The sequence below is a fragment of the Vigna angularis genome, chromosome 9 (genome assembly GCF_016808095.1).
Source record: "Vigna angularis cultivar LongXiaoDou No.4 chromosome 9, ASM1680809v1, whole genome shotgun sequence".
NCBI lineage: Eukaryota > Viridiplantae > Streptophyta > Magnoliopsida > Fabales > Fabaceae > Vigna > Vigna angularis.
In genome coordinates this window covers 15,286,481-15,358,569 of record NC_068978.1, presented here as the reverse complement: position 1 = coordinate 15,358,569, position 72,089 = coordinate 15,286,481, and the positions used below count along the sequence as shown (strand labels likewise).

The window sequence follows — 72,089 nt, the reverse complement described above, 5'->3', positions numbered from 1 at the left end:
AAAATAAATAAATCAAACAATAAAAACATATTATAATATAATTTTTTTAAAGCAAGCCATGAGAGGAACTAGGAACTTGTTTGAACATAGATCAATGTTGCAGCAACAATGAGAGAAACAAAGGATAGTCACTTAAAATAATAAAGTGTATAAATTATGATTCTTTGGATAAACCATCCTCTTCTTTAGTAAGATTATCACATTATAGACTACAATTTATCTTGAGAACCGTATTTTGTAATCTTATATGTTATCATTTTAACTAACATATAACGTTTACATTCACAATATTTAAAAAAAATAATCATCAAATGAACATTTGATACGTTTTCATCGTAATAAGTGTAATGTATTTGCATAGTTAAATCATATATTTACATTAATGCCTTAATATAGAAAATAAAAAATCTTCCGCTCTTCAATCTTCTAGAATTTTTAACACATGTTTCTCTTCTTCGGACAAAAAGACATCATTTTTCTTTCTTTATCTATTATCCCATTTCCTACACACATCAATATTAAAAAACAAGCAGGGGATACCTTTCCACATTTATTCGTATTTTTTTTACATGTGTTAGAACTCGTTAAGTCAACTCTTACCACGAGTTCGAATCGAGTTAAGTTTGAAAAAATTAAAATTTTTTATACGAGTCAATTTTTAACCCAATTCACTTAGAACCTAACTCACCTGGTGAGCCGGGTTGACTCACCAACTCATCTAGTTTAATTTAATTATTTATTATTTTATGTTTTATTATTAGTTAACACATTTTTATTATATTATAAATGAGAATAAAGAAAAAGATGTTTTAAGAGAACAAAATATTATAAATTTCTCCATTCAAGTCTCTAATCTTATAAATGATAAATGACACAAAAATTATCAATATTATAAGCTTATTTATTTGTTTTTTGGGTTTGCTTTTGGATTATATTTGAGTTGTATTTTAATTTTTTATTTTGAATTGTCTTTGGGGTTTAATTACAAAAAACTTATAATTTTTTAATGTATAAAAACCTTGTAATTATGTGAGTCGGTGAGACAACCCATTTAACCCACCAATCTGTGGTGGGTCGAACCGAATTCAAATTTTTTTGGCTCACTAATAAATAAGTCGGGTTGAGTTGACTCATTAAGTGATCAACCCATGGTGGGCCGGACCGGGTTGGGCAGGTGACCCGTTTTGACAACACTATGATGTATCAAATAAGGATCGAGTATTTAAATTTTTTTTCCCGAAACCTAGCAAATATTTGTAGTTTTAATAAACATTACACTTTTAGATAGAAATAAATAAATCTTATAATATTTAGTGAAAACATAAGAATATTTAATGAAAAATATAAAAAAAAGTTTATTTATTTAAATATATTATTGTTTCTTATAATTCTATGAACGAGTTAGACTAAAATGATAACATTAACAAAATATATTTAGTGAAAAATATAAAAGGAGATTTATTTGTTTAAATTTATTTTTGCTTCCTATAATTCTATGAATATGTAATTTTAACTTTTATGAAATTTGTATTTACCAATTTTAGTCTATTATTAGTATATGTGAAAACTTTTACAGCGAATAGAGATAAGACTAATTTATAACATATAAATGAGTACAAACTTCACTTTACAAACTAATTTTATAAACATATGTTAAGTTTAAAATTTACTTCTTAACATGTTATCAAAACCACGTGTTAAGCCTACTCTAATGAAGTTTATTATTGTTAGGTCTATTATTTCACTCGCTATCAAGCTGTGATTGGATTATCCATTAATATCTAGTCTTACACATGAGATATGTATGTCTCAGTGCTAAGAGGTGTGTTGAAAGTTTTACATTAATTGAAAATAAAACCAATTCATAATATATATAAGTGGATACAAATTTCATCTTATAGTTTTCTAAGATAGAGTCAAATTTAAAATTACTTTTTAACCATATATTATACAATTATTAACTTTAATGTTGAATTGAGGTATGCATTATAAATAACAATGTTAGTCACCTATTTAGTAAGAATATAATTATAAATTTAACATCAATTATCATTACATGATATACTAGTGAAAACACATATGTATTTACATTTTTTAGATAATAAAAAAAATAAAATTAACGGTCAAATAGAAAAAAATATTAAATTTAAAGAAACAATTACTTAAAAGATAAAATAATTATTTTTATTTAAAAAGAAATAAACTTAAAGAATAAAATTAAAAACACAAATGAAAACACCAAAAGAGAGAAATATATATATATATATATATATAGATAGATATTAATTTTAAATTAAAATTAAAAAATCGATATTTTTATTAAATTTTGTATAGAAATCAAATTAGATATAATTAAAATTATAAAGACAAAAAAAGTATATTTAAAATAAATAATTTTAAAAGATATTGAGATTTAGTGTGTTAATTTTTGAAGTTTCTTTAGTTTTACTTATGTATTTCTTTTTATGTTTTTATATCAATAAAACACTCTTATTTTGTTATCGAACACTATATTAGTACATAATAAATATTGAAATTGATACTTAAAAATGTAGTTAATAAATTCAGACTAAGAATTTTATGTAAACGGGTTCATAAAAAAATATATTTATAAATTTGATATTTGATATATAAATATTACTTTCTTATATTTAATCCAAAAGAACCTATAGAGATAAAAACTTTTAAAAATGATTTATATAAAAACTTTAACGCATAAATAAAAGAATTGTAATTCTTGATTGAATTATTCTTGTTATTCCTTTATTACAAATAGAAAATACAATAATTTTAAAGATATTAAAATATCAAAATTACTAAATTTTGAAAACATCGCATATAGACAACACTATTAATCCAATAAATAATTTAGGTTTGAAACCATAAGTCTACTGTCACGTCTCATTTATTACTGTGCTGAGTCACCACTGTGCTTCCATAAATGCACCCATGTCCCGCGTGCAGTGCCATTAAAACGCACTCACATTCTCTGACCCCTCTCTGCCATGTGTCAAATTGGAAGGTTCTGAACTCAATTCTGGAAGCCAGGTGTCAGCGCAGGGGGGCGAACCGTCCGTTTGATTTGGGAAGAGAATTAATTTTTCTGAAACACTCTTCCCTTCTCTGCGTGCACCTTCATCTTCCTCAGAAAATCCAACCTCCATATTTTTCTCCTTCTTCTCTCTAGAACCCTACCCCTTCTCTCTTCTGGAACTTATCATTCTCTGCTCCGTTCACGTTTCAGCACCGTAGGAACGTCCCCTGCACCGTGAGCTTCATATTGGACCGAACAACTTCCAGTTCTGGTAAGTTTCCACTTGGACGCTCGTTTCTGGATTTCCTGCAAACCAGTTCCATCTACATGCATGGGTTTAAACCGAGCTCTTTGTGTTTCTTTTAGTTTTAGTGAAGAGCTCAAGAGAAAAGTTGATAGAACCATATTTGGACAAGCCAAGACCACTCATTTTAGAACGATCACTACTGATCCGGGTAAGGGAAGCTTATTAGATTTAATTCTTATGATTTTACTGTACTGCATGTGCGTTATGTGTTGTTTGAAGTATGATTTATGATATTGGATGTTTGGCATATGAGTATGATCCTGAATTGATGTATGGAAATGATGAAATGTTTTATGGTTTGATTAAACTGAAATATGAGCTGTATGATGAGATGAATGCATGGAAGTATATACTGAGAAAATGTATTTGATGTAAATGAAACTTTGAATATAAATTCTCATATGATATGGAACGTTCGTTATCGAAACGGTCTTTGACCGTTCGGTATTCTCAGTAAATTCTTTAAAATATCGGAACCCTTTCATTTGGAAAGGATTCTATTTGAGGACGAACGCCCTCTTATATATAGCTTTACGTTTTGAACGTTCGGCCAAACGTAGACATCATGAGTGCTGTGTGAGAATTTGAGAAGCCTGAAAATATACTTTGAACTCTTAGTCAAATTATTAAAACATAAACTTTAAGTATCTCGTCTTGTTAAATCCCAAAATTTCTATGATTTTGAATCATCGAATATCCTCGACCTAAAAGCGTACGTCCTAAGTGGCGCTCGGTCTTAGACAGAACGCTCGTCCTAAAAGTGTAAATTATAAGTAGCGCTCGGTCTTATACTGAACGCTCATTCTTTTCATAGCGTTCGTCCAACCGATTTAGTAACGTTCGTCCAAGACTTCAGTGACGTTCGTCCAGAAACTTCATTAAATGCCTATTTTCGCGCTCGGTCATTGACTGACGGTTCGTCTCCTGAATTAAATAGTGCTCGATTTATTTATCTAAACAACTTGTGATGTATCTATTCATTTGATTCTCTCTAGCGTTATTGAACTTAAATTATCCTAAGTATTTTCCAGATCGTACTAGAGTCAGTTCATCAAACTGATTCAAGTTGTAATGAAGTCCGTCTAATAACCTATGTTGGTTTTATTCTACTCGTGAACGAGCCTGTCTTGGTATTGTATTAACGTTCGTTCTCTATTACAAAGAGGGCGGGACGTTCGTCCTTTTATGGAAGTGGAACAAAGAATGAAAATGTGATTTAGAGGAAAGATTAAAATGTGCGAACGGTATAAGAGATGAAACTATGATTGTGGATTTTGAACGAGCGTTCCAGGGAGGAACGACTCTTGAATGGAAATTGAGATTTGTAAAGTATGAATGTGGTAAGCTTAGCTGGCGGGTCATCCTGATATTCCGTGAGTGCTCGTTCTCAAGTAGAGAGGAGTATGTCATGTGTGGGAATGGCAGGAGGTCTTAGTCCATAACTGTAACTTGGACAGAACGGACTAACCTCAGGTGGCTGCTGACGAGTATTCCAGCTATCCCACCTGGGTGCACGGACGTCGTAGCTACACAAAATTCATACAGTCCGGACAGTCAGTCTAGTATCAGGAATTTGATTGAGTTAATGAATGAGTTGAATGTATGTGTTGTAATTATTTGACGTGCTTGATATGTATGAAATGCTTGATATTACTTGGATTAAATTCAATAAGCTTACCCTTGCACTTTCCATTGTGTTGTCTGTATATGTATGTCCGTCTTGTCTGTGCAATGATCATCCGTGTGGATGTGAGCAGAGGGAGATGCGTCTCTGGAAGAAACGCTTGAAGAAGGCGTAATTGCTGAAGAGAATCTTGTAGAAGTTGAAGTGAAGGCCGAACAGTAGGACGTTCGGTTATTGGTTAGTGTAGTTATGATAAGCGGGCCGGTTGTGAGCGAGCGCCCTTTTGTCTTGTGTAAATTCTTGGACGGTCGGTATTTATTTTGTAAACCGTTCGTCCTCATTATTTTGTGAACGCTCGTTAACTATATATATATATATGTAAGGCCGTTCGGCCATTCGCGAATTTATTTCTCTCTGACTTTAAAACTGTTTTACCATATTAATACATGTGATTATTCTAAGTATATAGTTGATGACTGTATAATTTTGGGATGTTACATCTACACATTTATTTATTTATTTTTATTAATGTACATATTTAGTTGATTATTAAAATAAGACAGCAGAATTTATTGTATTTTGATTTGTTTTTTTTGTTTTGTATTACATCAGCTAATTACGTCCTTAAAGTGTACTAGGGAAAAGGAGATTCACGTCTTCATTATCGTGTGAAGTCATCACTCACCAGAGCAACGAAAGAACAAAAATTAAAGAAGCAGAGACACATATTATCAAAATATGACAGCTAATTGACTTCCACCTTCCATACAACAATCAATCATCCGACGCTTAAACTTCTTTTATGCATAATTATTAATTTCATATGTTTTCTTATGGCTCAGTTTCTTCACATCCAAATATTTACTTATACATTTTATCCTCTCATAAAAATTTTATTCTTTTTATTTTTTAAACAAGTCATAATTATTTAAGTTTACTTGCACCTTATTTAGTTACGATGAAATAATAATAATAATAATAATAATTATTATTATTATATTAACTGAGATTATTAACGGGGACAAACTCGTGACATGTTAAGTTTTTTGTAAGGCAGAGTGCTGTAAACATTTTATATAGCACTTCTCCACTATTTTTTATTCTAACAAATTTATCCAATTATAAAATAATTTTATTAAATATAATTATAAAAATAAATGATTTTTTATAATTTTTTCATTATAAATAATTATTTAAATTTAAGAAAAGTTATTAAAAAGATAAAATTATAAAATAATTATTATAATTTATAAAATAATTAAATTTAGATTAACGGTTATTTAAAGTGTAAAAATGGAAATGTAGTTATTTTAGTTTAAAATAATAATCTTTTAAAGAGTAAAATTGGAAAAAAAAAATGTACACCAAAAAAATATATCTTTATATACAAGTATAATTAAATTCAGATTAACGGCCATTTAAAGAGTAAAAAAGGAAGTATAATTATCTTAGTTTAAAATAATAATTTCTTAAAGAATAAAATTGGAAAAAGTATGTACACAAAAAAAATCCTGTGAATATATAAATATAATTAAATTTGGATGAACGGTCGTTTAGAAGGTAAAAATGAAAATATAATTATTTTTAGTTTAAAATAAGGGTTTCCTAAAGAATAAAATTTTAAGAAAAATAAATATGTAAAAAAAACGAATTCTCTTTCTAAATAGGTATAGATACTAAAATATCATATTGTAACATCCCAGATTATATAGAAGCATATAATATAGTAAGTACACATTTTAATAAAAGAGAACAGTTAGAGTAAACTATAAATAAAGTTGTTAAGTTTATAGTCATCCCAATTTGAGTCATAATTTAAAACTTAAACATGCTAGAGTATTTCAAAATAATAAGGACAACTAAGAGTCCTAACGAAACTAAGCAGCAACATTGTTTTCCTCCAAAGCTTGCTTTAGAGGCACTTCATCCATATCTGCTCACATCCAAATGGATGATCATTGCAAAAGAAAAACATACCCAAGCAAAACACAAACACAAAAGCAAGGGTGAGCTAGATATAAAAAAATCATGTTACAACATTCACACACAATATGCAAATAAAGACAGATATATCAGACTATACAAACATGCCTTGTTGCACTTAAACTTGACTCGTCCGGACTTAAAATGATTGCCGAGCTATGGCGGGTCATGCACTCGTGGTGGCCTCTACTGCTTTGCAAAGCCATTGCCAATGGGTTTCACCCTACCACACTCACGAGGTTAGTCCGTTATCACTCACCTTGGGCCATACTAGAAGCACCCAAGACTAGGACCTCCTGCTACTACTCACGACATGATTCAATCTTCTCTACCTGAGAATGATTGGCCATTGTAGTTTCAGGATAACCCCCAAGACTGAGCTACCATGCAAATCATTCTAAACACTAAGGGCACCACCATGAATCTTCTCCTTGAAGATCATGGAATTACGTCCAATAATATAGGGCACCACCATGTAACCTCCCTTTGAGATCCATGGAATTACGTCCAATAACATAAGGCACCACCATGTAACCTCCTTAGAGATCCATGGAATTACGTCCATCAACCATACTTTTAAAACCACATACCTTCAATCACGAAGCATGACTCATACACTCACATACTTTCAATATAATCACATCATATTCAACACAATCTTCCTTTATCTTAATCATAACCAACCTCTTGTCATTTATAAAATATCATTCAATATCATGCAAGATCATATATAAATCCTACATCAGCTACCACTCAAGAAGATAAGAGGAAAAGTACAAACCAAAACAAAGTTGGTCGCTCAACGCACAAGTCGCAAAGCGAGACCAGAGGGTTCTCGCATAGCGACTCCAACTCGTTCTGCGGATCCACAAACAGAGAGCACCTCTACCCAAGCATTCACAAAGTGACTAAGCTCGTTGTGCGAATTAACACCCAATAGTTCCAGACTTCCCACTCTCGCATAGCGCCACTCTTCGCTGTTCTATTTACTTGGCTAATTTCCCAAGCTAGCAACAATCGCAAAGCGACTACATTCGCTACGCGACTCACCAAACAGAGAGCAACCCTTTGTTCTAATTCGCATCGCGCATAGAGTCGCTATGCGAATGCCCTAGCAGAGAGCACCTCGCCAGGGCGACTCGCTGAGCGAAAGGCTTCGCTCTATGAGTTTGCAAAATCTACAGAATAAAATTCTGCAGATTTGCACAACTCAACCACTCAAAACTCATTCTAACCATTTTGGTGAACTTCTAAAACCCCCAATTCTAAGTATATGTTGAATTAACCATGTCTAACTGATTCTAACCCTTTCTAACATCTTTTTAAAGTGTTTATGCATTGATTTCTACTTGAAAACTGAAAACCTCTCAGCCTAGGGGCCCAAATCTAATTCTACCACCTTGAGTCTGATTTTGACCATTTTAGGGGTCCAATCAGGTCCCAATTTACTTGCCTAAGCCACCTAAACTGACCATAATAATCTATAATACCCAATTCTAAATTTGACTACCTCAGTTCCTCTAATAAGACCCTAAACACCCTAATTCACTTAAGTACTGATCTAATAACCTATTTAACAGACTTCACTTCATTCAACCACTCAATATCAACCTCAAACCTTATCCATACCAATCCATACGTACAATTCCACAGTTTCACTATTAGATAGGCATTGCGCAATCGAGTTCACATACAAAATTTCCAATTCCAGTACAAACAACACCCATACAAAACAATCCATACATGCGTTATTTCACCACTTCAAACAACAATTTATCTCATGCACACCCTAATTTACAGAACAGAAAGCAAGACCCAACTCCCCTTACCTTAGGGTAACTTGACTGAACAGCTCACAGAACCCTTCAACCAAACCTTGAGTTGTGAGAACTAAACAAACCCTACAGGACACCACATTGGTGACAGAAACAACTCTTAGAGCTAAAATGGAGTGGAAAATTGAAGAAAATGAAAGCACAAGTCACATGCAACTACAGAGATTGCATGTGCTAGTTCAAGGATAGAGAAGAGCTTGCATGGAGGGACTTACCAGCTTAGAACCCAAAATTAATCGGATAGTTCCGAAGCTCTCTACGCTGCGGACGTTTTGGCACCACCTAAACAAAAATCTAGTGGCTCAGAGGGAAGAAATGGAAGAAAGAAGGGAGAGATGTCGTAGAGAGAAGGCAGAGAAAAATCTAAACTGAGTTCTTAGAGAGAGAATGGAGTGGGGTTAATGAACCAGGATGTCTGAAAATAGACTTTTAAATGCAAAGTTCTGGTTTCATTAAACTAATTACCCCATTAACTTTCTAATTATTTTTCAGGTTCTTACATTTTAATTAAAAACTTGAAAAGCATGAGTTTTTGAGTATTATTTTTTATACAATTATTTTTCTCTTTTTTATTTAGTATGAGATTTAAATTGATTTTCAATACGTCTAATATCTCATTTAAGTATGACTTTCTTCCACGTTTATACATTTTTCTTCAAGCAAAGGTGGTGACTTATTTGTATTGGTTTTTACAACAGTGAGACATAATTATTTGAAATTTTTTCTAGAATGATTCTTTATTTAAGAAATCTTTAAGCATAGGACTTATCACCATTTATGTGTTCATTCCATATTAAAAAAAAATTATAATGTCATTATATCCATGTCATAAGTAGTAAATTGATGTTAAAAATATGCAATGGTATTTTTGTAAATATTTCGTCTAAATTGAAGTCAAATATACTTGTAATAGACGTCAATTTGGTTTTTAACGTTGCTCGTTTGGGTTGAAACTTTCATTGTCCTCCATTATGTTTCTTATTAAGGTTGGTTTTTTCATTCAGTTACATTTTTGTGGTTTTATATTAACTTTGAGTTTAGTAAACTTTAAATTGTCATAACTTTTGGTATGAACACGGATGAAATGCTCCAAAAATGAAAGCTGTTGAAAATGGGGAGAAGAATGTGTTAGCCATCATTTAAGGTATTTTTTTTAAATGTTTTAGAATTTTCAAAAAACCACATATTTTATTCTATTAGTATTTTTCTTCCATTGTACTTTACACTTTTATTTTAGATACTTATACTACTGCTAAAATTATGAAAATTTTTAGGGTATATTCTTGTATTATATATTGATTTTCCATTATCTTAGCGAAGGAAAATATCAACAAAACAATAACAAAAAAAATAAACGCACATTTTGACGTTTGTTGTTCCTGCAACATACATCAACTGACATATATTATAATGCAACAAACGTTAATTGACGTCTATTTTGAGACAACAGACGTTAATTTGACATCTCCCACTATAACGTTGGACCTTTGACATATGTCAAAAGCCTAAAATAACAAACGTTAAAAGCCTTTTATGTATTCGTGTCATACCATTTGTTGGATTCTTGTGAAAAGAAATGCTAGAGAGATTTAACATTAATGAATAATAATTTGGACAATATGAAGACTTTTGACAAGGAATCCTTCATTATTTCAAATTCTATATATAAACATATTAAACTTAAATAATTTGGACAATCCTTTTTTGGAAATATTTCAGGTATAGGGGTTGAGTGTAAGACCCTTGAAATTCAGAGGGTAAGAGTAAGTATTGAATCATTAAAAGACTAAGAAACTCAAAATTTAGCAAGTGGTACAAAAGTTCAAGTTATAAGTAAAATACAATATTGTCAAATGTTGACATGATTCACTATTTTAATTATAACTTTTTGTACAGTTAAGATATTGAGTTGATTCTTGTTCCATTAAATTATACTTGAAGAGCTTCGATTCGAGTACTCATACGCGTATTTTTGACTTCGGGAAGGAGTTCAATTGAGCTGTCAAAGTTGTGTTAGAATTCTCCACTCGCTAGGGGAACAGAACCATTCGCTGGGCGAGTGAATTTTTTTTCCCGAAAAGTCAAGATTCCTTCTAGAATGTCCCCGGATGATGTTGGGACACTGTTTGGCTCGTTGGGCGAGTAAAACAACTCGCTCGGCGAATGAAACAGCTCGCTGGGCGAATTTTAATGTTGGCTGGACGAGTGACTCAAGTTCTGTATATGTTTTTGGTGAGCGTGAGACTATATAAGGCGCCCCTCAAGTCCTACGAAGGGTTAGAAAACCCATAACACTTGGAGAAGAGGTCTACAGCTGAGCTTTGTGTCAAGGAAGAGTTTGGGTCCGTGGAACGACTGTTGGCAAACAAGTTAAGGATAAAGCTGTAAGGGGAGCTAACTCTGTGTTTTTTTGTTTTGTTTTTGTGCATGCTAGATTCTTGAACACATGTATGAAGTCAAATCTGTGATGATTTTTGAATCGGTGAATGATGGAAATGGGCATATGTTTGTAAGGGGAGCTAACCTTGAGTATTTTCGTTTCTACGTGTTTTTGATCTGTGAAAACGTTGGTTTTTATGAATATGTTTATGTTTTTTAATATGAATATGCTTTTGTGATGAAATCTAAGTCTATTGACGGTTTTAAAACGTGATTTTGATTCTGATACGTATTGGTTTCAATATAATTCATGTTTGATGATATTGTGAGTCTGGTATTGTTGATTATGTGATTATGAACGAGAATATTGAATGGATATTTGGTGAATATGTGAAATTGAGTATGTATGTACTATTTAACCGAAGGATTTCAGATGTATGAGGTTAATGACTTTAATTTTGGATGTTTTGGGATTTTGATAAACCTGAACTGTTGGTATGCCATGGATAGAATCTGTGTATGATGTTAGGAGTAAATCTGAAGATGGATCTAATGAAAATGATAGTTTTTTGTGATTTGGACTCTAAAAATGATAATTTGTGGAGTTAGGACAGGAATCCTTGATGTATGTGATGAATTATGGCATTTGTGAGGATGATTGATGAATTTAGATGTTTTGGAAAGTTTGGGAAATGGTAGAGTAGTTTAGGAACTGAGTTTGTGTAGGTCTGGAACGATCAGCTCGCTGGGCCAGCCAATCCCAACTCGCTGGGCCAGCCACTGTCACTCGCTGGGCGAGTGAATCCATTTGCTAGGCGAATGGCGCGCGAGGCAACAAGCCTATTTTGAGTGTTTTAAGCTGATTAAATGCTCCTATTTGGGTTTAAACATATCTGGGAATATGTTTAAAGATGTGAAATGATATGGAAATGAATCATATATGTTTATATTGTGTTGAATCGTGATGGGTGATGATTGAAAGTATAAATTGGATTGTTTATGATATCAAATGATCATGAAATTGTTATATGGTATTGTGAGACTGCATGTGATATGAGGAAATTGTGATGTGTATGTTTTGATTGTGTGATGTTGTTATATGCATGTTGAGCATGGTTGAATATTGCTATGTGAGTGCACTATGAATATAATATGATTTTGGTATGGAAAATGTGATATGTATGTTAGCCTGTAATGGTCTCGTTGTATGAGTGGTGGACAATAGCGTTGTGGTTATCGGTTCTGATAAGCTCCCTAGATGAGTGGTGGAAGTTGCCCTGATAAGCTCTTTGAGTGGTGGGCAATTACCCTGATAAGCGCACTAGACGAGTGGTGAGAGGCAACCCTACACATCGAGAATGGTGTGTATCGACCCTGATAAGCTCTTAGAGTGATGAGAGTGACGTAGAGTGCTAGTCCTGATAAGCTCGTTACAATTGGGATGGCATTGTGGTTGATGGTCGTGATAAGATCACTAGATGAGTGGTGGGAAGCAATCACTACACAATGGTGAGATGTGTAACGTCCCTGATAAGCTGTTATATAGAGTGATGGGAGTGACGCTGAGGATTGGCCTGAATGTGATGTATGTGGTATAACGGTGTATGCAGCTTGGATATGTTTTATATGTTGTATAGCGGTGTATGCACCATGATGTGATGTATATGTGGTATAGCGGTGTATGAAGCGTGGTGTGATATATATATATATATATATATATATATATATATATATATATATAAATGTTTATGTTGTGTAAGTTGTACGATTGTTTTTGTTAGCCCACCCTTGCTTGTGTGTGCATGTGAATGTGATGATCGTATAATGCGTGATGTTATAAGGGAGCATATGTTATTACAGATGGATTGACTAATGCTTCTGGACATGCATAAAAGGATGAGAGCCATGGGATAAAGGACCTAAGATTATGTTTTTACCACTTTTATATTTGATCTTGAGTTGTGTATGAATATTTTATTTTTGAACTAATCGATTTGTAATAATGTACTATTTTCCGTTGATGTTGAAAGTCATTTTGAGTTATCTGCGTGTATGTTTCATGGAAAATATAGTCAGTGTAAAGCCTATTTCAGGGTGTTACATTAATGGTATCAGAGTAGTTCGTCCTTTGTATGACATACGAGTTATGAGTTTGTTCTGTCTTCCCTTTGACACTAGTGCAAAATTAGGATTCTGACACGGGCTATACGCTTCGGTTTTTACTCAACCGAAACATAAGAAAATACGGTGGCATTTTTGTAATTTGAGTGATCTTATAGGCCTCGTCTCAAGGAGGACCGAGACATAATAACCTTATAGGCCTTGGTTCAAGGAAAACAGAGGCATAAAAGCCTGCAAAATCCTACGTGTTCTCCTTTACGTATTGGATTTTTGATTTTTAAATTTTTTCAAACAATTTAAACATCGGTTAAACCGATAATCGAGTCCATATCCCCTTATATTTTCCATTCGCGCATCAGCGTTCCTTTCCCATCTCTCATTTCCCTTTTCTTTTTCTTCTTTCTCTCTTCTCTATGCTCCATCCTTAACGCACTTCCGCTACAGCCACAACACAACAACCACCACCAGTAACCACCACCAGGACACTCGCTCAGGCCTTGGAATCGACCTTAACGAGATCCCTTCGCCTTCCTCTCTGTTCGCCGAAACCCTACCGGACTCACCAACGTCGTCCTCACTTATCACGAGAACCCCGGGCCGACGCCGGGAGCCCCCGCTGCCTTCCCAAGCAGTGGCCTCGCTCCTTGCGCTCCCTGCTCTAAGCCCTACCCTCCCGCCGCCGGAAGCCACCACCACCAACTCGTCGTGTGCGACGGCTACGAGCGTGGCTTCCACCTCGTCTACGAGTGCGTCGCCTCTGGAGTGAAGAGCAAGCGGTGGCCATTGGGTTCTCGATAACAGCTCCTAGGGTTCCGCGGTGAGAGTGAAGAACAAGCGGTGGCTGTTGGGAGTAAACCACTCTCCTTCATATTCTCAAAGACGAGGTTACCTTCCTCTCTTCTTTTCACCCTCTTCAAATTTTTTTTCTTCCCAATCGTTCAAAAGTTATCTTTTTATAATTTTGATACTTGGTTGCAGAGATTAGTTCAGCATCAGCCGACCCAGCACACCACTTCGGAGCAATTGAGCATTGGGAAGATCAAGTTTAAGGCTTTCGATTTGGGGGGTCATCAAGTTGCTCGCAGGGTCTAGAAAGACTATTATGCCAAGGTTGATTTTTTTTTTAAAAAAAATTGTTTTAACCCCTTGATCTTTTTGCTGGAACATGTAGCCGATGATAGGTTTTTGGGCTTTGTAATGGTTTATTGTTTCCTTTTGTTTGCCTGATTGCTTTCCATAAGGTTGTGATGCAACCAACAATTTCATAACCTGGTCGTTTAGGAACTTAACTTTGACTGTAAAATGCAGTTTAATTATAAATTGAGTTAGATTGACTGATCTGATTAGATTTTCTAAGTTATTGCAGTATAGGATGAAACTCGTAGCACAATGCAGGTGTGGCATCCAATTTTCACTCTACAACCTTATAGTATTTGGACCCCAACAACCCAACTCGATGACTTTGCCCATGGATTCCTCGGTCCTATTGACCTTGTGGGCAACAACAATAGAAGTTGCAGAGGACAAGCTCTTGGTCTGAGTGAATGATCCAATGTTAGTCTTGGCATGTTGCTGGAGTGATCTCAAGGCATAATTCCACCTGCACACCCCCAGTTGATCCTTCAAGGCCTCCACTGCCCCAATGCTGGATGCAACAATCCAAGCTCTGGTTGCTGCACTCATGGTAACTGCTATGACTTTTTAATGAAAAATTGGTATGCGTTTTTTGGATGTGTTGATTGAGTGGTTTGTTCGTTTCTATATATATGTGGGTGATTGAGTGATTTTCAGGAAGGTGATTAATGCCAAACCACAAGCTTGATCGGGATGGAAGGAATTGGAGAAAAACAAAACCAAGGGCGTTGCCCCCCCTATTTTCAATGTACTTTAAGTTATTTATAATGTATTAAATTTAGGAACTTAACTTTGACTGTAAAATTAAGGTAAATGTGTGGTCTATGTAAAATGCAGTTGCTCTGATGACTATGGATTTTTTGGCTGAATGAAGACTATCTTTGTATCATTCTTCACTCTGCTAATTGTGTTTATCTTCACAGTTACTACCACAAAGCCATCAAAGGGCTTAACCTGTGAGTAGGAAAAAGCCTTAGCGAAGCAATGCTTAGATTATCTAACCAAGAAAAGTGATGCCCCTTCAACTTCTTACTGCTATGAGATGAAACAAGTCATATTTTCATCACCTATGAAGGAAGAAAAACGTGCTACATGTAAGTGCCTAAAGGAATCAGGCTCTCAGGTTCCTAACTTAGACAAAGACAAAGCCAATAATCTTTGCAAAGAGTGCAAAATCATGTCCAATGACTTGGATTGCCAAAAGTAAGACTTTTTTTTACGTATACAATTCATGTTAATAGCTTTCACTCATTTGTTTTTTCCTAACATTGCTTTTCCTTTCTTGTCTATTTTTTCAGACTTGATTAAGTTAGGAACTGTGGATTATGCTGGGAATTTTCTATTTCTGTTGAACTTCTGTCAAACATTTTTTTTTCAGACTTGATTAAGCTAGGAAATGTGGATTATGCTGGGAATTTTCTATTTCTGTTGAACTTCTATCAAACATTTATATTGAAATTAATAATTAATGAATGTGCTTTATATATATATATATATATATATATATATATATATTATTTTGTTGCTGTCTTCTAAAAAAATGATATCTAGGAAATAAAACCACACTACTGCGCAAAATGATATCTAAAAAATAAAACACTTCTACTGCCTCGGTTCAACTCTAAACCGAGGCATAAGACTCCCTTTTACTACCTCGGTTCACCAGGAACTGAGGCCAAAAGTCTGACGAAAAAAAAAGTAAAAAAAGAAACATCCTCTACTGTCTCAGTTGCATTTGAACCGAGGCGAAAAGTGATAAACTTTTTGCCTTGTCTATATATACCTCGGTTGTAGAACCGGTACGAATAGGCAAAAATAACCGTTGTCGTTTCTCTTTACTGTACTAGTGTGAAGAATTGAGTCTACATGGCATGTCATACCATGTCCTCCAAGTCTAAATAGTAAAGTTATGTAGTTAACTGGACGTATTGAGAACAAAAAACATCTTGATAAGAGTAATGAGGGTGCACACTCATGACTATATCAAAGATGATTTCCTTTCAGAAATACAAATGTCGGGGTTTGGGGAGTGAGAAGTCATATCATGCATTTTTGCTTTACTGGATTGTTTGTGTTGCTTTTGGTATGAAGAGCATGATGGCTCTTAAAAAACTTGTTTGATGAGTGGTGTAGTTTCTTTCAAGAAACTTGTGTGGACTAGTGTTTTCTACAACACCATTGGGTTAGATCTAAACCAATTTAGTTTGTGTTGGATGCCCGATCGTGTAGTAGGCAAAAGTTCATAGCGAACTTGATTCCTCTACCATCCTAGGATTTAGATTTTATCCTAAGAATGGATTAGCTGAACACCAATCGCATTCTTCTCGATTGCGAGCGATAACAGTTGATGTTTCCCGACCTTGACAGTTTGAAGCTATGGAAGTTTCAAAGGAAGTCAGTTTTGGAGTCGTGTGCTTTGTAGTGTGGCTTAGGAGAAGAAGAAGAGTTTTGGTGATCAAGCTTTGGGTGTCTTGGTGGTAGAAGAATTTGCAGGTATTATTCCTGATGAAGTACTAAGACTACAACCAAACAGAGGAGTAAAGTTCTCCATAGATCTGGTGTCAAGTGTTGGACCAGTGTTTGTAAGCCTGTACAGGATGGCTCTGACAAAGTTGGTAGAGCTAAAGAAGCAAATGGAAGAGTTGTTAGAAAGGAAGTTTATCAGACCAAGTGTGTCACCATAGTGAACCCCAATTTTGATGGTGAAGAAGAATGAAAGGAGTTCGAGGATGTGCATCAACTACCGACAGTAATCAAGGTGACGATTAAGAATGAGTACTCATTGCCAAGGATCGATGACCTATTGGATAAGTTGCATAGAGCTGGCGTCTTTTCGGAGATCAACTTGAGGTCTGATTATCATTATATCTTAGTCAACCTAGAAGATAGTCAGAAGGCAACTTTCAGGTAACGTTAGGGTCACTACGAGTATGTGGTGAAGTCGTTTGGAGTGACCAATGATATTGTGATATTCATGGATTACATGAATATAATTCTACGACCTTGGATAGATAAGTTGTTGTCATGTTCAAAGACGACATCCTCATCTACTTTAAGGATCGTGTAAAGCATGCAGAGCATTTGAGTATCGTATTAGTAATGCTCTGAAAGCACTAGTTGTTAGGAGGTTGTCGAAGTTTAAATTTTGATTGGAGAAGGTGAAATTACTGGGTCATGGAATTTCTTCTCAAGGAAGTTGTAGGGATCCAGTAAATGCAAGAGCAGTGTTAAAGCGAGAATGTCCGAAGACGGTGTCTAAAGCGAGAAGATCCATGGGCTAAGCTGGATACTAGAGAAGACTCGTCAAAGATTTCTCAAAGATAGTAGGTCCATTGACACAGTTGACCCGGAAGGATCAACCGTTTTCTTGGACAGAAAAATGTGAAGCAAGCTTTGAGGAAACGAATAGAAGGCTGACAAGTGCTCTAGTGCTAAGGATTCCTAATACTTCGAGGGCTTTTGAAGTGTTTTGTGACGCTTCATACCAAGGACTCCGTTGTGTGTTGATGTAGGATAAAAGACCAGTGTCGTATGCATCGAGATAGTTGAAGGTGCATGAAAGAAACTATTCGACACATGACCTTGAGTTAGCGGCTATTGTTTCGCTTTGAACACTTGGAGACATTATCTGTATGGGTCACGTTTTTAGGTCTTTAGTGATCACAAGAGCCTGAAGTATCTCTTCGATCAGAAGGAATTGAACATGAGACAGTGAAGATGGATGAAGTACTTGAAGGATTTTGAATTTGAGTTACAATATCATCCAGGAAAGGCGAATGTTGTGAGTAACATCCATCAGTAGATGTCTAGTAGCATAACATCCATAATTAGATGCTCTTAGTAAAATCCATCAGTAGATGCTCTCAGTAGCATCCATCAATAGATGATGTCATTTGAATCTTCATCATCATAGAATCCATCAGTAGATGCTTTAATCTAGTAGCATCCATCAGTAGATGCTCTCATCTGAATCTTCATCATCATAACATCCATCAATAGATGCTTTAATCTAGTAGCATCCATCAGTAGATGTTATCATCTAAATCCTCCTAGCATCCATCAGTAGATGCTATCATCTGAGTCCTCCAAGCATCCTTCAGTAGATGTTGTCATTACTGCAAAGCAAAATCAAATCCAAACCAGATAAATAATAAATTAAAAAGAAAAATTCAGAAACTGGGTTGCCTCCCAATAAGGGCTTGTTTCATGTCACCATTAAGCTCAATCTCAATCCGGATTTTTGACACCATTAAGCTCAATCCGAAATTTTGACGTTGGTGCTCTTCTCTTTTTCATCACACCAACATAACTTTAACATCTTCCTAGTCACCATCTTTACTCTCCTTGAATAAGGAGCCTCAATCTCAATAACTCCATTATCTTTAATATCTTTAATCACCCATAACCTGTTCTTGAATTTCATTGGTTTGCCAAGGTAAGTTTCATTATTTTCATGTACAGAGTCTTGGTGAACTAGTTTCTCTTGATTATCTGTCTTCTTCATCTACTATTCACAGTCTTCTCTACTTTTAGATCTAACAAGAAAGGTTCAAATAATTTTGTGCTTTTAGTCCGATTTGAACCCTGCATACACTAGAGAACAAAACACTAGAGCACCCAATTAGCACAAACAGATAAAAAAAGATAAAATTGAAGATAAAACAAAAATTAAAAACAAAAAAGATAAAATTAAAGATAAAAAAGATAAAATTAAAGATAAAAAAGATCAAATTAAAGATAAAGTCTAATGGGTTAAGAATCACACAAAAGTATAGTTTAAACCACGAGTCCCCGGCAGCGGCGCCAAAAACTTGTTATGACCTCGGCAAATGTACCAAATCATATCAAGTAATATAAAATGGTAAGACCAAGTATCATTTCCCAAGAGACTACACAATTGTGAAATTACTTAACTAATTAAGACTGAAAAGATATTTTGTTGGTTTTTGAATGCAAATGAAACAAAAGTAAATATGAATGTAAATTAATCAATTGAGGCTAAAACACTAGAGTAAATGGATGATGTTGGTAATATGAGATGATAATGTTGTTGGGGTTTAGATTTCACCATCCTTACTTTCATGCATATAAGAATTCATCTTCTTCATTAAATTTTTAACGTCACTCTCTAAATTACTTAAAACTCGATCCCTCGACAAAGAAAGTCTATCCTTAATTATTAGACCACAATCCCTTGCATCCCTAATAATTAATTCTACATTACGAACAGAAGCTTAAGACAACCAAACCTACTATTCCCATCCATGGGCAATATTGCTTTCGGGAGAAATTCTCCAAATCCTGGTTTCTAGGTATTTCCCAATAATAAAGAAAGCCAAATATAATAAGCATAGAGCAAAGGAGAAAATCCCTAACAATTAATGAAAGAAGCATATAATAATTCAAAACAAATTCAAATACATGAGAGTTTAGAGGTTACATCTTCCCCAACAACAAATAAGATTAGTTCTCCATCGTCATGAAGAAACTAGGCGTACAATGAAATGAAAGAGATAGAAAAACCCTATAAACTGAAGAGGAGAGCTCCCGCATCCCAAATCTGCCTCCCAAGGGGCAAAACGCGTGTTTCTGTGCTCAAGTCATAAAAAAATACCAACCCTAGGGTGGACAAGTCCTTAAATAGATAAAAAAATAAAGTCCAAGCCCAATAATATTGGCGCTCCAAAAAAGAAAAATGTAACTTGAAACTTTTGATCACAAAGTCCAAGCCTCAACCGTTATCACAACCCCAAACTTGAAATTTTGCTTGTCCTCAAGCAAAATGTAACTTGGCTTAAAAAAATAATCATACTACAATGGTCTAGCAAACCAAAAAGCATTTTCCTCTAAGACAAGTAAATCACTCATGTCTGCTCATCATAGAAAGATTAATCAAGATATAATGATGCTTTAGCCAATCAAGCTTCAACTATGGTGCTCACATGATCAAGACATACACAACAGATGCAACCTTATGAATAATCAACAACCAAGCAAGAATGTTATCATACAGTCATGGACCAATTCCTCACCAAAGATAGTATTTCACTCAAGCACTCAAAAGTGTTTCACTCAAGCACTCAAAAGTGTTTCACTCAAGCACTCAAAAGTGTTTCACTCAAACTCAAATGTGTATAGTGAGGTGACACTCTTACACTCTACCATCACAATGTCACATGAACCAACTTTGCCTTTCATTTAACCACATATCAAACACACTCTCAAGCAAGTTATCATCACAAGGACTTTTCAAGGCTTGTAACATGGCCGGGCTTAGAAGAAAATTGAGTTTTTTAGACAACAAAATCCTTGAGTTAGGAGAGTGCACAATTCATTTATATTAACAATCAACTCTCTTTCTTCTTTTATGTGAGAAACCAGTCTTAAACTTATTCCCAACTTTACTTGCATTGAGCTTAACCTTTTCTTTTCTTTCTTTTCTTCTCTTTTACTTTTTTCTTTGGCTCAATGCTTTTTGCCCAATGATCTGTAATGAATTTCACAAAGTTCTTTTTGGTTTCTCATCACCTCAAACTTGAACCATTCTCCATTACCACAAAAACATACTCTACTTAACTCAAGGTAAGGATTTCACAAAGGGTTTTTTCCACTTTCAACTTTAAGCTCAAGGTTCAAAGCGTAAATAGGAACATTGTTCTTTGTTGGGTTCACCTATTGGCATTGGCTCTAAGAGAAAAGAAAACAAGGCCTTGATCATATGTAACAAGCAAGCAAGTGGTTTAATCATAGAAAATTAGGCAAAATCAATCATGCTTCTAAAGCAATAACATTCAATCAATCAAAGACTCTAGAGTCCAACCTCTCACACGCTATGCAAATTAATCACAATTGAAATCATGCATCTGTTTTTAACAAAACTATGAGCAACCACCATCTATGCTTAAAAGCCTCACCAATCATTAACTCAACATGCATCATAGAACAATAGAGCAAACACAAGAATATTACTCATCACAAACAACAGTTTATCACATCATACAAAACAATTGCAGCACAATTCATTAAACCAAGTACATAAACAAGCTAACATAAAAACAAAATTAACAAAATTCAAGTAAGCACAAAAATAAAACATAAAACATAAAAATCCTGATCCAGCAGCATCCATCAGTAGATGCAAATCCTTCACATTAGCATCCATTAGTAGATGCTCTCAGTAACATCCATCAATAGATGTCTAGTAGCATAACATCCATCAGTAGATGGTCTCAATAAACATCCCAATCAGTAGATGGTCTCAATCTTTGATGATCTTGTGCTCCTAGTACAAACTTTCGGATTTAATCCTGCAAACACTAAAGAACACTGCACTAAAGCACCCAATTAGCACAAACAGATAAAAAGATAACATTAAAAAGACAAAAAGATAAAAATATAAAAAGATAAAAAGGTAAAAAGATAAAAAGATAAAGAGATAAAAAAGATAAAAAGATAAAAAGATAAAAAGATAAAAAGATAAAAAGATAAAAAGATAAAAAGATAAAAAGATAAAAAGATAAAAAGATAAAAAGATAAAAAGATAAAAAGATAAAAAGATAAAAAGATAAAAAGATAAAAAGATAAAAAGATAAAAAGATAAAAAGATAAAAAGATAAAAAGATAAAAAGATAAAAAGATAAAAAGATAAAAAGATAAAAAGATAAAAAGATAAAAAGATAAAAAGATAAAAAGATAAAAACATAAAAACATAAAAACATAAAAAGATAAAAAGATAAAAAGATAAAAAGATAAAAAGATAAAAAGATAAAAAGATAAAAACATAAAAACATAAAAACATAAAAACATAAAAACATAAAAAGATAAAAAGGTAAAAAGATAAAAACATAAAAACATAAAAAGATAAAAAAAAACAAAAAGATAAAAAGATAAAAAAAACAAAAAGATAAAATGATAAAATTAAAGATGAAGTCTAATCGGTTAAGAATCACACAAAAGTATAGTTTAAACCACGAGTCCCCGACAATAGCGCCAAAAAACTTGTTAAGATGTCGGCAAGTGTACCGAATCGTATCAAGTAATATAAAATAGTAAGATCAAATATCGTATCCCAAAGGACTCACGACACTAAACAATTATGTGATTACCCAACTAATTAAGACTTTTGAAGAACAATTTAGTGATTTTGAATGCAAATGCTATAAAGTAAACATGAATGCAATTTTGACCAATTGAAAGAAAAACACAAAGGTGAATGGATGATGTTGAAAATATGAGATGAGTATGTTGTTGGAGTTTAGATTTCACCAAGTTTCCTCTCATGCATATATGAATTCATCTTCCTCATTAATGTTAATATCACTTTTTAAGTTACTTAAAACCCGATGTCTCGGCGAAGAAAGTCTATCCTTAACTACTAGTTTACAATGTCTTATCTCCCTAGCAATTAATTATGCATTACATACGCACAGAAGCTTAAGATAACCAAAACTCATATCCTTATGTCTAGGCAATACTGCTTTTGGGAGCAATTCTCTAGATCTAGGTTTCCCCGTATGTGTCCATATCACGAAAACCAATAACCATGTCAGGAATGAGTTAAACATAACAAGCATTGAGCAAAGAAGAATAACCCTAACAATTAATGAAAGAAGCATAAATAAATAAGAATCAATTCAAATACATGAGAGTTCACAAGGTTACATCATCCCCCAACAATAAAGAATGTTTAGTTCCCCATCGTCATGGAGAAACTAGACGAACAATGGAGTGAAAAAGATAAAAAAAACCCTAAAAACTGAAGAGGGGAGCTTCCGCATCCACTTATGCCTCTGAGGGGTGAAAAGTGTGTTTCTATGCTCAAGCCATCAAGAGATACAATCCCTAGGACGTCCAAGTCCTCAAATAGATAAAAAAAATAACAGAAAACAGGTTCAGGCCCAACACACTACGCTCAGCACCCTCATTTAGGGCACTCGGGCGAAACTGCGAGAAAACTAGCACACAGTGCCCTTGAAAGGGCGCCCAGGCGTGGTGCGGGACTAAAATTGGAGCTCAGCCCCAGCGGTAGCATTCCAAAACTCACTTTTTTTGCTGTTTTGGCTGTTTTTATGGCTGATTCAGCTTTATACAGCTCTATATATTGTTGCAGATTCTTCGAAGCACATTATTAACTACAAAATAAAGGGAATTTAGTGATAAAATCATAAAGTATAACCTCTAGCCACTTATTTGCAAAAATAAAGCAAAAACATGAGTTCAAGCAAGTTTCTAAGTAAAAAAGGGTGCGTTTAGTATCAAAATTGAATCACAAATAACGATATTTTCAATCGTTATCAGGCAACCGGACGAGCTTGTGAGAGAACTGGCGCTCCACACCCTTGGAAGGGCGCCCAGGTGTCCTACGACACATGGAGTCTGGCGCTCAGCGCCCCTAGAAGGGTGTCTAAGCGAGCTGCAGTGGAAAGTGCCGCTCAGTGCTCCTGAGGGGCGCCCGGGCGCAAAATTCTAGCAATTTCTAGATTTTCACTGCTCAAGCGTTAGCCCTGTGGCAGCTCTGTGGTAACCCAGCGACAACATTCCAGAACTCTCTATTTTTGCTGTTTTATTGCTTTTGTGGCTGGTGCTTTTGCTGTCCTTCCTGAGTTCCAACTCCATGACACTTTTGCTCTTCTTCCAAATCATACCAATAACCTACAAAATTAAGGGAATTTAGTGATAAAATCATTAAGTATACCCTCTACTCACTTATTCACAAAACTAAACTAAAAACATGAGTCTAAGCAAGCTTTTAAGTTGAAAAGGGTTGATTTAGTATAAAAATTGCATCACAGATAACGGTATATTCAACCGTTATCACTACCTTACAAAAAGCTTTTGATAAAGCATCTAATGTTTTACACCATTTGATTCATTTACTAATGAAATGACAAGTTATAAAATGTGTTGAACAAGCAATACGGCTTAACGCTTATCAACGTTCAAAATATTTATGCATGTACGATAAAGTGTTTCAATGCTTGTATAACTTCTTCTTTTTATTTGTGCAGATCATTAAAGAAAAAAGATATGATCATAATCTCTACATTGAAGAAACATTCACTGTGAGAGATGAAGAACATTATGGGAATGTTTACCTTGAAGCCTTATGCTCTATCACATCGTACAAGCTATGTTTTGATAAAGGCTATGACAAAGCTTAGTACATTTGCAAAGTAGACTTGAGTCTGACTTCTCACCTAAAGGCTACCTAGTCTCTTGAAGTAAACTCCTATGTCTAACGGTCATTTTTCAAGAAAATATGTATATAGACACAAGCTTGATGAAAAAACAAGAAGGATAAAATAATAAACTCTTAAACGCTCAAACAAGCTTACTATGCTCATACATTGTCTGAAGCTAATTTTTCTGAAAGAGAAAAACCTTAGAAAATCTCAGCTTTCTTTGTATTTTTTCTATCCTCTATTTGAGAGTTATCAATATGTACCTTTGTTCATAATATTGTTCATGTTGTAAATTTTGAAGTGGTTAAAATACTTTTAAACTAGAAGTTGTTAAACTCGGACTAGTCGTGTTGACTAGGTGAACTGGGACTAATCGTGTTGTAACTTCTGCTTGATTATTTTTTCTCCAAGATTCTTGTACCCACCATGAGATAATAACTTTTGATTTTTATTTTGAGCACTTATACCATATGTTTTAGACCTTGTTTCCGATGACATAATGAAAAAGTTGTTATTATATAAAATTGGTAATGATGAATCTAATGATTTTAGCTACACTTACCTGGCACGACTCTGATGTACGACTCTGTACAAATTGATGCCAAGTTTCTTTGTTAATTGTCGTATATTTTGAACATGAAGTTTCATTTATTTTTCCTCCAAAGATATATATTGACGTTTTTTTCATCTTAAAACCCCTAAATCTTTCGCCAATTGCAGATAAACACTTATTTCTTAAAGTTGCGACTTTTGGAATATCAAATGTCATCTGTAATAAAGAAATAACCTTATATCAATACAAATTTATCAATATAATCAATCTAGAATTTGGAGAAATATTAATTAACTTACCAATAAATATTGCAAGATTAGGTTTCGATCAACTTCAAATACATGATCAAACGATGGAGAAAGGATAGAGATACGATCACACGCTAATACTCCAAGATAAGACCTAAAAACATATGCATTTGAACCAAATCATACACTGGTGACCACGTCAAAAAAGACAAGTGTCCTCTCAGCTACATTATTGTTTGAACAACCGGTATCGCACAACGGAAAGGTATTTCAAAAAGTGTGTTACAAGCAAAAGCTAAGAGGGGAGGGGTGAATTCGTTCTTTTAAAAATTGTGATTTGCTTTTAAGAATTTTAAGAAACAGTTGGAGAATGAAAAGTGTAGAGTAAGAGAAAATCACACGAAGTATTTTATCCTAGTTCGAATCAAAAGATTCTACTTCCAGTCGCTAATTACTATAAACAATGATTAACCTTTTTCACTAAAATATAATGGTATAGATTACAATAAGATGATGAAAGGATAAAGAACAGAAAACACCTTCCTTCGAGAAAGGAACGAAAGAACCAGCTCAATCAACTTGAAGTGAACTGCTTCGACCTTAAACCCACTAAGCGCAAGCTTCTGCAATTCACAAGACTTGATATGAGCAATACTAACACTTGAGAACTTCCTTAGAGAATTTTTGTATTCTCAAATACTTAGATAAGCCTCTAAGAGGTTTGGTAAATAGTATATATAGCCTAGAGGTCAGAAACTGAAAACTCAATTTCCAACTGCCAGTGATAATCGATTATTTACATCCGTTATGGGGTTTTGAAAAAGTGATAATCGATTATCCTGAGGAATAATCAATTATTTGCGCGACTTAGGAAATACTGACTCAGACTGAAATAATCAATTATTCTAAGCAATAATCGATTATTTGCGTGAGCAACTCTTTTCTATTTAAGCTCGTGATAATTGATTATTACACCAAATAATCGATTATCTGTTCAAACTTTCTCTAGATAGGAAAACTTCTAAGAGTTCTTACATCAGCAAAGATATTCCTATACAATTTATTCTACAAAATGCTTTTAAAGTGAATACAACAAGAGTCTTCAAGTTCTTCATCTTGTAGCATCATCAAAACCATAATATCTTCAAGCCACAAATGGTCATCATTGGTAACATACATTTCTTCTAATCTTGAGTTGTCTCAACCTAGTCGCTCCTCTAGTAGGTATAGAAGTGAAGACTTCATTCCCTGATGAATGTGGTGCCTAAACCATATATATGTCATAATAAATAACAAGAAAGATTAATAAAAGACTTATAAAATAACATATTATTTAACAAAAGCCATAAATTTTACACAAATATGAAATTCATACATAATGATATGGATGGGTCATATGTATATTCCCTCATTGTGATCTTCCCGAATTGCATGTACATCGTCAACTAGAGGGTCGTCATCCAAAGAAATTATCGTTTTAAATGAATGGGTGTCAACAATATGAAGTTTAGTTAGATTTTCTTCATTAACGTCAATTTGTTTTTTCTTCCTTGAAGAGCTACATACCAATGGTTAGACGCAAGACATTTCACATAAAAAACCTAACTTGCTTGATATGCCATAATAAAGGGTTCGTCTCGATAACAAACCTTTTGAAAATCAACTAGTCCATACCAAATTAATCTATTTTGACATCACTCTTATTGTCAACCCACTTACATTGGAACAATGGAACAAAAAAATTAGTGCAATCAACCTTTCATATATCTTATATTCTACCATAATATCTAATTGATCCAAGTACATGATTTTGATCTTTGGATGTGGAAAATTTTAGCGACTCAGCTTCTAGACTAGCACCACACTACTTTGTATTATGCTTTTATCATCTAAATTCTTGGTATAAAATGTGCAATGATTAATTTCATAGTTGTTGATGGATTGACAAGTGTACCAAATCGCACAAGTAATATAAAATGGTAAGACCAAGTATCGTATCCCTGAAGACTCTCGGCACTAAACAATTGTGTGATAACTTGATTAATTAAGACTTAAATAAAGCGAAATCATTGGTTTAAGATGTAAAGACTGAAAATTAAATATGAATGCAAATTGATCAATAGTAGAGTAACCCATAGATGAACGGAGGTTGTTTATAAACTGAGATGATTATGTTGTTAGGGTTTGATTTCACCAAGTTTACTCTCATGTATATAAGAATTCTTCTTTTTACATTAATGTTAACGTCACTCACTAAATTACTTAGAACCCGATCCCTCGGCGCAATAAGCCTGCCTTAATTCCTAGTTTGTGCAATTCCTAGCTTTCCTAGAAAATTAAGTCTGAAGATCAAGAGCTTAAGACGACCAAGTACTCATACCCTCATCCCTGAGAAATATTACCCTTGGGAGAATTCAACAAGAACCTGAATTGTAAGGAACCTCCCGACACTCATCCAATTCATAAATCATGCTATTAAATGAGTTAAATAGAACAAGCATTCAAACAGATGAATTCCCTAACAATTAATGAAAAAACATATAAATTAAGAATCAATTCAAATACATGAGAGGTCACAAGGTTAGATCATCCCCCAACAACAAATAGAGTTTAGTTCCCCATAGACATGGAGAAACTAGATGAATAATGGGAAAGCATGAGATAGTGAAACCCTAAAAGAAGAAGAGGAAGCTCCCGCCTCCAGATCCGCCTTCAGAGAGTAGAAGAGTGTGCTGTTGTGTTGCTCCAGCCAGAGATGCAAAACCTAGAGCGCCTGGGTCCTTTAAATAAAGTCGGAAAAGAGTAGAAACAGGCTCAATCCAAAAGAGTCAAAATATAGCAAAAACTTGGCCGAATCCACGACGCACGATGCTCGGGCGCCCCTAGAAGGGTGCCCGGGCGTGCCGCGACAATTTATGGCGCTCAAGCCCCCTCTGAGGGGCGCCGAAGCTTCGCAGACTGTATTCTGATTTATTTTTCTACACTCTGGTTGACTTTTCTGCATTCCAACTCTTTGGTACTTTAACTCTTCCTTCAAATCATTCCAATAGCCTACAAAGTCAAGGGAATTTAGTGATAAAATCATCAAGTATAACCTCAACTCTCGTATTCACAAAACTAAAGCAAAAACATGAGTTAAAGCAAGTTTCTAAATAAAAAAGGTTGCATTTAGTTTCAAAATTACATCACAAATAACGGTATTTTCAACCGTTATCAAAACCCCAAACTTAGAACTTTGCTTGTCGTTAATTACCGAAGGGCATAAGCCTTCGGTAAGTTCCAAGCAAATCTCAGGCACAATTATATTTCTTATCAAACCAAACAAACCTGTACAAATTGTTCACAACACAAACAGACCTAAATAACATTTTCCAACCACATACAGACCTGCATAATGTGCATCTCAATCATGCAATCATTGAACAGAAAAACAATATAACATCTAAAACATCCAATCATCCATAGAACATGTATTTATAAATGAAACATAAAACAATCTAACATAATGTTCTAACATCCAAATCATCCAATTGATCTAACATCTAAATTTTCTAATATCCAAATGTTTCTATAACAACTAATAACAAAATAAAACTTATAATCTACATAGTTATCATCAGAATGATCTTCATCATCTTTCTCCTCTATAGATGGCTGGACTAGTGTGGGTTGAACTGATGTCGACTAGACTGATGAGGGTTGGACTGATGTGGGCTGTTGAGGGACGGCGGGTGACAGGGAGGGTCGTGGCTGGGTTGAAGGGACAATGAACTGATCTTGTGAAGTTTCAGGCAACACTCTAATGACCAGGGCCTTAAAGTTTCTAAACTCTGCTCTCAAATCAGTGATTTCCTGGTCACGTTGCTCCAATGCCTGTATGAGGCGGACAACGGCCTCGTCAACAATAGTGGTGGAAGAAGAAGGTTGGTGCTTCAGAGTACCTCCTCTCGATGCTATATTGCAGCAAGTTGTCGAGCACCGTATAGTCATCCCTTTTTCTTCCCACCAACGATGTCGACCCAGCACTGTGTCCTACGGATATCGTCTTCTGCATTACTCGCATCATCCGGTGTAGGAGTTGACCCATGTTCAGATCTAACCTGTGAAAGTCTCGTAGAAAATTCTTCCTGTTCAAACATTAAAACCAATGTTAGGGAATGATAGAATAACATAAATGAAAAATTACTAATAGTAATAGTGTTATTTTCTTATATGAGTCTTCCGAGATCTTTCATCAACGAATTCATTAGTGCCCTTCTGAACATAAGTCTGTGCAAAGACCTCATCAACATGGACCGCCCATCCCAGAGCTTGTGCCTGTAACATAATTTAGAGTTAGAAGTGTAGATATGAAATAGAAAATACATAAGTTATATATGAAAGAAACAAAAAGGTAATGAAAGTTTACCATACGAATGGCATGCTCATGAATCGTGATCGACCCACCAGTATGCAGGGTGCCACCCTTTTCAAAAACTCTGTTCCTCTGGGCTTTGGCACACTTATTACGAAACTCTACTGAATTCCATTGAGCCAGTAAAGAGTTCCAAATGTGCTCGCCCAACCAGTAAGGGTGCTCTCGTATATTGCGGGCATCCCTAAACATCTCTGACAGTCGATGAAATGCTTTCATGTGGAAATTTCTTTGTATTTGTGTTTCATGTTCAGGTTTCCACTGCACCTTCATCTGTAACATTAAACAAAACAAACATTGATTAATGAACATACTAAAATAAGAATGACAATTAGTTTAATGGATTGTTCTAATGAAAACGCTGCCAGAATGGCTTTTTGTCATCATCAGGTATTGCTCACCAAGTAGGCCATGGACTTAAAAACTGTTGCTTAATTGAACGTGTGATGGCCTCGGAAGCAACTCTGGATGGAATAAACCTACATAATAAAAGTCATTTGAATTAAGGCAATCTTTAAACATCAATATGGTTAAAAACGGATTAAAATCTTACCCTTTACTATACGACTCAATCCATGGTGGATCATGGAGGGGCGGGTCAACACCTTCACCATCACCAGCTGAATCTGGATCAACAGATGATGTGACAGTCTCAGAAGGCGGTATACAAGATGAGGAAGGTATAGAAGTAGGGTAAGGGGGAGGAGTGAGGCTTATAATCATAGGAGGAGGAACAGGGTCTGTTGTAGGGGTAGGAGAAGGGTGTAGTGCAGGGGTAGGATTAGGGTCTACTGTAGGGGTAGGAGGAGGGTGTATTACAAGGGTAGGAGGAGGCCCCACAGATGATGGACTAGGGGCAACAGTGGTAGGTAGTGTAGCAAGCACCCTAAGTACATACTTTGGTGCCTGTCGTTGCCTCTTTTTAGGCCTTGCTACCCTCTTTCCTTTATCAGGACGTTCTGAACCTTGTCCTGTCATTACTACATTGAAATGGTTACAAATAAAGTGAAAAAATAGAAATGAATAAGGAAGGATCAATACAAATTAAAGTGAATGTAAAATAATTGCATACAACTTTGAAGATGATATTTTACATAATGATCTTCATTTTCATCATCTTCTTCTTCTTCTTCTTCTTCATCATCATCATCATCATTTTCTTCTTCTTCTTCATCATCATCATCATCTTCTTCTTCTTCTTTTTCTTCTTCTTCTTCTTCTTCTTATTCTTCTTCTTCTTCTTCTTCTTCATCATTAGCATCACCTTGTATTGCTGCTTCTAATTCATCTCCATCACCATAAGGGTCGTGCAATGCGATTATACGTTCAACTTCAATAATTTCTTGTGGTTGTGACATTTGGTCAAGTTGGTAGGCAACATCTTCCTCAACCTCATTTGAGTCAATGCGACCTCTAGGCTTGGTTTGTATTGCTACAGCCCAACCACGCTTGTCAATATTGCGGAATGGTGGATATGACACATAATAAAGCTGTTTGACATTAGTTGCTAGAATGAAAGGATCAAACGGTCCATATCTTAATCTTAGGTGGAGTTCGACAATGTTAAACCTAGGATCCACTCTAATACCAACTTTAGAAGGATCAAACCATTCACAATAAAAAAGTACTACTCTGTTTGGAGAAGTAGTGTTGTTGTACTCTAGCTCATATATTTTATGAATGATGCCGTAGAAATCATCATAACAACCCTCTGTTAGGCCCTTGACGTATACACCATAATTTGTTTTTTTCTTCCCTTTAGACCATTCATGTGTATGGAATTTGTAACCATTGGTGAAGTAAGTGTGCCATTCTTTCACACATCTCATTGGCCAATTGGAGAAATGTCTTAACTCTTAAACCGTGGGAGTTAATTCCTGATTAAAAACTTACAAAGATACCAAAAAAATATTAAAAGCAAGAGTCAAATTAACCTTGCTCAAAACATAGGAAAAAGTACGGACCTGATTTCTAAACCATTGGGGAAACTCTGAGTGTATTCTAGCAGAAGCATTTCCTTCTGCGGCTTGCTCAACCACAAGAAATGAGCTGGTATAAATGAAATGAATTAGTGTATAACAATTTAACCATTACAAAGGTAAGAGTTGGATGATGACATACTCAAGGTACGACTTAACTTCACTGCAATTGACTAAGACATGCACATGAGCAGAGTTGAATTCAGCATCAGTTAACTAATGAGTGAATTATTTCCCTACATGACGGCCTGATTGTCGGAAAACTGATAATGCACCTTGACGTGGTTCAACTTGCCGTTGCATTTCATTTCTGACTTTAGTGGGGACAACATGAAGCTTTTGAAATAATGTGAACAAAAATATGTTGTCTCTCTATGCAAGTAAGCTGCACAAATTGAGCCTTCTACTCTAGCTTTATTTTTAACTAAACGTTTAGATTCTCCCATAAACCTTTCAAAGGGATACATCCACTTGTACTGCACAGGGCCCCCAAGCCAAGCTTCATATGCAAGATGAATTGAAAGATGCTCCATTGAATCAAATAATGCAGGAGGGAATATTCTTTCTAATTTGCAGAGGATAATTGAGATATTTTCTTCCGTCTTTCTAAGGGAATTTTCCTTTAGTGTCGTACAACATAAATCTTTAAAGAAGTTACTGATTTCTATGAGTGGATTTAACACGTGCATTGGCAAACAACTGAACGCAAGAGGGATGAAAGTCTCCATGAATACATGACAATCATGACTCTTCAACCCTTGAATAGTATCGTTCTGAACATTGGCACATCTGGACAAGTTAGAAAAATATCCATCTGGCATTCTCAGCTCCTTGATCCATCCACACACTATTCTTGCCTCATCTTTTGACATGGTGTAATTTGCTTTTGGTTTAAACAATTGGTCGTTATCTTGCGCCTTCAACTCTAAGTCTTTTCGTCCACAATACAAAGGTAAATCTTTTCTTACCTTGTCATTATCTTTTGTCTTACCAATAACACTCATAATTGTGTTGAAGACATTATCTTTTTTCTATGTGCATGACATCAAGGTTATGTCTTAGCAAGTTATCTTTCCAATAGGGAAGATCTCAAAATATGCTTCTTTTAGTCCAATTATGCCATTCTCCAAACCCTTCTATCCTATTTTGACCACATTCAGTGACTTTTGGCAAGTCTTTCACTCTTCTCCAAACGTGTGATCCAGTCAACTTCGGCGTGGGCATATCCATTTCAACTTGCCCTTTGCGAAATGCCTTTTTGTTTCTTCTAAAGGGGTGATCAATGGGCAAGAACCATCGATGATAGTCAAACCAATTACTTTTCCGACCATAACTCAATTGGAATGACTTTGTATGTTCCATGCAATGTGGACAAGCTAATCGACCAAGCGTGCTCCAACCAGATAACATGCCATACGCTGGAAAGTCGTTAATAGTCCACATCAAAGCTTCCCTCATAAGGAAATTTTGCTTCCTTGAAACATCATACGTCCAAACATCATTCCATAGATTCTTCAAATCATCAATTAGAGGCTCCAAATAAACATCAATCGCTGATTTGGGATTAGATGGACCTGGTATTATACACGTTAAAAACATGTAAGGCTTTGTCATACACATCTCAGGTGGTAGATTGTATGGGGTAACTATCACCGGCCAGCAAGAATATGGTGATGCAAACGCCTGAATGTACGGCGTAAACCCATCAGAGCATAGACCAAGTCTGACCTTACGTGGTTCACTAGCAAATGATGGATGTTTACGATTGAAGTGCTTCCAAGCTTCACCATCAGAAGGATGACGCAAAAATCCTTCAATTTTGTTACCATCATGCCATGTCATGTGTTCTGATGTTTGCATTGAAGTAAACATTCTTTGTAATCTTGGAATTATAGGCAAGTAAAACATGAACTTTAAGGGAATTGTTTTTTTTGCCTCCGTCCAGCATGCATCGTATGATATCGAGGTATGCAACAAAACTTGCATTCAACCAACAATGCATCATTTTTGCCACTATCATTGTCATAGAATAACATACATCCATTAACAACCCAAAAAATCATTTTGGCTTCCAATCCCAGCTTTAACACATCTTTTGGCTTGTTAATAATTCTTCGGCATAGAATTGTTTGGTGGTGTCAAATCTAACATCAATTTTGTATAGAAGTCCACTTCTTGATTGGGAATGTTCCAATTAGATTTACCAGCCATGAGTCTAATGCACACTGACAATTTTGACTCAGATGAACCTTCAAATACAGGTAGATTTGCCTCTGTTAGTAAATTGTAAAACCTATGAGTGGTTTCATTTGGAGACTCTTCATCATGACTATCATTTGTTTCTTGTTCAGCATGTCGACGAAGAACATTGTCGACCATATCTTGCATATAGGAAAATTGATTGATAACAGTTGAAAAACTGTTATTTTCATGATTAAATTTGATACTAAAAGCAACCTTTAACACTTAGAAACTAGCTTGAAATCATGTTTTTGGTTATATTTTCAGAAATAAGAGAGCTGGATAGGTTTATGTTTGATTTCAGTGTTTTATGCAGGTTTTAAGGTGAATTTGGTGAAAGAAGTGAATTTGGAGCTAACGTGGGTTTCTTTCACCAAATTCACCTTAAAACCTGCATAAAACACTGAAATCAAGCATAAACCTATCCAGCTCTCTTATTTCTGAAAATAGAACCAAAAACATGATTTCAAGCTAGTTTCTAAGTGTTAAAGGTTGCTTTTAGTATCAAATTTAATCATGAAAATAACAGTTTTTCAACTGTTATCACAACCCCAAACTTAGAACTTTGCTTGTCCTCAAGCAAACAAAATGTAACTCAATCTTCTACCAATCTGTACAATGGTTCACTCATTCAAAAATCCTCTTTTCAAGATAAGTAAAAACTTCAATCAAACTTATGACAAAGATTTCAATCAAGATGTGCACATGCTTTGGGTGTTCATAAAATCACTTAATATCCAACAAATGCTATTGTTCATGAATGATAAATCAACTAAGCATGGATGTTCATGTGCTCATGGAACATCTCCTCACTAGGTAAAGTGTTTCACTCAAACACAAGTGTATAAGAGGTAATCACTCTTTCACTCTACTACCACAATGTCACAAGAATTGACTTTGCCTTTCATTTAACCACAATCAAATAAATTCACAAGCATGCATTATCACAAGGACTTTCAATGGCTTATAATGTGGCTGGGCTAACAAGAAAATTGGTTTTTCTAGATCACAAAACCCTTGAGTTAAGAGAATCATATAAACACAATCATTCTTACTTTCCCAACTTTCCTTTGCATTGAGCTTTGCTTTTTTCTTTTCCTTTCTTTCTCTTTTTTCTTTTGCTTTTCACATATTTACTTCTTAGCTCTTAGCTCAATGCTTTCAATTTCCCTTCTATTTTCCAACAACCCCAAACTTGAACATTTATCAATACCACAAAATATTTTCTACTTAACTCAAGGTAAAACTTTTCAGTAAGGGTTTTCAAATCATGTTCAAGGCTAAGGGTTCAAAGGATAGAACAGATAGTGTTCTCTTTTAGTGGCTTATTTCATGCAATTTGGCTAATATAAGGGTTACCAACAAACGACCTTGATCATATAATGCAAACAAGCAATTGATTCAATCATAAAAAACCTGGGCAAAGTTATTCATGCTTCCAAAGTAATAACACTCAAAGTAATAACTCTGGAGCTCAAAACCTCACATATAAGCTCATTCACATTTGACATACACATCCTGCTTAATATCACAATCACAATCATAATAACTTGCATTTGTTCACAAAGCTTGTGAACCACCTGTATAAACATGTAATTGTGCACATCTCACCATCAATCTATATCAAAGCATCATTCAAGCATTACTTATCAAACAATCACAATCATCAGCAAACCATCATAACAGATAAAGTTTCCAATTGAGTACATCAAACCCTAAACAAAAATAAATAAATAAGACAAATCCTACTTTAGTGCTTTGAAAAACTCAGCCCCATCAATGATGCTCTCTCCCAACCCCAAACTTAGATGAACAACACATAAGAAAGTGAGTGGAAAAGAAATTTTCTCAAAAGGGGTGAGGGAAAAGTTGTAGACAACTTTGGAAAAGTATGTAGGAGTGTGTGTGCAGAGAAAAATCTAAAAGAAGAGAGGCCAAGGCGCAGCTTAGGGTATAAAAATACCCCTAATGGGCTCGGGTTCCGCTGAGGGGCAACCTAAGCCCCGTTTGCGACACTACCGCTCAGCGGTAGTTTGCCGCTCAGCGGCACTTACGGGAAGTGTTCTTCTTCTCCTTAGCTTAACCTAAATGCGTCCTAAACATACCCTAACTGGCTTCCTGCAATTAAGGTCTCAGATCACTCAAACATTCAATCCCTATCATGCAACTAAAGCAGAATAAAAACAAAAAAATACAGACAAAATCAATCAACTGGGTTGCCTCCCAAGTAGCGCTTGTTTAACGTCACGAGCCTGACCCAAAATCCACCAACACCCATCAGTAGGTGCAAAACTTTCTTACCAACACCCATCAGTAGGTGTATACAAACATAGTATCCTTCAGTAGATACTCTTCCGCCTAACATCCATCAGTAGATGTAAACCCTGTAACAAACTTATAACAAAAACAAAAATACCCAAAAGTTCAAAATTACATCACCAAAACAAAAATTAAAAGTTCTTAAATCACTGGGTTGCCTCCCAGTAAGCGCTCTTTTAACGTCATTAGCTTGACCCAATAAAGCTCATGTTCTTTCTTCTTTTTCTTCTTTCTACTAAACTTCTTCAGGAATTTGATAAAACCAGGAACCTGTTGCGGTGTCTCAATCAGAGGAACTTTAATCTCCAATTTCTTGAAGATTTCCATAAAGCACTTAAATTTCTTTTCCTTCCTATGATTCTTCTTTAGATGAGGATGGGATTTTTCATATGATTTCTTCTTCTTTCCTCTCATCTTCTTTTTCTTCCTTTTTCTCTCCCTAAATTTTCTCTTTTTCTTTTCTCTTATTTTTTTCTTCCCTTTTCTTTTTCTCTTCAACTTCTTTATTTTCACACAAATTTTCTTTCTTTCTTCTCTCTCAACCACTTCTTTCTCTTTTTCTTCATCTTTATTTTTCTCACTCAACTCTTCTTTCTCTTTTCTCTCTATCTTTTCCTCATCTCCCTCTAATTGTTTTTCATCAATAATCTTGTCACTTTCAGTAACAATGGTTTGCCCTTCCTTCTTAAGGTTAACTTCAGTATTAACCTCATCATTCAATCTCTGACTAATGTTACAAAGTTGCATCTCCATTCTTTTACATGATTCTTCAATGCTTTTCTGAGTAGCATCAGAATTTTTCAAAAATCGTTGAAGGGTCTCATCCAACCTATCCAAACTTCCTGATAGAAAGGGTTGTTGCTGCCATTGTTGTGGTGGCGGCCATTGTTGTGGTGATGGCCTATCAAATGGTCTGGCAGCTTGCCAAAATTGGCTTTGATCCATGCTTGAGTGAGGTTCCCACCATTGGTTGAGATTACTTTGGTAGAATTGAGTGCCCACATAGTTAAATTCTTGACCAAATTGCATTCTGCAGACATTAGGCACAAAACCCTAAAAACAATTGTTAGCACAAAAAGAAATAAAAGAAGATATAAGATCAGAGATAAGAAGATAAAATAAAAACAGAAAACAGAAAAATAAAAACAGAAAAATAAAATAAAATAATAACCAAAAAATAAAATAAAATAAAATAAAATAAAATAAAATAAAAACTGAAAAATATAAACAGAAAAATAAAAATTCGAAATTTAAATTAAAAATTCAAAAACAAGTCAAAGATAATCAATAATCAAACAAATAAACTAGTTAAACCACGAGTTCCCGGCAACGGCGCCAAAAACTTGATGACAAATTTATGAACACCGAAAAACGGCGCCACAAACTTGTTTGACCCTCGGCAAGTGTAACCGAATCGTATCAAGTAATAAACTCGGTAAGACCAAGTATTGTTCTCCCAAAGGACTCACGGCCTAGTTAGTTATATGATTTGTTGATTATTTAAGACTTGTGAACAAATTCTTGTGGTTTCAAATGCAAAAGACAATAATTAAATATGTATGCATGAGTTTGATCAATGGCAAAAAGGAACACAAACACTGAATGAATTATATGGATGAGTATGTTGTTGGGGTTATCAACTTCATCTTGTCCACTCTCATATATTTTAGGAATTCATCAATCTTTTCATCAATGTTAATGCCACTCTCTAAATCACCTTGTCAAGAAGGCCTATCCTTAATTACGAGTTCATACAATTCCTAGCATTCCTAGTAATTAGTTCTGAAGTGCAGGAGCTTAAAGGCAACCAATATACTATTGGGAGAAATTCCCCGGATCTAGACTTCCCCGTACGTTCCCATATCGACAAAATCAATGATCATGACAATGAATGAGTTAAACACTGCATGTTTTGAGCACAGAGGAAAAAACCCTAACAATTAATCAAAGAAAGCATGTATCTCAAATAAGATTTTTAAACACAAATTCCATATATGAGAGTTTCACAAGATTACATTGATCCCCCAACAACAATATAAGGTTTAGTTCACCATATTCATGGTGAAACTAGATGAACAATAATGAAAGAATGGAAGAGATAGAAAAACCCTAGAAAGAGAAGACGAGAGTCGTCACCATCTCCCAATCTACCCCCAAGAGGTGAAAAGTGTGTTTCTGCTTCCTCCCAGCCAAAGATACAAACCCTAGGAAAACCTAAAGCTTATATACTATTCGTAAAATACAGAAAATTAGGCCCAAGCCCAAAATAGTGTCGCTCAGCGGTAAGTGCGTGAGCTCGATTCTTCCCCTCAGCGGCCATTTCACCCCTCAGGGGAGCTAACGTGGGTTTCTGAGTGCCGCTCAGCGGTAAACTACCGCTGAGCGGTGGTTACGGCTTCTCCTTTTGCACTTTTTGATGTCTTTTCTGATTCCCTTTCTGTTCTTCTTCACTTCTTTCACCAAATTCACCTTAAAATCTGCATAAAACACTGAAATCAAGCATAAACCTGTCCAACTCTCTTATTTCTGAAAATATAACCAAAAACATGATTTCAAGCTAGTTTCTAAGTGTTAAAGGTTGCTTTTAGTATCAAATTTAATCATGAAAATAACAGTTTTTCAACTGTTATCATTGATCTATCTCATATGTATGTACAATAGTATTCGAACTTGATGCAAGCCGCTTTTTAGCTATAGTGGAGGTTGAAGGAATTTGTTCACCATGAAATGTCCAAACCGTGTAATTAGCCATGAACCCTCTTTAGTATAGGTGAACTTTGACGACTTCATCTTTCAAAATCCTTCTACATTCGCACTTGATGCAGGGGCATCGAATCCCTCCATCAAGAGCATAATATTGATACTGTCGAGCCGTCTCGACAATTTCTTCAACTCCGATGACAAAAGCTTCCTTCAAACCTCTCATTCTGCTATAACAACGGTCGTACATCCACCCACGGTGGTTGGTAAAATGGGCCATGTTCAGTGACAAGCCAAACAAAGAAAACTTAGCCAAAACAACAACACTCCATGTGACATAAGTAATAGACCTATTACTACTTAAGTCGAACATGGAAGGCAATTTGAACACTACTGTCATAAGCATACAATAAGTATATGCAAAGAGAAGTCCTCTGTATTGAAATGCCTTAAACATCCTAAGGGGCTGTGTAATAATAGTTAGGGGAGACAACTTATTACTACTGAAGTTCTCTTTTATAGAGTACTTCCAAATATTTTGTAGGTTCTAAGTGTTTATAGTATTTTTACCCTTCTCATTGCATTCAGAATGTGTGTAGTACCATAGGATTTTAAATGACTACTTAACTTAATCAAGTTTTAGCCTAATAAATGAAATACAATATACATGAACATAAAATATTAACATAATTTAGGCAATCAAATAAGTGTACATTATTCTACATTAGGTGTGCTTGCAAATTCTAACTTTTTAAGTACACTTTTTAAGGTTCCAACTACTCAAATTTTGAGTTGTACCTAATTCTTTTGGAAGGCCTAATGCACTATAGCTAATTGAAGATAATCAGCTAGAAGATTATAAGCACCTAAGACACAATTAAAGAAAGCAAGCACGGTGAAAAAGCTTGATGGAAAAACAGTGACAGTGGTTGAAATCAGATTTCAAGCAACTAAAATAGTCAATTTTCAAGTTTGTAATTATTAGGAGTTGCTATCACTTCAAAAATATGTAAAATCATCAAACAAACTTTTAAAATCAGTTTTCATGGTGTGATGGAGTGATTTTTCCACATTTTTGGCCATAACAAAGTCAGATTTCGAATGCTAGAAGTTTCTATGCTATGTGACACTTGTGCACGAATTCGCTTTTAAAACCACCAATCTTGGGTCAATTTTTTGATGCAGAGTTGGAAAAGGTAAGTGTTGTTTTGATGAAGTGGCTATAAAATTCCATTTGGGTTGGAGCAAAACCTGGTTCAGTCCTTTAAAATAGAATCAAAGGTTAAAATAAGTAAAGGAAATTGTTAATAGGGGATTCTGAATCGTGCAGCCCAACCAAAACCCAAAAACACAAAATATGGGTTTCTTTGAGGCATTTCATCAAACACTTTCTGATTTTATCAAACAGTTTCGTGCCACACATTTTTCAACCTGCATTTTGAGTTTTTCTTGCTTTCTTCATTTGTTCTAGAACCTTTCCTATAATCCATTTGAGTGCCTACTTCTATTCTACACCTATTTGTATTGCTTTTAAGCTTTTTGGCATCTTAAAATTGTCCAATTCAAGTCATATTTTGGTGTTGTTCAGTGACCATTTCTGGTGCAGTTTTTGATCTGGTTTAGTGCTAATTTTTGTGTGAAATTGTGGTGTTGTGAAGACTTTGTGATGCAGTCCAGTTTTAGAAACCTTTTCCAACTAAGGTGGCATCTTAGGAAGTGGAGAATGAGCAGAATTTGTGAATTCAAAGGGGCTGTCCAACAAGGAAAAATGTGAAAATTGCCAACTCCTATAGCAATTTTTGAGTTCCAGGTTGTTTTCGTAGTTTGAGTTTCTAATTAGCTAGGTTTTACCATTCTAAACATGTTAGGAAAGTTTATTTGTTGTTTCTTAGGCTAGTTTAGTGTAGTTTGCAAATTTTGACCATTTTAGTGCATTTATAGAAGACCTTTTGAGGTTTTGAGGTTTGCATTCTAGGTTATAAGTCTAAAACCTCTTACATATTTGACAATCAGTTTCAAACAATTCAAAACAAAGTTTGACAAAACACAATGTATACAATATCATAAAACTCCAATCAACATAACTTAACATTCAAACTGGACATTCACAACATTTTAGAACAAGATAAAAATCATGAAACAAGAATGAAAATAATAGAACATACCACATATAATCATGCAATTTCAGTTTAGGTGACCATACCTTCGCCTTCGTTTTCCTTTCCTGATCAAGTCTTCTCTATAGACTCTTTCCCTCCCTTTCTGGCCACAATTCCTTTAAAAACTCACCTAAGACATTAAATAGAAGTGTATTTAGGGTTATTCATTAGATTTTGTTCCATTAATTTAATAAGCATAGCAACAATTTAAGCATTAGCTAATAGTATCCAAAAAGGAATAGTAATAACCAATTAAAACATCACCAAACAAATTTATCATACTGCACCATAATTCAACAAACCAATTTCTTTGAATTTTGATAAATTTTGGCCAAAGAAAAGAATCAAACAGTAGCTGGAAAAAAAATTTGCAATAGAGAAAGTCCCTAGTTGGATGGTTTGATACTAAAACACGTATGGAAGAGATTTAAAGACACAACTGGATGTTCAAGCAACTTTGTTTGATGATTTTAATTGTGTTTAAACTCTAAAACGAGTTATAAACAGCCTGCAACTCAAAATCACTAATCCACTTCCATTTTAACTCAAAAAGTGATGGTTTAGAAAGAAAATCTTGATATAAACCAAACTATGACCAAATGAACAATAATAGCAACTTTCAAACACAAATTTAAACTTGTTCAAGCTTTCCAATAGCATAGAAAAAGCATAAACCGGAAATCAACCCTTATTATTGCCAATTATGCAGTAAAATAAACCATCATACCACCAAAATAAAGTTTCAAAGTAAGTGAGGGACATCAACAAAACCAATTCAGACTTTAGACAATGTACTTACTAGCTTCTAATCTTATCAAAATCATTTTAGAATTTAGACATATCTAAAATCACAACACAAAGTTCTTCCAAATTGCAGTGGAACCTAAGATGAACTTTGACAAAACAAGGACAACCAAGGTAAGACAAGCAAGAACAAAAGTATTGAAAAAAGCTAGCACACAAGTGAAACCTAAGATTAGCTCTAGAACAAATTAAGAAAGAAAATAAAAAGTATTAAAGAAGCTGCAAAAGTGGTTAATGCACTTTGCTAAATTCATGTGAAATTGCTTGCTGGAATTTTATTGCAACACAAATTCTAGTGCAGCAGCAAGTCCAATCCACGTTTTAAAATTGAATACATCAAGAGCAACACCAAATAAAATTGTCACTGCATTGTTCAGTCATAAATCTCACTTTTGTTGGTTCTTTCAGTTCTTTGTAATCACTGTTGTTATGATGCAGACTTTGAAGTTTAAAGCCAATCACTAGAAGCTTAAACCAGTAACAATTTTGACAATAAAGTGCAGTAACAGATTTCAAACCAAGATTAATTATGCAGAGTTGGATTTAAAGAACAGAACAACACATAATTGATTCTTGGAATTGATGACACTATGAACATAGCAATGATCTAATACGAAGTAGGAAATGATTTTGAACTTTCTTTGATGTTTTAAGCCAATTGTTATTTTTTCAAGCTTTTGTAGGTTAACCTATAATTTTGTTTTCAGATTAGTAGGAGTTGTTTTTATTAACTACATCAACATATCAGATTTTGTTTACTAATTGCTTTTAACTAAACTAACCATTATCTTATTAAACTGTTGTTTTGATCATAATTTTTTGTCTTGGCAGAGATTATATTTCTTAGTTGTTGAAGGCAAACTAAGCACTTGTATTTGAAATTTAGGAATCCAAGTTTCCATACTAGGTTGTAAGTCTAAATTGACTTTGTTTCCTTCACTATATATAAACCTACTTAAGTTTTGAATGATTCACAAATGGTGTAAAAGAAATGGGAACCTCAAACTGGTATCCTAGATACTATCAATCAAAAAACAACCGTCATACTAAACTGAAAAGGGTAATCTAAACCTACACATGGTAAAATGTCTCATGCCTAATTATGACTGATTAGAACTAATGGCGGAGGCACTTGTACATGGTTTATGTTTTCAAATTCATCATTCACGAATTAAATACCAAAACAAACCACAACAAAATTATTCATTGTTCTTTCATGGAACAACAAACCTAAATAATACAGTCCATACCAAATCATATATTATAACAACTATTTCACAAATTCTTTTATTATTATTATTAGTACAAGTGAATCCCTCTTACTGCTTCATTGTATTTGTTATTCTTTCTTTAATTGAATTTCAAGATAAGAGCACACCCCTTACATACTTCACAATCAGTTTCAAACCATTCAATCATGCAATTTCAATTTAGGTATCCATACCTTTGCCTTTGCTTTCCTTTGTTGCTTTCTCCCTAGACTCTCTTCCTCCCTTTTTGGAAACAATTAAAACCCCTTCTCAAGCTCACCCTAACACATGGAAGGCAAGTGTAGTTAGGTTTATTGATTCATTAAGCGACATCAACACCTATTGCATTCAGACACAGAGAACATACCTGGACGCAATGGTCTCCCAAGAGCCTCCCTTGACGAAGACAAGCACCCTCACGTCACGGGAGCACCTTCTTGACAACAACGTCCACACACTGTGATGTTAACGGACCACTCTCCTGACGATAACGCAAACGCACTCGTGGAAGAAACACTCGAACACCACTATAGGGGAGGTTCGGCAAGTGAACCATAGCCACACAATGTCACCTGACACAAGGGACATAGAGAGGGAGAGGGAAAGAAACGTGAAACAGAAGCGAGAGGGAGAGAATGGGAAGCACGACGAGAAGGTAGGGTAGAGTTTTGCCTAACGAAATTGGGGATTAGAAAAAAAAATGTCGATGATAAGAAAGAGTATGCTGTTAGAATATATTACATTTTCCTTCTTTTTATTCACTCCAAACACAAACTTATGGTCATATGTACAAGCAAAACTATCTAGAGTTTTATTTTTCTTATAATATTAACACCAACAATCGTACTGCTATAATATTCAAAATAAATATATTTTTATTTGGGAGATGATTTTGTGGTTCAACCGCATGTATTTGGGATCTTAGCGTGTGTTTGGATTCGTCGAAATACTATTCACGTGAATTAATTTGCAGGTGAAACCTAGTTTGTTTATGTTCATTTGCGAAATTTAAGAGTGCGGATAAAGAGTGATGTCAGTTTTTCATATCCTTCCTTACATACAAAGTTTTGCAAAGAAAGTAAAAAAAAATAAAAAAACCAAAACGAAAAACCGGAATATAAAACTGAATAAAATAATAATAATACCTTTTCTATAATTTTAAATAACAACTTTAATTTTATTTGAGTATAATTTTTATTATTTATATCATATTTATCCTTAAAAATAAAATAATAATTATTGAATTTTATTCATTAAAACATTTTTTAATTCATTGTATTCATCGTATTATATATAAATTTTTATCTCATATTCACTTAAATCTTATTATCTTTTTTAGTTCATACAATATCACATTTACTTTTTTTTTCGTTTTAAACTTAATTTTTGAAAAATTTATTTTCAAATCCGAACCGCTCATTCAATATTTAAATTAAATTCAAAAAAATAATTCTATCCAAAATAAAACAAATGGCTCTTGAAAACCCATCTTCAAATCATTTTTGTTTATATAGATACGTATTGACGAGTGAAGATAATCTTATGTCACTAATAGGAGAACCACTATTAATGAAGGGATAATAATTTTTTTCTAATAGAAACACAAGCATTTTTTATATTAGAGACAATTTTATTTAAACAAAAAGAATTATTATTGCTTTTACTATAAGGACGATTATATTATTATCATATAATCCACAATAGAGCTGATGAATAAGTAAGCCTGTGTATTAGTTCGAGAACAATGATTATAAGAATTTAGAATTTAGGTTTTAGACGCGAATTCAGTAAAATTTATATAAATATATTGTAGTTGAAAATTATGCATTTTTTATTAATTATAAATTTATTTTTCAATTATTCATATATTTGACTTGGATGTCGAAATATTTTTACAAAAATCTCGTTTTTAGTTTTTAATTTTCGAAAAAACACTTCACTAATGTGAGTTAGAGCCAGATTACTAGGATCAACGCAAAATCCATCTCAGTCGTGTAAGAAAGAACTAATTTCATTTACTTATTAAATGATTAAGAAAAATTAAGAAATAACAACTTTTATAAAATATTTACAAATATTTTTTATTTTATACCATGATTTCTTGTTTTACTTATTAAATTTGGTCTAATAGTCTTAAAGTGAACTTAGTTCCAAATTTCACAAAAAGAAGTATTATAAGGAAAGGGATTGTAGGATGATAATACTCTCTCCAATGTTATGTACTATTTATAGAGTTCCTAATAAACCTTTTAATATAATAACTGATTTAATAATTAAACTCTATAATATAATTAAGTTTTGTTAATATCACACAATTATTATCAAATATCTCATAAAATATATATTAAAATATCAACATAATATCACACATGCATATTGTTATTATATCTTTGGAGATTGGGTGTATTTGAGCTTCAACGAATTATACTATTATGGATAATAATTAGATGGAGGTACAAATTCCATAAATGAAACTCATATTTTTGACTATTTATATAAAATAGATATATAAGTGTAGATGTTAAAGTGGAAAGCAATAATGAAATAGTTGAAAAGGCCGAACGAATGGTGGCTCTTATATTGGAAGGCAATCTTGCAATTATTCAAACACATGTAAGATTTATCTGCCCTTCATCTTCTTCCACACACTCATAAGTCAGAAAGCATAACGCCTGGTTTTCCTCACACCCCACAATCAAACTCTGAAATGAGCCAACGTGTCCCTAGCTGTGATGTGGACGACAACACCATTTCCACACCAACAAAATTCCCTCTTATTTCCACCTCCAATTTCATCGCCCATGAAGTCCCAATGTAACGCAAATTTCATTCCTTTCACAACTCAAACCTATTACTCTTAACTCTCCAAGATCAATTCTTTCAAATTCTCTTGCTCTTGCAGGTTGGGCTACAAACTGGCATGCAAAAAGGGACAACCTTCCACCCACCAACACACTCCTGCGAACCAAACAACATGGGAGATACCTCGTACAAGTGGAACCTTGGAGTCCATCGTCAACCATGGTATCGCCAAAAACTGCCACCAGTTACTTACTAAGGACGCCTTGGTGCCCTCTTTTCCCAAACAGGGAACAGTGTTTGGCGCGTGCAAGAAGGGTTACCCTGGGCGCGTGGAGTCTGGGGTGGTGGCGCGTGGTCCCCCAACCTATGAGTTGACTGGCATCAAAGACTCCAGTATGAGCGGTTGTGACACCTGTCCGAGGGAGTTGAGCGTCACTTTCAATTCAGCCACCATGGGTTTGCCTGAAAACACCACTAGCTCCGTTAAGCAGTGTACGGAGACCACTGCCAACGACTACCGTGATTCCGTAAGCCACCGTAGGTCGCAGGTATGACTCGTATACATTTGAAACAAAAATACTAAATCAGTTTAATTATAGTTTGTGAGTGTTACATTAATTAAGCCATTTATTCTTTTGCAAATATAAAAGGTTATTTGCTGGAAAAATTAAAATTAAAATGATTCATGTTTTAAAATTTTATTGATTGAAATGAATGTTTGTTTGTATAATTTAAGAGGAGTGATTACTTTCATTTGAATGATTCTCGCAGCTACAATTAATCAATTAAATATTTTTTGTTCGGATAAATATACTATGTTTTCGCTTCTAGTTCCTGTATTTCTTGTTGTTAACTTCAAACTTTCTTTAGTTTACATTGTCCAAATGCTTACATGATAGGTATCATTTCAACGTGATGTCATCGTCTCAATAATTGATACAGTCACGTGTTTTTCTAAAGAAAATGAAAATGTTTAAATATTGTAATGATAAGTATATAACTTTTTTATATAAGCAGGTTTTTATTTCAAAAGGGTATTTAAATGTTTATAAATTAGTTTGTTTAGATGTATCTTTTAAAAAATGTTTTTTGACCAACTTTTAAATATTTAAAAAAACTATAGTTTGTTTTTTATTCAGAGTTAATCCAAAAGAATTAGATTTCGAACAGAATTCAAATGAGGAGTTTTTGTTTTATTGACATTTTTATGCTAATAATTTGGTGATTGTTTATAATTATTATGTGATGGAAAATGTTAGAGTGAGGCACGGGAAGAAGATTGTAAGACAACTGGAGTTGATAGATCTTGTGAATCCAACAAAAGAATAAAAGCTTCAGCTGTACACAACCAATCTGAAAGGGTTACGTGACTCCTCTTCTGTGCACCAAAGTATCATTTTATCTTGAATTTCTTGATCATTGATTCGCTTTGTCTTTGCTTTTCAGAGAAGGAGAGATAAGATCAACCAAAGAATGAAGGAATTGCAAAAGCTGGTCCCCAATTCCAGCAAGGTAAAAAGAAGAATACTTCTGACTGAGCCAGGTTTTTCGCATTATAAAATGTTCCAACACTTTTTTCAAGTTCTACTCAGTCCCAAACACTGACCATACATGACTCACCTCAACATCCTCCTTAAATAGTCATCGGTGCTCATGCCACCATTTCCATATCATACCTTATCTTCTTACAGTATTTTAAATCTAATTCAATTTTACTACTTTTTTATGAAGTTAAAATTAAGGTAGGATAGGTTGCTGATACCATTATAGAAAATTCACATCTTATAACAAGGATTAGTTCTATTTATATATTTTAAATTGACCTGTGAAATTTAAAAAAATATACATGACATTTTTTATGTTTTATGATAAAAAATGGTGTTAAATTAACATAATAGAAATAGTTTCCAGATATATAGACACTTTTGTGGAGAGAATTTTGTTGTGTGAAATATAATGCATGTAATATTTTACGACATTAATAAGAGTGTTGCATGGTCTGGTTTATTTATCAGACAGACAAAGCTTCGATGCTGGATGAGGTTATCCAATACATGAAGCAATTGCAAGCACATTTGCAAATGATGAATTGGATGAAAATGTACTCGTCGATGATGCTGCCAATTACCATGCAACAGCAACAACTTAAGATGTCCATGCTGATGGCTCAAATGGGCATGGGAATGAGAATGAGTAAAGACATGGCTATGAATATGAACATGAATATGGATATGAATATGAATATGAATATGAACAACATGAACATTCCCACCATTGCTCCCATGCTCCATCTTCCTCCCTTCATGCCTATGGCTTCATGTGCTGATCGATTACTAGCAGATCTAGAAAAGGTATTGCCCCTTTTACACACTGTTTCAACAAACTTTTTTATGCTTACAAATTAATGGGATTCAGTAAATCTCTACCACTCTGATGTATTTATAATTCTTTTCGTGTATAAATTAAGATAACTAAATTCTTGTTTAGTTAGGCTTATAATATTATATACCATGTAGAATACACAATATTTTAAGCCTTGTTTTGTCTATCCGTTGCATTATATATTTTTTTATCATATATTTGAGAATTAGAAGTTATTTAATAACCTTTTCAGATATAGCAAGTGTAATTTAAAACATTATATATACGACTGATAGTCTGGGGAGAGACTCAAAAACCAATATTCTGTTTTCTACCACTCCTTGACTTATTCTGTTTTATTTTAATCTAAGTTTTTGAGACATTCATTATGATATTCTAAAGTATGTTTCTATTTTAAATGAATGAAAGCAATTATAGATATTGTTGATATTCTAAAACGTATAATTATATAAACCTTAAAAAGAAAACAATTATCTTTTTTCTATGTCTTCTAAAATTTTCTTTTAATGCATAACAATCAGTTTAAAATTTATTAGATGGTTATTGACTATCATTTAAAGAGTATCACGTGTCATTCTAATATAATAAATTTAAAAAATGTAAATAATATCACATGTTCTTAAAAGTTTAGGATTACCACAGATAATATTTTATGCAACAGGTGAAACTAATAATTAATATTTATAATCTTACGCACATTTTATTTAAAAAAGCTTATAGTTTATCTTAAAATTAACATCTAAACACTACTTTGATGATTGTGATAATTTTGAATATTTATTAAAATAAATACTTTTATCAAAACTGTATAGATATGTATTTGTTAAAAGAGTCCCCTATATTGTTTCTGATTCCTTCCTGATTATATGATAACAATGCAATTATTGAGTTATGTAAAATATATCTATATATATTATATATCTCTCTCTATATAAGAGTTGATGCTAAAGAAGAATAACTTGATGCAGTCAGAGACAGTGGATGCATACAGTAAGATGGCTGCTCTGTATAATCAGATGTATCATCATCCTCCAGATTCAAGTTCCAAGAAATGAGTTCTACTGTTCTACCTTCTCAAGAGTATCATAAGCTTGTGTGTGTATATCTGTTAGAAAGATTGAACTGAAGAGACAACAGTTTTCTTTTTTCTTTTTCTTTTGTACAAGAAAAATAAAATGTAATTTCTTTGCACTCCAATAGTACAAAGATGATGTGCATTATCAGACGTGCTTCCTTCTGTTCATTGTTAGTACTTTTTTTATAATGGATAATAAGTTTGAATATAAGATGTTATTCAGATTATTAGATGAATCTCTTACCATGTCTTAAAGAAAGGACTTGTTGCAGTTTTTATTATGATTACCATGTTTTAGTAGAAGTGTTTGTCTTAGACTAACATTAGTTTTGATTTCCAGGTTTTAGTACAAGGGTTTTGTCTTAGACTAACATTAAGTCTTGTTTGTGTCTTTTAAAATATATGTCTAAAGTAAAAAATAAATCCTTAGTTGAATCTTAATCAATATGATAATCGATCGATTAGTTTTAATTTAGGGAATGCTTTTCATCAGATTCAAAACATAATTCTAAAAATTGTCGATTTAATCTATTAGGTTAAAAATTAGTCGATTAGATTAAGACAATGGGAAGATTGCTCATTTTTGCATTTAATTAATTAAGTCCTATTCATAATTGATTATTTTTGCAAACTGATAAAAAGCATAATTTTTATATTTAACCGATTAGGAATTTAATATAATTGATTAATATATTATAAATATCATAAAAAGACAAGTTGACTTTCGCATTTAATCGACTAAACTCTAATATTAATTTATTAATATAAGCTTAATTCAGTTTATGGGCTTTACGAAAAACGTATTAATCAATTAAACTTTTAAGATAATCAATTAAAATAGTCGTTATATCATATATCTTTAAATCCTCTATCTTTTTTATATTCTAAGAACCGAAGAACGAGAGTGTAAGGAAATCTTCAAACTATTGTAATCAAGTTTTTTAAGAAGATTAAAGATCAAATGGTTATTCATTGGTTAAAAGTGTTTTCTACTGTAAAATTCATTTTCAGGTGATATCTTTATGGTTCTTTTCTTTGTAATCTCATTAAATATGTTGTATTTCTGCGTGGTCAGTTTTGAGATAATTGTATGTAGCATGGTAGGAGGACTTAAAAGATTGATTTCAAAATTTATAAATATAATTTTCAGTGATAAAATTAAAAGGTGTAAAAGAAAAATGATTTTTTATTACTTGCCTTTTTAGACTGTAATTAGTATATGTACAAGTTCTATAAATTTTTTAAACGAATTTCCTGAAATATATGTGCAAAATGGTAAAAATCTATACTAACGAAACACCAATAAGATACATGAAAGTAAATTTGTGATTCATATAGGTTCAGTTGTTTATTCAGAATATCATATATTCTTCTTCCAATTGCTCAAATAAAATATAGATATGAAACAAAATTTGTAATTCATAAAGGTTTAATTGTTTATTCAAAAACCATACTCTTGCAATTGTTTAAATAGGTCTAGAAAATAATTCCTTTGAGGAACACACCATAAATAAATAAATAAATAACAAAAACACAACTTAAAGGATAAATTGACTTGAACGCATTTATTTATAATTTTTATGATGATAAAATTACAAATTGTATCATAAAACTTTTATAAAGAATAAAATTATAAATCCTTTAACTCTAATAGAAATAATTTCAAAAGTAAGAAAATATAAATATATTGGAAGAAAATGGTTTCAAAGATTACCATGAGTGTAAAAAAATAATAATAAAAGAGAATGCAAATCCATATCTAGAAAATCTATTATGGATAAGAATTTAAGACAAAAAACATTGAGATTGTTCATGTTCCTTTCAATGCGTGAAAAAGAGCAAACATGGAGTACTAGTTGAAAGAGTGATGACTTGAATTGGGTTTGCATTTATTAAAGTTTTTGTACAAACATTTTTATATTTTGTCTATTAAATTGTGCAAGGAATAATTGAAGAAATAATTTGAAAATAAAATAAAAATTACAAAGACAAAAAAAAACATTGTTTATATCACGTTTAATAGTTTCACAACACTTCGAGATAAAATTTTATATTTCAAAGCGAATAATATTCTATATGTATGATGATTGACTCTAACAATGTTACTCAATTGATTTGGGATCGGAACATTGATGTCCACCGTAGTGAAAAGAGGAAGTGATATTTAAACTTTCCTTAGACTTTGACTCTTAAACGATGTAAAACTATTACATCGAGTAAAAAAACACCAATTGAAATGTTGAATTTAACGTATAGATTTGGATTTAATTGTGTCATTTGCAGAATTTTTAGAGATCACATATATTATTTAAATGTGTTATGATTATTATCATAAGAGCCAAAATTGATACTGATTTTTTTTTTTCATTCTTATTAGGAGAGAAAACAAAAATAATACTTAAATTTTTTATATTTTGAAAATCACATATTTGCTATTCACATCATTAACAAATTTAAATACACTTTGACATTTTATTGTCATAATAAATTGAAATATTGGTTCATCAAGAATTTATATATGATTGTGATATGTATTTTGGATCAATATAATAAAAAAATATAAGATTAGACATAATTATTATTTCTTAAAAAAACCTTAGGTGATAATTCAATAAATTTAAATTAGATTTATAATTGGATAGACTGCATCTCTGTTAAAGAAAAGAAACAATTATTGTATAGTTTTAGTACTTGTAATGATCAATGATCATATTTGAGCGTGAGCTACTTTTCAATAAGACTTTCCAATTTCCATTCACATTTTGTTTTATTTCTTAAACATGGAGCAAATTTTGTTTGCAGCAATGATCAACTTGTGGCTTAATTAAGTTGAAAGACACCGAAGAAGCTTGAACTAAGATGACCTAATTCAACTATCAAAATCAGACGATGACTAAGATATTTCATGTCTTCCTTCAAAATGATGTCATTCTTAAACATAAGTTTCTAATTCTCTAACATCATAGTAGATTTTATCTGCATCTTTATGCTGAATATATAAGCATTCTTAATTTGACTTCCAAAATCACATTTTGAAGTGCATTGAATAAGTTGTCTGCTATAAGTACGTTTTGGCCTATTCGCCAACTTTCCAGGCTTTAATTAATAATAATGTTAATTTATGAGAGGATAATTACCCCACGATCACCCAATACAAATTCTCGAATCAACAACACCACAACGACACGTCCTACAAACGTGTGGTTTACACATGTTATACTAAACATATATAACATGCTTTGTTTGGTTAAAGTTCAACATTTAAATTATTGAATACTATATAAATAGTTCGATCATCTCACTCGTTTCTCACCATGGTTTCACATGCGTAACATTAGAGATTCCTGTCCAATAATATACAATCAACCACTTAATTATCTCACACACAATTTGCATGTACTTTTCATACATTTGGTAAAAAGAAAACTTGTACTATGCATTAATTAAAAACATTATTTTTATGTATTATAAATCAGATGGCGATATAATTAATATTTACACAATCATATTTTAATTACAATTGAATTGGTTACTTTTACTTGAGGCAACACATATATACTTTCCTATTTCAAGTTCAGCTCTTATGTATTAAATATAATGCCAATATCTTCCAAATAATACAAGAAAAGACTAAGATATTGTAAATAGAATACGATATATTGTAAGCATGTTTTACTAGATACTAATATTTGATCTAAACCAAAACCTTGATCTAATATCAAATTGCAAAGCTACAATTGAGTTAACGTATATCATACAAATATTAAAGTGTTCACAAACTTCTTTTCAACTTTTCACCACTTAATACATTATAATTTGCATGATTTAAATAATCAACAAAACAAAGGATCTTTGATGCATTTAGTATCCACAATCCTAAATCATATCACATTTGCATATAATACAGCATCATCCAATCAATACAAAAAACGTTATATCATTAGTATCTCTTTCCTCAAGCCACATGATGATGTTTGAGTCATATTGTTTGAACATCTTATCAACACTTCAATGATAAACTAAAATAAGATATCACTTGTCCTTGGATTCCTCATTGTTCAAGTTAGACACTGCCTAATTGTCAAAATTTAGAAAATAAGGACAAAATATTTACTCAAAAATCTCAAGATTTCATCACTTAAGCGACCGATCATCACTTAAGCAAGATGTATTTAGAGAGGAAGGAAAAAGTATTACCTCTCTCTCTCTCAGTTTTGTTACTTTTAGTTTGAACAAGAAGAATTATTATTTATACATCCAACTTATCTCTCAAATTATAATCACCCAAATTCAAATATATATATATATATATATATATAAGATAAGTTACAAAACTAAATTAAAATAATATTTTAACTTATGTACTCATAGTAGCAAGTACAAAAATGTGATTATAACAATCACACAATATATTTTTCCTATATCATTTTATTTCGGTTAGATATACTTATTTAGAAGATACCTTTATTTAAAAGATAAAACTTTGTTATTATTTGTTTTCTTTATTACCTAATATATTAGTAATAAATTACCTGAGTTTTCTTTTGAAAGTATAAATCAACAACCATATAATTCCAAAATTCAAAAAATTAATTAATTAATAATATCAATATTGTTTTAGTACATATTTGATAATATATATAATTAAACTCAAGAACCTATTTGATAATTTTTTTTTCATTTCAGAAAATAATGTCACAACGATTTCTAATTTCGATTTTTTACTTCTTTACTATGAGCATGCAACTTTTGAAAGGATCATTTGTTAACAAATCTTCATTATGATAAACAAGGGACACTAAAACGCAACATTTTACTCTTAAACCGTTTTATGGATAGAATTATAAAAGCTTCTTTCATGCATTTAACTACGTATAATTTTATCAGCAAAATCTGAACTACACTAAATATGTAGTTGACAACTTGAAAAATCATTTTCAGGTATATCACGTATATAAACCAAACTTTGACGTTTCTCCAATGATCACAAAGATTTGAAGATGAGAATCACCCAATTATTTGTACTGAACCTTATCAACTTGGTCCTTGTCAAGAAAAATAAAAAAAATGGGTTTTTTTGTCTTTGTTTGATTTGGACAAATAATGGGAGACATTTTGATTATTTCCAACATATATGACCAATATTCGTTCTTCTATGCACATTTCCTTTGTTTCAAACTTGGGTCTATTATTTATTTAATTTATAGATTTAATTAAAATTTATTTATTTTTATAAATTTGGGCATTTTTAATTGAGTTTTTATTAATATTTTTTATCTACATATTACTTAAATCTTTTATATTTTTCAATTGAGTATTTTTCATTTAATTTATCTTTTTTCATTACTGAGTGCCTACTATATTATCATGTCATCTTGCTTACTTGTCTTTAGGTGTTAAGAAATGTAAGATTTTGTTGGTTATATAAAATGATAATTGAATTCTAATTCGAGCAAACTTTGTTTTAACTAAATGAATTTAGTTCGACTTTTATTTTGACAGATTTTTCAATCTGACATTATTTTCCTTGAAAGGACTTTAGTCGAATTGGCTCAAAACTTGGTCCTCAATTGCCTTGGTTCAATACATAGATATTCTTTGATTTTAGATTTTCAAAATTTAAAACATATCGAATGTAAATTTGATCCAAATCCAATTAAATTGAATTTAAAATCCAAAAATTTGGATTTGAATTTGGGATAAATATATTTATTGTAATATGAACGAGGATAATGGATTGAATTTCTCAATTTAGATTTTTTATCCTCTTTAAACAAAATCGTGGGATAAAATAACACTCACTTCACCTGATTAACAAAAAAAAATTAAACAATAAAGATTCAATTAAAAAATAGAAAACATTTAATTATACAATAAACTAAAATAATTTAATAGAGAAATAGTAGAAAATATGCAAATGAGATATTTGAAACTTAAATAAGCCTAATTTATATTACCAATGAAATTTTTTAATATATTTTATCAATGAAATAGAAATTATATTGGCTTAACAGGTTACTTAGTCCCCAAGTTAAGAGCTAAATTTTCGTTTAGTATCCGGTTTTAAAAATGAGAACATTAGGTTCCCAATTTACGAAAATTATGTAAATTAAGTCATATCCGTTACTGTGGTAGGAACGACGTTAAAGGTCAAAAGATGTGGGAAATTATTTATCCAACGTGACAAATGCACTTATTTTAGCTTTGGCCAGGTATGAAAATGTCCTTTTTATTTGGAAGAACCAAATGCATAGATTTGTCCCAACATTTTAATCTCCAACGAGCTTAGGGGAACGAGGTGATCTGAAGGTGGTGAGCTGAGGTGGGGTGTCCTAAGTTGTTCGTCCTAACTTAGTCTGTGAAGTTTGTTGTTTCTAAGGTGGGTGCCCTAAGTTGGGTAGTTGGGATTAGGGTGGTTTTATAGGTGTCGAGGAAGCAGTATTGTGTGGTTGGTGGAGGCAATGTCAATGAATCAATGCTCATCTTGCTCATGGGGGACCTCTCGTGGTGGTTCATCACGAGGAATGGTTGACAGCCAAATATGCTATTGTGGAGAGCTTGTCGTATTAAGAGTCGCAAAAACTGTTAAGAACCAGGGGAAGCATTTTGGGGGGTGCCCTAATTACAAGGTATGTTTTGTACGTTGTGTTTTTATTTTGGGGTACATTAGTTTGGTTTATCCTGAGATGTTTTCGGTTGGATGTTTTGAACAGCGGAGTCGAAACGAGGAAGTGCGAGGATGTAATTTCTTCAAATGGCGCACTGAAGATTACATAGATGAAAGGGATAGTACAATTAGATGGCAAAGGAGAAAGATAATTTGTTTGGAAAAATCACTTGTGGTTTGTTAGAGAAGGGAGAAGGTGTTGTTGGGGTTTTTATGTTTGATGGGGTTGATTAACATCATCTTTGTATGTCTTTTGTTTTAATTTTGTTGAAGTGGTGTTTGATGGGGTTATAATGTAATATTTGTTACTTAATGAAGATTTTGGTTGTAATGACATTGTTCGTGTAATGAGATTGTGTTTGTGTTATTCTTCAAGTGTAGTGATAATGACAGCCACTAAAAGTGTTCCATAACTATATTTTTCACTGCTCTGGTAAACTAATAATGAAATGAAATAATCCTAAAAACCATATGTAATGAAATAAAAACTTTATTTTTCATCAGCATAAAGCTATAGAAACCATCAATATTAACAATGTGTTCAAACCATCAATATTAACAAGGTCTACAAAGTGAATGAACATCACATAAGAAGTTGCCAAACCATCAATTTTAACAACCTGGTAAACATTGTAGGTTATAGTTTGAGAACATAAAACATCAGAGCTGATCCAAAATGATATCATATTGATGATTAAAGATCACTTAAGAAATTACATCATAGATCATCCATAATACATGACATCCAAAATATAGTTATATAGTGCAAAATACATGACATCCAAAATAATATTCGAGGTCAAACATGACCTGAATATGTCTTAGCAAAACTACTTAAAGTTGAAAGTACATATCCAAAATACAAGTGAAAGTTGAACAATTTTTAAAGTGTTGTTGTAGTGTGATCGGTCTGGGGTTCTTCAGTAATCTGACTTGCTTGAGTGGGTTGTGGTGTATCTTGGTGGTCTTGTTCTTGAGTAATCTGACTTGCTGGAGTGGGTAGTGGTGTAGCTTGGTGGTCTTGTTCTTGAGTATTCTGACTTGCTTGAGTAGGTACTGGTGTAGCTTGCTGGTGCTGTGCTTGAGGGCAATTAGTTCTTCTATGCCCTAGTTGTCTACAAATGCCACATCTCTTTGGGATTCCAGTTTGTCCAAGTTGTGTATCATCCCTTTTTTGCTCCCAACTCTCCAGTCTTCCTTTTTCTCTTGGTCTACCTGGCAACACCCTTTTCGGAGGAGGCAAAACATCAGCATATGAAGTCCTTTCCCATAGTTCAGGTCCATTGACAGGGAAAATTAATGGAATGTAAGTTTCTTCATAAGTAGAGGTTCTAAACCAATTTGGGATGTAGTCTTCTGGATTGATGTTTAAAACCTCATGGCAATGAGTGCATGACAACATGGTATTCTTGTTACAGTCCACTTCCTGCAACTACAATCTCTTTTCTCTACATCAACCACAAACTTTTCAACAATATAGCAAGTATGGCTGATCTTAAAAACTTGCATACCTAACCAACTGCCAAAGTATTCAAAATCAATATTAGGAAGAAATTTACAATGGAATCAGTCAAATGGAAAATGAGTAAGTCGTTTTGTAGTTTACTTACTTAGGTATCCAAGGTACTGGTTTGACCTCCATGGTATCTAAATGACCCATCACTCATAAACTTACCCCCATGGTGAAACACTACCTCAATATCAGGTTCAGTCATTTTCTTTATTTGACCAACCATTATATGCCTATATAAAACAAAGTGTCAGACTACATGCACTTGGTTAATGACCTTCACATGCATCTACTATCAGTATTTTATGACCTCCACATGCATGTACATTGTAAAGATGCCACGTTACTAACAATTATGACACTTGTAGCCATACAAAAGTAATCACACGCATTCAATGTATCACCTACAACATTCCATTTTGGCTTAAATCTTAAATCAATATGCATCAACCACAACTTAAACAACAACCACACATTCAATAAAATCATATCCAAAATAGTACTACGCACTAACAGGACAAAAGCACAAAACAGTCCTCACTATTTGGGGACATAAACCAGACAAACAGTACCAAAAACCACTCAAGAACGGGACCACTACAAATTAAACGTTATTAGGGGGACCAAAACACAACAAGGGGGACCCCAACACAACATAGTAAGGGGACAAGAAGACAAGATACTTCCATGCGGGAAAGCAACTACATCAAAAACTGATAAAAAGCGTACCTTGCACCTTTTCGCTTCGAACAACTATCACCGCAACGTCAATCCTTTTCGCTAAAGAATCTCCTTCACTAACCCTTTTCAGTCAACAATCTCCTTCGACATTGTCAACCCTTGCACAACTTCAATCCTTCCAGAACGTCAAAAATCCCCAATCTATGACCTAACTTCTCTAATCTTTTCATTCGAAGATAAAGAAACCTTATTATTTAACTTCCCCAATTTGATAACACGTTATTTTTCATTTTCTCTGCCACGTTATTTTTCCTTTTCCCTACCACGTCAACAAACTTACCCCAACTCATTGCCACGACCATATTTCTTGCATACCTCACATCCACACTCAGGTCAACGTTTTCAATTTTAACGCCGTTAAACGATGATGACTTAAGATACACAATTTTCGTAACTTGGGAACCTAATATCTTCAATTTTAAAATCGGGTACTAAACGGAAATTCAGCTCTTAACTTGGGGACTAAGTAATCTATTAAGCCAATTATATTTTATCATGGATGTATTACACATTACCAAAAACTCTTTAAATGACAATCAATATTAGAAACAAAAAATAATTGGTAACTAGATATTAATTTATAAATTAGATATTAATTTATAAATTTCGTATCTCTAAAATAGTCACATGAATAAAAAAAATTATAATTAATTACTAATTAGACTATAAATTGGTTACTAACCATAGTCACTAGTGGTTTAGCTAAAAAAACTAATGTCTAAACTAGTAACCAATTATTTTTACTTTCTAAAATTTATTGGTATTTAAATATTTTCTTTTAGTGACAATACATAAATTCAATCAAATATTTTTAAATCATGATTATTCAACTCATAACATGCTAGGACGAGGCTTTAGAACTAATATAAGATATATATTTCATGAAGGAGCGTGTCATCTTATTACATTCATGCATTTTAAACACAGAAGAAAATGTGACATAATATTAAATATTTACAATGTCTCAATTTCCCAAATCTAACTAATATGTAAATATGTACTTATCTTTATATAAAAGATATTTTTAAAATATCAAAGATAGTCTCAAATTAAATTTTTGATAGAAAAATGATATTAGACAAATATTCTCAACATTGTCATTATCTTAATGTGAGGACCTGAAAAATTAGAATTAGAAAGTTGATAGGTGTATTACGTTAATGAAACCAGATTTTAATGTTAAAACACATTCACCAGTATAAATATAATTTTAGAACATCCTGGTTCATTAGCCAAATCCTTCTATCTCTCTCTAGAACTCAGTTCTTCAAGTTCCTCTACCTTCTCTCTACCATTTCTCCTCTTTGAGCCATTTGATTTCCGATCAGGTGGTGTCCAAGTGTCCACGGTGTAGAGGACTCTGTCTTTGACCGATCAATTTCTTCATTATGACCGGTAAGCTGTTTTTCCTTTTTCCTCGCTGTTTTCGACCTAGCACATGCAACCTTTGTTGGTTGCATGCGTCTTGTGTTTTCCCTTTTCCGTTCTCTGCTAAATTTTGAGCTCTAAGAGCTGTTTTCTATCACCAATGTGGTGTTTTGTAGGATTTTGTGAGTTCTTGCTGTGTAAGGTGTTGTTGAGGAGTTCTTGTGAGTGGGCTGTGATTTTGAGGTAAGGGGAGCTAGAATACTTCTTTATAATTAGTTGTATGTATGTGTATGTACTGAGTTTTTGGTACTTCTATGTTGTTGATATTGTGTTTTGGTTTGGGAAGATTTAGTTGCATGTGTTGGACTGTATGACTGTGGAATTGGAGTGTGATGGTTGTAAACTATTTTGGATATATCTAATTGCTGGAAATAATCATGTTGAAGTGCTTGAGGTGATACATCTATTGTAACATTGATTTTTATAGAAAACTTAGTGTTCTAGTAGGGTTTTGGGTCACTTTGAGAGGAAGTGAGGTAGTGATTTTGAGCATTGGAGGTCTTGAGTGCAATTGGGTTGTTTGGGTAGCTCAGATAGGTCAATTTTGACTTGTTAGGAACATCAAACTGGTTTAAAACGAGTTACAAGTGGTAAAATTGAATTTGGGTCACTAAGTTGTTGATTTTGGTGTTCTAGAGTAGTAATTGAGTCTAAATCACTTTAGAATGGTAGTAGGAACGTTTATAATCATCTAGACAAGTTTAATTAGGTGTAAAACATGAATTAGAGGTGTTAGACATTTGAGAAAAGGCCTAGAAATGGTGAGGGTTTGTGTGAGTGCATAATTCTGTAGAATTCGCGTTCTGCAGATGATGCAGAGTCGCTATGCAAATTGTCTCGCATAGCGAGTCCCTACCGAGGGTGCTCTTTGTTTGAGTTGTGGGTTTGTCGTGCATTTCCTGTGGAAAGTTGAGTCTGAATGGTATGTTCTACCATTTCTTCCAAGTCTAGTTGGTGAAATTGTGTATCTAACTGGAAGTTTTGAGAACAGAAAATGTCTCTATAGAAGGAATAAGGGTGCACACTCATGACTTTTACCAGAGATGATTTTTCTTTCTTAATTCTGAAGGTTTGGGGTAAGAAAGAGTTGGGGTTCTAGTGTTGTTTCCTGTAGTAATTCCTGTCTTGTTCTTGCCTTTGTGGTGGTGTACTGTGCTCTATAGTAGTAGAGGAATGCAGATTCAAGTACAACTTGACCTGTATACCTTCTTTAGAATTGGTTTAAGCCTTTGAGTCAAATTCTTGCTTCGAAGACAAGGAGTTAGAAGACCAGAATTTAGGTTTCAAAGGACGAGTGAAAATATATTAGAGTTTAGAAGTAATGTTTTTAGGTGAAGAAGTTTTCAAGAATAGAGTCAGAAGATCAAATACCATACATTCCACAAGAAGAGTTGGGTTCGAAGGCTAGATTAAGAGGAGCTTTGGATAAACATGAGTGTAGCAAGGTTTGAGAAATCAGTTTGGTTCAGTATATCAGTAACATCAGAGGTAAGAAGAAAGGGAAGTGTTGGTACTTATCTTTACAATGTTTAAATGTCTCAATTTCCTAAATCTAATTAATATGTAAATATGCACTTATCTTTATATAAAAGATATTTTTAAAATCTGAAAGATAGTCTCAAATTAAATTTTTTCATAGAAAGATGATATTAAACAAATATTCTCAACACTCTCATTGTCTTAATATCTATTTTATTTGAATTTTAAATTTAATTTTCATTCTTCTAAAATGCTTGAATCATCCCTTTATTTTATATTTTGTTAGTAATTCTTGTCTTTCTCTTTCTTTCATCATATCTTCATTCAGTTTTTCACTTTTTATTATATATATATATATATATATATATATATATATATATATTATATCAATATCATCTTCTTTATACGTAGATTATATGATAGTAATTTGGAAATGAATGTTAGAACGTGATTCTTTGTCTATTTTCTCTTCTTGAACATCAAACTTTCTTGAGAAATATCTTTTTTTTTATCTTGATTATTTTTTAAACATTATTCATTTGTATTTTGATTTTGATTATTCTTTTATACTTTCTTCATTTCTTCATTTGTTGTCAAGGTCTCTCTCAATAAATCTAAAGCAAAACTTTGAATATTAATATATTTTGTTAGCATCTTTGATCACAGAGTTTGTTTTTAAAGAACAATTTATAGTATTTATCTAACAGTTGAGCAACAGAACAAATTTTGATTAATTTAAAAAACATATAAGATATAAAAAATTAATGACACATAAATGAATTTTGTTGTAATGTCCATATATTTTTCACAACAAATTGTTCTCCCTTCTTAATTATTATTTTATAAATATTTGATTTTGTTGAATTCTTTAAAAAGTTTTTGATTATGAGTTTTATGGTGTGTACAACTATTATTTGTAATCCAATTTGTTTTACAGATATGTTGGTTGTAAGACATGATACTATGAGATATAATTTCTGATTTGGTTGTAAGACATGATACTATAAGGTATAAAATAAAAAATAATTTTATTTTTTTCCTGTTTTTATATTCTGTAAGTATTTCTTGATAAGCTTACACAAACATGCGCATTGTGTATGAAACAAGCTTGCAAAATTCTCAAACACACAATTCAAATATAAACAAAGGTACTGTCTGTCTTTGTTTCAAGACAATAATGTTTTGGCAAAATCTTCTTATACTTCCATATTTTCATCCTGCCATTTTACGAATATAAAATTTCCCATTTTACAATTTTTTTTTTGGTGTAATCTGAAAATAAAAGAATAATTTCTGGTTGTATAATCAGAAAAACTTTCAGATCATCTAAAAGTTATTTTTAATTTCGAATTACAATCTGAAAGTCATTTTCCTTTGAAAAGAAAGATTTTTGGATTTCAGAAGTCGAAAATAACTTCCAAAGGTTAGAGAAGGTTAAGAAACAAAATTAGATTTGAATTGCATAATCCTAATTTTTTAAAAAAATAAAATGATTTTCATATTGTGTAATTTGGAAGTATTTTTTACTTTCGAGTTGAACAACTCTAAAAGTCAGTTTTAGATTCTATCTAAAAGTCATTTTTATTTCAGGATTGTACAATCTAAAAAGAACAAAACAGATTTTAATATTTATGGGGTGCAGGATGAAAAGTATGGAGGTGCAGGAAGTATTCTTTTACTTGTTTTGTGGGTTTGACTGTGGGCTTCATTCGGCATCTTATACTGTGGCTTTTCCTCCAATGGGTCGGAATGAAAATAAAGGGATTGAAAGGAGCTTTTATTATGTCTTAAAATGGTGTAATTAGGGTAGAAAAACCTTGTAAGAATTACTTAATCCCAAAAAAATAGTTATAAGATTAGGTTTATACTTATTTTATGTATTATAATTTGACTATATTTTTTTAATCAATATAGAATTTTTATCAAATTAGATACAATTTAAAACTTAAAAATGAAATATGATAAAGAGAGTTTATTGAATTTTGATACAAGTTATTGGTTTGAGTTGATGGTAGCCTAAATATATGGTGACCCTTCCTTGCTGCTCATTTGCTATAAACTGTAATGTTCAAATTCAGACTTCATGATTTCCTTTCTATGAAGACACTCACTTTACAACACCCATTTCAAATTTTATTATAAAAGAACTTCATATTTAAAGGAAAGCTAATAATTTCAAATTTAAAGCTTAAATTTAAAAAAAAAATACAAAGAGGGAAAAAGAAAATTAAAGGATCAAAGGATTGCATGTGCACTTTGTAACAAAGTATTCCCTCTCTCCTGTTTCAAAACGATTTTCATTCATGATTTTGTATGAAGATTTAACAAGTTAATGAATATTCCTAATTTAAAAAATAATCTTTAAAACATTTTTTAAAGATAAAACCATAACGAAATTTCAAATTTCAAAACATATAATATCTTTTATATATATTTTGAGTCACACTAATGGTATCAATCGAGAACTTGAAATCGAAATATATATTAGTGTGAGTATCCATTAAAACTATTCCTTAGTATTTATGACAAATTTTATTCACATATGTATACAGGTACAGCCATTGATGTACCGAATCTTTACTCCTATTTATACATTAATCACATAAACTTGCATCACTAGATCTTTTTCATTTGCAATCATAAAAAAGTACATATTTTTGTGACATGGTTATACCATAGCAAGTAGCTAAATGGTGCGTATGAATCATTGAAAACCTATATAATAAATCTAGTTTGTCTCATGCATACAGGTCCTTGGAAGATCCATTAGAATATGTGGAACCCTAGATTTATGTCGCCTTTTGTGACCAAAACTTAGAGACATGCCAATGTGTGTCTGTTGTGGCCACAAAATCCCTGCAAAGATATCTATCTGGGTAGATTCATGCCTCTATAAACTTTTCATTTGTTTTTGTTCTTTTGCTGCATTTAATAATTTCTAAGTACTTTTCTTGTAAACCAATTATGCGTGTCGGTTCCTAATTCTGTACTTCAGATATACGAATAGATATGGCAGCAGACAATGAAATCGAATGCAAAGGTGCCCATTGCTCTGTGTTCTTATGCTCTACCAAGTTCAATCAACTATTCATTGTTGGATCGTATGGTCCTTATACCAACAACGCATAACTTTCAAAAATAATATATTATTCAAAATCTAGATGTTACTTTAAGTTTTATATTCACTAAAAATGTGAAACTTAAAAAACCAAAAAATTCATAAATTTATTATTATAAAGTTTTGAATTCAATATTAATTTTTTCTATGTGAATTTGACTCATTTTGTGTCTCTGTCCTAAAGTGATTGAGAACTATCAAATAATAAACTTTTTGTCTGTTCAATGTAACAAGATTTGTAATCTTTATTTTCTTCTTGTTTTACTAAAATTTAAATACATCAATATTGATTATATTTATCCTAAACTTTTGTATACCAATTAAAAAAAAGGTGTGGATCTATTTCATGAACTTCTATTCAGATTTGATTACTATACTTTTACTTTTAAATTGATGAATTTAATCTTTTAATGTTAAAGTAAAAGTACTTTTTCTTCACAGTTGAACTTAGAGAATTCCGTTATGCAATGAATTAACTTAAAGTGTCAGAAGTCAGTTAGCCGAACTTAAATTTTATTTATTTTTTGGACAAAACTTTGGTTTTTAATCGATGTTGTAAAATTTGAACAAAATTAAATGCTCTAAACTATATATAATATAAATATAAGGTCCTTAACAAGGTTATAAGACAATATTAGAATTTATTTTAAAATAATAAGACTGAATATTTTAATCATAAAATAATTTAATATATAAATAAAATTTTATAAACATGTATCATTATCTAAAACACTCATTATTTTTCTAAAACTCTTATCTGAGTTTCCTCTTCTTTCTTTTTAAGATTTCTGACTCTTGGTTCATTGGATAGCGATTAAGAGGTGTCTAGGAGATCACAACAATGCACTCTCCATTCTCCATCAATTAATTTTCTTTTTAGAGCAAATAAGTTTATATTTCTTTTACTTTAACTCTTAGTTTAAGACACATGTAATCAGGATTCGTCGCATGTGTCATCTAAGCTCTCTATCTAGTTCATTATTGACCAATAGTCCTAAGGACTTACTTTCATCACAATTTTGTGGTTTGTAGGCAATTCTAAAGTTCTCTAAGTAGAGACAAGGAATATTGTGTGATTCTTAGAGTTGTAGTAGTTTTCCTAATCAAGTAAGGGAAGCTAGCATTTTCTTTTAATTTGAATTATGAATTATGAACTGATATTTAATAGTATGTGAGATTAATACATGTTGATTGTTGTGCTTGAAATGATTGCTTTTAATATTAAGTTTGTTTGGATGAATGTACTTGGTTGAATGATGTTTGTGAATTTTGTTGATTTTGTTTGGACTTGATTATTGTCATGAATGATGTTTTTGAGAAGTTTGGTTGTGTCAAATTGGTTATAATGTTGAGAAGAAGTGGATTAAGCTGACTTATAAGTATTTTTGGTAAAAAAAAGGAGGTTTTGATTGGTGAGTTTTAGAAATAAGGGTCTAAGGTGAGAAATTGTAATCTAGGACATGTTGTAAGGTCATTTGAAACTTGTTGGCACCTTAAGTTAATAAAAATATGATATAGAAATAGGTATGAATCAATAGAGTGGTTTTGGAAGGTTTTGAGTTAAATTTAAGAGGTTTTGGCTAGTAAGATTCTAATGTAGTAGGTTTAGGCTAAATTAAAGAGTTTAGGGTCTATTATTAGATCATTCCTGATTGGTTTGGGACCATTAGGATGTTAATCTCTGCGTGAGAAAAGGTGGAAGTAAGTTTAGGAAATTTAGAATAGGCAAGTGGGTGTAGGGTATCCATTTAAGCTAAAAACCTATTTCTAAAGCATCCTTAATGTGTATGATTAACCAATTGGATATGTATTGCGAACAACCAAGACTAGAAAATAGGGGATTTTACTATTCTAGTGTGGCGCTCATCGGTAGTCAACGTAGCCTAAGCGCCAGATTTGCGAGAGGTTTGTTGCTCAACTGTAGGGGGTGGCGCCAGGTTTGCGAGAGGAATTACGCTCAACAGCGAGGATGCGCCGCTCAACACCAGTGTACATAGTTTGCACTCTTTGTTTTCTTCTTATTTGGCTTGTGGTTTCTTTTAAGCATTGATGGGTATCTTATGACATGTTTTAATATGTTTTATCGAATGATATTAAGGGTTTTTTAATGAGGTTGATGTATGTATCAAAGTGTGATTGAATAATAGTTTCTAAGGAGAAATTCTAAGTGGTTGTATCAAGTGTTGTTTGTATGAATGTAGGAAGCTTAGTCTTGGGGATTATCCTAACACTCTAATGGTCATTCATTCTCAATTAGACAAAAGTGATGCATGTTGTGAGAGTAGAAGGATGTCCTAGTCTAGGTGCTCCGATATGGCCTAAGACGCGAAACAAATTAACCTTGTGTGTGGTAGGGTGAAACCCATTGGCAATGACTTTACAGAGCAATAGAGGCCACCACAAGTGCATGACACACCATAGCTCGACCTTCATACTATAGCTGGATGGTCAGGTCTAGGATCATGGTATGCATGAAATGTTTGTTTAGTATGGTATGAAATGTGATATATGATGAATTATGATATTTTGTGTTTTTTCTTTTTAACATTAGCTTACCCTTTGTGTGTTTCTTGGTTTCTTTGCTTGTTTATGTATGATTGGTTTCTTTTACAATGATCACTTGGTTGGTGTGAGCGGAGGAGATGATGTCTTAGTGGAGCAAGCCTTGAAGAGTGATGCAGTAGATGGATAGCTTGACTAAGGTAGATGGTTTTGTATAGATGTATTTTGAGAAACATTATGTAAATGTTTAGGTTCCTTTTCTTCTGGTGATGTAAATATAAAATAGACTTATAGTTATGTTGGATAAATGTATGAATATTTTATATTTTCTTTAGTTAACTATTCTATTTTATTGATCATATGATAGTTTATCTATAATATTTATACTATTTAAATGGGATGTTACAAAACATAATCTCAATAAAACTATTTTTCTACATAATGTACAAGGATGCAAAAGAAGAATTAGGCTAGGATTATTTAAACAAAATGAATAAAAATGGACTGGGACTTCTTCAATGGCATGAGTGAATATTAACATGATAACAATGTATGTAGGAACTGGTATCACGCAACAGAATGTTTAAAAGCGTGTAAACGGACACAAAACCAAGAGAGAAGGGGTGAATTGGTTCTATTAAAAATTATGTTTTCTCTTTTAAAAATTTCTTCAAACAGATTGAATTAAAGATATGCACAAATAAGAAAAATCACACATAGGAGTTTTATACTAGTTCGAATCAAAAGATTATACGTCCAGTTGTTAATCACTATAAAATGAGTGATTAACTTTTCACTAAATTTGGTTTGAAGTTACAAGATGAATAAACAATTAAATAGTAAGAAAACACCTTCCTTCAACACACGAAGGAAAAAATAACAACAAACTTCTCTTTCTTCAAGACTTTTATCAATGAATCACTTAAACACAAGAGTTTACTCAAAACCAATATCGTACTTTCAATAGTTTAGGTAACCTTTAAAAGGTTTAGGAAACTTCTATTTATAGGCTAGGGTTCAGAAAATGAAAAGACAACTCCCAACTGCCAGATATAATTGATTATCAAAAGTGATAATCGATCATTTTAGGCCGTTATGGGTTTTGAAAAACATGATAATCGATTATCCTTAGTCATAATCAATTAATACCGAACCATGGACAATTATAACTTTCAGAGATAATCGATTATCCTTAGTGATAATCGATTATTGCCGAGAAGAAGCCTTTTTTAATTTTACTAATGATAATCAATTATCCTCCGTGATAATCAATTACTACCGAGAGAAAACTATACTTAAGAGAAGTTACATGACATCTAAATGCTTACAATTGAAAGTTAAAGCCTAATACAATTGTTTCTACAAAGAATGCTTTTAACAATGTATGTAGATGTCTTCTCAGGTCCTCAAGTGCATCATCATTAAAATCTCTTTGAAGTATCAATGCTTTTCATTAGTAACAATGTATACCTGTTAGATTGATTTAATTTGAAGAGAGTAAAAGTAGTAAAAGTAAGTTTAATCATATTGAAAAGAGCAAATAAAAAAAAGGAAAGAAAAATTCCATTGATTTATATAAATTAAATCATATTACAATTTTGATTACATTATTAAAATATAAGTTATTAAAATTTAAAATTAGTTAAAATAAGAGTGAAGTATATTTTTTATTTCTAAAATTAGTATAAAACATTAATTATATGTTTTTGCTAAATTAAACTATAAATTATATTAAGAAGTGGGATTTAAACCTAATTTAACCTCACAAAAGTGTAAGGTGAGGTTTGACTTTATGTATATATTCTAAATTGACCTTATTTATAGTCGATGTAGGACTTCCAACACCCCTTAATGTTGAGAGGGGGAGTCTTTCAAGTTCTTTCACCAAATAAAGTGTGTGTTTTTTATGATGAAAATATATGTTACTTCTTAACAATGATTGTTAATGTTCTTTCTTGATTGAATAGAGAGTTAGGTTGCATAAATCTAAGTGTTCTTCACTATTTTAATTGATTAAGAAAATTAGTTAATCGATTAAAGTTGTGTATAAATTTTGATCGATTAAGATAATAACATAATCGATTAAAATGGTCTGAAGCACACCAGACATTTGCTCTCTAATTTAATCGATTAAGAGAAGAACTTAATCGATTAAAATAGTGTGTAAACCTTAATCGATTATGAAAACAACATAATCGATTAAATATACTAGTTTGTGCCTAGCTTATATATATATATATATATATGTTCTTATTCTTTTACATGTACGAAAAACATTCTAAATTTTGATCTAACTGAAACAAGAACATCGTTGAGTTGTCTTGGAGCAATCTTAGAGGCATTAACCATTGTTTGAAGAAATTCAAGATCTCTAAGAATCCAAGGGTGTAAGAAAGATCAACCAAAAGATCTACATTGCCTTTCTTTGTAAAATATGCACTTGTGGTGCACTAGGTTCTATTTTTTGTGTGTATTCTTTGTATTAGTCTTAGGTAAGTGTCAACACCCAATTTCGTCCGGATTGGCTAATAGATTCATTTTTATTTTCATCAAGAATAAAATATAAATAAAATAATAATAATAATAATAATAATAATAATAATAATAAATAATAATAATAATAATAAATAAATAAAAAAAGCAAAAAGAGCGTTCGGCCTCTTGCTGTAGCTTTACGACCGTCCGTCCTCTATACTGAGAGACCGTTCGTGCGTGTATCTCTCCATATCTCAATGACGTTCGGCAACCCTCAGCCTCGACCGTTCGGTCATGTTATGTGAACGTTCGGTCATGTTTTGTGTTAGTCAATGTTCGGTCATGTTATGTGAACGTTCGGTCATGTTTTGTGTTAGTCAACGTTCGGTCATGTTTTGTTTTAGTGAGCGTTCGGTTAATATTGTTTAATGAGAGTTCGGTCTTCACTTGAAACGCTCGGTCCTTCAGTTGAACGTTCGTCCATAATTCCCACCAGCTGTTTCCCACTTCACCAACCCTCCAACTAATGATTCCATTATCAACAGTCTGCCGACACCTACGAGCCAATGAAAGCTGCCGACAAATTTGCTCTTTCTGCCAATTTAAGGAGCCCATCATCTTCACTGCAAATGGGGGACGCCCACGGCCATTCCTGGGCACTGATACCCTCTCTGCTATCATCCCCTCTTCATCTTTACCTCCCAGCCAACATCTATCTCGTCTTCTCCATAGGACCTCACGGCCAAACGCCCATCATCTTCATTCACTCATTTTTCCTAGCCTCTGCCCACTGTAACTATAAAAATTCCTCAGCCCCTCACCCGTAACCATCCCAACTACACTTCCATTTCACCCGTGATCACCTCCAACAGCCTATCACCTTTTCATTCTCAGAACATTCATTCCTTACTCATCATCGATTCATCCTTCATTGGTTCGGCACCTGAAACACAGAATTGGTAATCCCTAAATTTCATCACCTCCATTGCTAATGCCAAAAATACAAAGTACAGGATCAGAGGGAGAAGAGGAAAAGAGCAAGAAAGGAGACCTGACGCCAAGACCGACGACGACCCCGGCGGCGAGCGGCATCACTGGCGCGACCTTCGTTCACGGTTTACGGAGGTTGGCCCTACCGAGAAGCAGCGTCAGCGTGGCACAGAGAGACGAGAGCGAAAGGGAGAAGCTAGGGCTCGATTCCGACGGTGGAGGCAACTCGCGGCGGACTGCGCGGAGGAGGTGGCGACGCGCGTGCAGGGTCAACCCTTCCCTGGGTTACCATTTTCGAAGAAGAACGAGCGCGAGAGAAAAGGAGACTCTACGGTGTCCGGCAGCGCTTCCACCATAAGTGACGTCGCCGGCGACTTTCTCGGTCAGCTACGGGGATGTGCGGCGGGATGGTCTCGTCGGAGGGGCAGATGGCTGCCGCAGATGATGAAGAAGGGGCCCCAAGATTCCTCTACTGCTGGATGGGAAGGAGACCCTAGTGGTTTCTGATGTGGGAACGAACTTTGCGCCTAGCGTGGGATGCCTTGGCGCAACTCATATTCACACCCCCTTTCCATTTGGGGCTTAAGCCCACTGTGCAAACAATTAAATAAAAAAACACAAGAAAAAAAAAATGAATTGGACCTAACACATCTCGGGATGCACCTCCAAATTTCATCATTACACCCCTGACAGGTACAGAGACAAAAAAGAGAGGTTTTAGGCCTAAACCAAAAAGCTCAATTTTACTCCGCACGCACTGGTTTTTATCTCTATATCCCTATTCTTAGGCTTTTTCCCTTATTTTATTTTTATGCTTTTGATATTAGTGTTTTATTATATGTATTTCCTTTGTACGGTAACCCTATCCCTTTGCTTTATTTATATCTATTAGACGTGTCTGTGTCGTTTTGCATAAAAATTACAAAATATAAAATAAACAAAAAAAGTCGTGTGAGTGCTTGTGCGATCGTACGCATCAGCCTAGTGCTCATTACGCAAAAAAATAAAAGAAAAAAGTCGTGTGAGAGCTCGTGCGATCGTACGCATCAGCCTAGTGCTCAGTACGCAAAAAAAATCTAAATATTACATCTAAAAAAAAAATCAAAAATATGTTTCAAAGGTTTATGCACATGTGTGATCGCATGTATAGTCCTTGTGCTAAAAACCTTTTCTCGTTTTTCAAAAATGCCAAAAATACGTTTCAAAGGTTTAGGCACATGTGTGATCGCACGCATCGTCCTTGTGCTAAAAACCTTTTCTCTTTCTTCAAAAACGCCAAAAATACGTTTCAAAGGTTTAGGCACATGTGTGATCGCACGCATCGTCCTTGTGCTAAAAACCTTTTCTCTTTCTTCAAAAATGCCAAAAATATGTTTTAAAGGTTTAGGCACATGTGTGATCGCACGCATCGTCCTTGTGCCAAAAACCTTTCTCTTTCTTCAAAATCCCAAAAATATGTTTTAAAGGTTTAGGCACATGTGTGATCGCACGCATCGTCCTTGTGCTAAAAACCTTTTCATTCTCTTAAATCAAAAAATACCAAAAAAATATAAAGTCATCAAAACCCAAAAACATCTATGTTTCAAACTTCAAACAATATTGCCTTGCCAGAACTACGTGATCCTTGATTCTCCATCAAAAGTGGAGATACGTAG

The 72,089-nt window shown here is 33.2% G+C and overlaps 2 protein-coding genes across 2 annotated transcripts; one reads left to right on the top strand and one right to left on the bottom strand.

Annotated features, from left to right (window-relative positions):
* Positions 1 to 28,965: 28,965 nt before the first annotated feature.
* Positions 28,966 to 30,047, bottom strand: LOC128194120 (uncharacterized). The gene is made up of 2 exons (XM_052868907.1): positions 29,808 to 30,047; positions 28,966 to 29,716 (listed from the first exon to the last, which is right to left on the bottom strand). The coding sequence occupies exons 1-2, from the start codon at positions 30,030 to 30,032 to the stop codon at positions 29,600 to 29,602; spliced, it is 342 nt and encodes a 113-aa protein (XP_052724867.1). The 5' UTR covers positions 30,033 to 30,047; the 3' UTR covers positions 28,966 to 29,599.
* Positions 30,048 to 45,808: 15,761 nt separating this feature from the next.
* LOC108347090 (transcription factor UNE10) lies at positions 45,809 to 49,800 on the top strand. The gene is made up of 6 exons (XM_017586213.2): positions 45,809 to 46,079; positions 46,168 to 46,615; positions 47,327 to 47,428; positions 47,514 to 47,579; positions 48,083 to 48,418; positions 49,418 to 49,800. The coding sequence occupies exons 1-6, from the start codon at positions 45,973 to 45,975 to the stop codon at positions 49,502 to 49,504; spliced, it is 1,146 nt and encodes a 381-aa protein (XP_017441702.1). The 5' UTR covers positions 45,809 to 45,972; the 3' UTR covers positions 49,505 to 49,800.
* Positions 49,801 to 72,089: the final 22,289 nt, after the last annotated feature.

What these genes read in the sequence shown, in the direction of transcription:
- LOC128194120 (XM_052868907.1), bottom strand. Translation starts at nt 30,032, where the DNA reads ATGAAAGCATTTCATCGACTGTCAGAGATGTTTAGGGATGCCCGCAAT. An exon ending in ATGAGCATGCCATTCGTATG is followed by an intron (nt 29,717 to 29,807) that starts GTAAACTTTCAT and finishes ATTATGTTACAG; the next exon opens with GCACAAGCTCTGGGATGGGC.
- LOC108347090 (XM_017586213.2), top strand. Translation starts at nt 45,973, where the DNA reads ATGAGCCAACGTGTCCCTAGCTGTGATGTGGACGACAACACCATTTCC. An exon ending in ATCGCCCATGAAGTCCCAAT is followed by an intron (nt 46,080 to 46,167) that starts GTAACGCAAATT and finishes TTGCTCTTGCAG; the next exon opens with GTTGGGCTACAAACTGGCAT. An exon ending in TACTAGCAGATCTAGAAAAG is followed by an intron (nt 48,419 to 49,417) that starts GTATTGCCCCTT and finishes AACTTGATGCAG; the next exon opens with TCAGAGACAGTGGATGCATA.